This window comes from Rhincodon typus, chromosome 10 (genome assembly GCF_021869965.1).
Source record: "Rhincodon typus isolate 14 chromosome 10, sRhiTyp1.1, whole genome shotgun sequence".
Lineage (NCBI taxonomy): Eukaryota > Metazoa > Chordata > Chondrichthyes > Orectolobiformes > Rhincodontidae > Rhincodon > Rhincodon typus.
This window is the reverse complement of record NC_063341.1, coordinates 43,486,551-43,558,639: the sequence shown is the minus strand read 5'-3', so window position 1 is coordinate 43,558,639 and position 72,089 is coordinate 43,486,551. Positions and strand designations below refer to the sequence as shown.

At 41.3% G+C, this 72,089-nt stretch overlaps 1 protein-coding gene across 1 annotated transcript; it reads right to left on the bottom strand.

Annotated features, from left to right (window-relative positions):
* Positions 1-29,398: 29,398 nt before the first annotated feature.
* On the bottom strand, positions 29,399-70,765 carry LOC125484279. Its single transcript, XM_048602357.1, has 6 exons — positions 70,510-70,765; positions 53,125-53,302; positions 38,261-38,397; positions 30,089-30,226; positions 29,833-29,938; positions 29,399-29,739 (listed from the first exon to the last, which is right to left on the bottom strand). The coding sequence occupies exons 1-6, from the start codon at positions 70,610-70,612 to the stop codon at positions 29,586-29,588; spliced, it is 816 nt and encodes a 271-aa protein (XP_048458314.1). The 5' UTR covers positions 70,613-70,765; the 3' UTR covers positions 29,399-29,585.
* Between the last annotated feature and the right edge of the window lie 1,324 nt (positions 70,766-72,089).

The window sequence follows — 72,089 nt, the reverse complement described above, 5'->3', positions numbered from 1 at the left end:
GTTTCCTGTGATAACCTTTATTTTTACACTTTGGACACAGTCCTAGAACTTCAAGGCAAGCTGTCTACCCAACATTAGGCATTCATCTTTCGGTCTGCCCACCCTGACCTCCAATCCAGCTCCTGCACTGAAAAGGAAATGTCCAAGCAGTCATTTTTTCAAAGATTGGTCAACAGAGCTAGGAGTTCTACCTGTCTTTGCACACTCAACCAGCAATGAAAACTGGGGCCTGTGTCTTGGCTAGCTATCAGAAATAGATTACTATACTATAATAAATATTTTGCTGCAGCCACAATCTCTGTGATGGATTGCTGTACCACCTTCAAATTCATCTATGTTTTACAAATAAAACATAACATTCCAACTTAAGCATTTTTATTTTCATTTGTTACCAGTTATTAAGGTTGAAGACGTAAGGTTATGATTTTGCTTACTAAAAGGGTACTTTTCTAATGGCCCAATTCCTCTGCCAGATGGGTCTCTGCCATGTTGGGAATCCAGATTCTCAATGTCATATTGCATTGATTCAACTTGAAATCTAACATTTTTTTCTATTGTTTCCTTCTCAGCAGCAGTGTCTTTCTGATCATCCTGCCAAGAAAATTTGATAACTTAAAACATTTATAAGTGCTAACACATACATGATTACTTATCAACTGTAACTTTCATTCCAGAGAGGACTGTCTTCTCTGCTGCTCAGTTACATTTGATTCTTTAAGCTACCAGTGCATTGATTTTGAGAAATTCAATTATTTTCCAGCTAGCTAGAAAAATCAAGAACAATTTAGTGAATTGTGGTCCCACAAGAACAATTTAGTGAATCTTGTGAGATCAAAAGCCTGAACCTATTTTCCAAAATTTTCCATCACTTTATTCATGCTGAGCTCATTTGTAGATCCTCATTAGTATTGCTGAACCTTAGAGAACTTCTTGGAGAGCACAACTGTGTCAGAATGAACAAAGTGTAGAATTTGATTCCATCCTTCATGGCAAGAATGACGACAGGGTAGCATTTAATCAGACAGGAAGGTGGTGTGTGGAGACTCTATTGGAGGACAGATACATAATAGGATGTTCAATAGACGTTTTCTAAAATTATCAGGAACTTTGATAAATTGAATTGGGAAAAACAGTTTCCTTTGCTAGGGAATCAAGGGCTCAATTTTAATTCTGTGCAAATGGAAACGCTTTGAAGTGGTTAAAATTAAGCCCTTAGTTAAAAGACCTCAACAAGTAAGATCTATTCCGATAGATTTGATTTGATTGAATTTATTGTTACATGTACCTAGGTACAGTAAAAAATTTTGTTTTGTGTGATTTCAGGCAGACACCATACAAAGTGCATTAGGGTAATAGAATAATATAATGTTACGACTGCAGAGAAGGTGCACAAAGAGCGAGATCAACATTAAATTAAAACTTTTAGAGATCCCGTTAGAAGTCTAATAGCAGCAGGGAACAAGCTGTTCTTGAATCTGTTGGTATGTGCATTTACGGTTTTGTATCCTCTTCCCAACAGAAAAGGTTGGAAGAAAATGTAACTAGGCCAGGAGGGGTCTTTGATTATGTTTAAGAACAGAAGTTGCTGGAAAAGCTCAGCAAGTCTGGCAGCATCTGTATAGAGAAATCAGAGTTAATATTTTGGTTCCGGTCATGTTAACTCTGATTTCTATTCACGGATGCTGCTAGATCTGCTGAGCTTTCTCAGCAACTTCTGTTTTTCTTTCAGATTTACAGTTCTTTCCATTTTTCTTTGATTATGTTGGCTGCCTTCCTAAGGCAGCGAGAAGTAGGATGAAATCAATGGATGGAAGGTTGGCTTATGTGATGGACTGGGCTGTGTTCATGACTCTGTAGTTTCCTACAGTCCTGGGCAGAGTAACTGCCATACCAAGTCGTGATGCATCTGGATAGAATGCTTTCAATGCTGCATCTATAAAAATTGGTAAGAATCTTTATGGACATGCTGAATTTCCTGAACATTCTGAGGAAGAAGAGGTGTTGTTTTGTTTGCTCGACTGCTGCATCAACATGGGTGGACCAGGGCAGATTGTTTGTGATCATCACTCCGAGGAACTTGACCATCTCCACCTCAGCACCGTTGATGTAGATAGCGGCGTACCCTCCATCTTGTTCCCTGAAGTCAATGACCAGCTCTTTCAATTTGCTGATGTTGAGGGAGAGATTGTTATCTTTACACTGTGCCACCAAGCACAAAAATGCTTTCCTGTATTCTGTCTCCTCATTGTTTGAGATCTGGCCTATAACGGAGCAGCTATAGTTAGAAGAGGATGAAATTTGGTCACACTGTCACGGGTGTATAGGGAGTATAGAAAGGGGCTGAGCATGCAGAGAGAAATTAGGAACATTTTAGTTACTCAGAGCGTCGTTGAAGAATGACATGTCTTGCTGCAGTAAATGTTCATGGCAGACGTTATTGCTTATTACTGAATAAATATTTGCGGTGGCACTGAACTATAGGAGACACGGGCAGTGGGATTAGTTTGGATGGCTTCTATCTGTGTTATATAAAGAGTCCCAAATAGCCACTATGGGACTAGGATTTTAGGTGTATGAATGATGGTGGGGGCTACCATGGAGCTGGTGACTTACCCTGAAATCTGTAGCTCTAAAAGTAATTGATCTTCTTCTCACAGAACACCAATCAAAAGGATTTTCTCAGGATTAATTCCAGGGATTTTTTCCACCCCTACACCTACAGCACTTTTGGGTTTTCTCGAACATGCAGGTCACTGCATAGTAGAGAGGTGACAGCGAAGGAATTTCTAACGAGACAAATCATACTATCAAGGCAATCTTTTCTAAGATCTCTTGCTCATGTTTGTGTCCCATTACAAAATTAGATCCAGAATAGAGTCAATAAATTTGAGGTGATGCTCAATTTTTCTCCTGCAATGCCAATCTTGCCACTGGGAAATATGGGATTGGAACTATCACTTGATTCTAAAGTTTGGGTCCTGAAGTCGATGGTAAAATTTAACCTTTGATGTAAATAAACATATAGTAAAAGCCAAACTTGATTTCACATTCTGGGAGGAACACTGCTTTTTGGAAGTAAGAAATTATAATATTATGTCATAAACATCTATCTCACTCTACCCTTATAAATGGAGGTACACAAATGTTTCTAAAGTAGTTGGTAATAAGTCTTAGCTTCAAGTTAACAATGCAAATAGAAGAGAAAGCAGAATTTAAGAGTTGCAATAGCACTTGCAGTTATATTTAATTTCAGCTGTGGTTCACAAAAATTATGACAATTATTGTGCATAGCAAACATCAAGATAGTGATTGCTGTGTAATGTTGTGTATTTATGTCTTACTTCGCTTTGCTTGGAACTAAATCTGTTGCAATAAGTTAAAACCTGATTTTTTTGAAATGGTTAGATGTGCAGGCTCAAGTACACTGGAGTGGAAGTCCATGATGGAAGTACACAGGTCAGGGTTAGGCCACCTTATTTAAATTCCAAAAGCAGTCACAAATGTCACTTAGCGGGTGCCAGAGAAGGAGGGAAGCACATTGCTGACTAGCTGCTTCTTTAAATGGTACTTAATAGATGAAAACTTTGCTGCTACAAACATATTTGATGCAATCACAACCTATGCACACATCATTGAAGGTGGCAGGACATGTGGAGAGAGCTTAAAATAAGCATACTGGACACAGTATTAATAGGGACATAGGGTACAAGAGCAAGGAGGTAGACGTTGAACTTGTAAAAGACATTTGTTAGACCTCAGTTAGAGTATTGTGTGCAATTGTGGGTACATTATAGAAACGTAGAAGATAGGAAGATAGGAGCAGGAGGAGGCCATTCAGCCCTTCGAGCCTGCTCTGCCATTCATCATGATCGTGGCTGATCATCTAACTTAACAGCCTAATCCTGCTTTTTCCCCAAAATCTTTGATTCCATTTGCCCCAAGTGCTATATCTAGCCACCTCTTGAATACATTCAATGTTTTGGCAGATGTGAACACATTGGAGAGAGTACAGAAATGATCTACAAGAACTGGTTCCAGGAATGAGAAATTTCAAGTATGACTGTTCTCCTTTGAGTTAAATAAACAGATAACTGACAGAGGTTTCTAAAATCAAGACTGGGCCGGATGGAGTAGATAGGGAGAAGCTGTTATTGCTCATAAAAGGGACAAGAATGAGAAGCCATTGATTTAAAGTGATGTGCAAAAGAAGAAAGGATGATGGAGCATATTTTTTCACTCAGTGAATAGTTAGGGTATGGAATGCAGTGCCTAGGAATGTGGTGGAGGCTGGTTAAATTGAGGCAATTAAGAGGACCTTGGATGCTTATTTGGATAGAAAAATTGTGCATGGGTATGAGGCAAAAGCAGGAGATTACCACTAGGCAATAATACTTTTTCAAAGAGATAGTGCAGGCATGATGGTCCAAATGGCCTCCAACTGCACCTTAACAATTTTGTGGTTCTATGATAGTTCTGGTCTTTTAGATGGGCTCAACCTTCATTTCAGGTGTGAGTTCACCCCAATATCCAGATTGCATTGTGTTATCGAGGTCACAAGTTGGTTTTATCATTTCTGAAATGACAGGTCAAATTTAGGGTGGTTTCAAGCAAATATGGGGTTATTGACTGATATTGCACCACTGCAGCTGCACCTCTGGTTAAGTATTGCAATGAGTTGCTGCATCCATAGATGTTCAGGAGTATAATTATTTTGGAGCTACACAGTTTGAAAAGGATGAGCAGCAGAATCTTACAGGGGCTTGAATGATATGAGCAATAGTGAGATTTGTGGCAGAATTGTGCAAGAAATCCAGTGAGGCCTTTTTCTACTTTGGGAGCAACCCGTGGCATCTTACATGTATCTAATGGGTGGGGTGGTAAGTTTCTTGCTAAGCAGTGCCAATTAAGGGCATTATTACTTGTTAAACATCTTATTAATGGCACAACTCACCACATTAATATCCAGTGTCCTATCTTACCAAACAAAGTAGACATTGAGAATTCTTGACATGGAAGTCAGAATGGGTATCTGGCAACTCCAACTCACTTCTTACTCCAAAGGACATCTGGTTTAACACAGGGCACCAACATCTCAGCTAACACTCCATGACATGGCCAACCCACATCCATGTACATTGTGTGAGTGTTAGCCTCCAACAACACACATGGCACATAACCAATCCACTCATAGGATGCTTCTGCACTTCAATGCTGCACCGTGGGATGCACCAGCTGCCACAAGGCCTGTGCATGATCAGGGACATGCCTACAGCTCATGAACTGGCCCAGGCTGCATTTTTGGGCTGTTTGCTTGCTGTGATAGCACTCACTCACCCTGAGCTTACCTGGATGCTCACAACACCTCTGCCTTGTATTGGCATGTCTTTTTGTGCCAGAGATTCCAGGCTTGCCATACTACTGCTGCACAGACACAAAGCTAGGAATTTTGTCATGGTTGTCAGTACTCATCAGTCAAGTCAGGGGAGATAGCCTTTGCTCAAAGTGTCCAGGCTTTGTTCTTCAAGGGCAACTTCCAATACCAGCCCAGGGGCTTGGGGGTGGTCAGCCATTTGAGGCAGTGAGAGTCAGGATGCTTTCCATAAAATTTATGAGGAGCTGAAGGTTGAGCAGCCCACCACCTGCCTGGACTTTAGCTGCCCTAACGTGGGCTGTTTTTATCCTAGAATGAAAGGAAGAGGCGGGTACTAATATATGAGAGGTCCGTTCATAAGTTTGATAACAGCAGGGATGAAGCTGTTCTTGAATCTGTTGGTAATTGCTATTGCTTTCTTCAATCTGCTGGTCTTTGGGAAAGAGGAGGACCCACTTGTGCACCTTACTGTCCACGAGACCATCCAGGGTGCTAAATTTCCCTTGTCTGCCATGTGCTGGACAGGAACCTTGCAGGACCGCTTGGGATCCACAGTGCTTGTTTGGGTGCACAACAGCCTTTATAAAGGATGGCACCAGCAATGTCAGTCAATTCCGAGATATCCTGGCAATGGCATATTGTTCCCGGGACGGCATGTGGTAAGAGCAATGCAAGGGGATACTACTGGGTGGGGTAGGTGATTAATCAGGCAAGATTGATATGAAGCAGCAAGAAAATTAGCTAGGCCTCATGGTGAAAACCCCTTTAAAACTCTTAATGAAACAGACATTAGCCAAAAATCTATAATATTCAACCTGAGGTCTGAAACTGAGTAAAATGTAACAACACTTCCACAGAATGAAAAATATTTTGCTTTCACCAGAGTTAAGAGCCTTTAAATACTTGTCAAAATGAAACACACTAGTTTGAATTACAGAGACATTTCTTTCCCACTGATATTAGTCAGAGAGCACTTTGGGTCCAGTATCGTAACTCTCTTAGCTTTAACAGAGTTATGGATAAAGATAGGACAGGTCCACAGGTTAAGGTGCTGAACTGGAGCAGGGCCAATTTTGGGGCCATTTGGCAGGACTTAGCAGAGGTCAATTGGGTGAGTCTGTTTGAAGGAAAAGGAACGACTGGCAAATGAGAGGCTTTTAAAAGCGTGATATCAAGAGTCCAGGGACAGTATGTCCCTGTTAGGGTGAAACAAAAAGCTGGCAGGTTTAGGGATCCCTGGCTGACGAAGGATATTGAGGCTTTAGTCAGGAAAAAAAAGGCAGCGTACATTGAGTTTAAACCATCAGGCTCAAGTGAATCCCTCAATGACTATAAAAAATGTAGGAGCACACTTACGAAGGACATCAGAAGAACAAAAAAGTGAGAGATGGATCTGGCAGATAAAGTTAAAGATAATCCCAAGAGGTTTTACAGATATATTAAGAGTAAAAGGGTGGCTAGGGGGAGAACAGGTCCCCTTAAAGATCAACATGTGTGTGGAGCCACAGGAGATGGGGGAGATTTTTAATGAATATTTGTCCTGAGTGCTTACTGAGGAGAGAATCATGGATGCTAAGGAAATAAAGGAAACAGTTGGGGATGTTTTGGACTGTGTACATATTACCAGAGAGGACGTATTTGCAGCCTTAAAGTGCACCAAGGTGGATAAATCCTCTGGCCTGATCAAGTCCATCCTCAGATGTTTTGGGCGGCTATGAAAGTAATTGCAGATCCCTTGCAAAGATTTTTGCTTTATCTTTAGCCACTGGTGAAGTTCTGGAATATTGAAGGGTGGTTAATGTTGTTCCATTGTTTAAGAAAGGTAGCAAAGACAAGCCAGGGAACTACAGGCCAGTGAGCCTGACATCCGTGGTAGGTAAGTTATTGGAGAGGATACTGAGGCACAGGATCAACTAACATTTGGATAGTCAAGGACTGATTAGCGATAGTCAGTATGGATTTGTGCATGGGAAGTCACGTCTGACAAATCTTTAGAGTTTTTCAAAGAGGTAACCAAGAGGACAGATGAGGATAGGGCAGTGGATGTGTCTATATGGACTTTAGAAAGGCCTTTGGAAAGGTCCCACATGGCAGGCTAGTCATTAAGGTTACGTCATTTGGAATCCAGGGAGCGCTAGCTAATTGGATTCAAAATTGGCTCGATGGTAGGAAACAGAGGGTGATGGTTAAAGATTGTTTCTCAGACTGGAGGCCTGTGACTAATGGTGTGTGACAGGGGTCGGTACTGGGACCTCTGTCATTTGCTATTTACATAAATGATCTGGATGTCAATGTACAAGGCACGACTAGTAAATTTCTGGATGATACAAAATTAGGTGGTATCACTGAAAGTGAGGAAGATTATCAAAAATTAGAGGGATCTGGATCAGATAGGGAAGTAGGCTGAGGATTGGCAAATGCAATTCAATACAAATAAGTGTGAGGTGTTGCATTTTGGAAAGTCAAACCAAGGTAGGACCTTATACAGTAAATGATAAGGTCCTGATGAGTGCTGTGGAACAGTGGGACCTAGGAGTACAAGTACATAGTTCACTGAAAGCGGCATCACAGGTAGACAGGGTGGTGAAGAAGGCATTTAGCATGATGGCTTTCATCGATCAATGCATTGAGTACAGAAGTTGGGATCTTACGATACAGTTGTAGAAGTCATTGGTGAGGCCGCACTTGAAATAGTGTGTATAGTTTTGATCGCCCTGTTATAGGAAAGACATAGTTAAATTGAAAAGTGTGCAAAGAAGATTTATGAGGATGTTGCCAAGACTCGTAGGTCTGAGGTATAGGGGGAAGAGGCTGGACAGGATAGGACTTTATTCTTTGGAACGTAGGAGAATGAGAGGTGACCTTATTGAGGTGTATAAAATCATGAAGGGGCATAAACAGGATGAATGCGTATAGTCTTTTCCCCAGGGATGGGAATTGAAAACGAGAGGGCAGAGGTTTAAAGTGAGAGGGGAAAGATTTTAAGAAGGACCTGAGGGGCAACTTCTTCACACAGAAAATGGTGCGTATATGGAATGGGCTGTCAGAGAAGTGGTTGAGGCAGGTACAATAGCAACATTTAAAAAACATTTGGGATAGGTACACAGATGGGAAGGGTTTAGAGGGATATGGACCAAATGCAGGCAATTGGAACTAGCTGAGTGGGTACCATGGACCAAAGGGCCTGTTTCCATGTTGTATTATTCTATGACTCTATATTCAAAGGTTAGTGCTCTAAGTAGGATTTCAAGACTGTCTCGAATCATGAGGCTATTTAAATTCATAATAAATTGAGGTATAAATTAAAATATTGCTTAAACAAACTGTGTTCATACAGTATATTACCAGTAATATTTTGGAAAATATGGTTTCAGTGTTGGTACTCACTGTTAGTGCAGTTCACACACAAGCTAGGATTTTTCACAGGAGTTACACCAATGCTTCAGTGAAGTATGAGCAGTATGGACAAAAAATAGAATGTACAGTCTTATGCAGTTTTCAATTACTTCTGGAGTTTTCCATTGGAAAGAACAAAAGATCAAAATAATAAGAATAGGTAATACAAAGTTGTCCTGTTATTTGCATCAGAGTGCGCCAAGATTTTTGGTGTAAAAGTTGCTATTGGAAAAAACAGAGGTTTAAAATTTAAAGGTGCATATTATTTGGTGTAATCCCCTGTATGGTGACTGGTAGTTTGGGTCAAGGTGAAATATTTTAAAATTGTTTCTTGCCAGTCCCAACAAAAGCCACTGTCTAAACTATGCTTCAGTGAATTTCGAAGATATGAAAAACCTTCTCCTCAACTGGTCAGCTCTTTGATGGAGAAATTAATTTGGTTGCAATTTTGAAAGAAAATTTCAAATATATCTGGAATTGTTTGGGTGAGGATTGCAGAATTGGATAGATACAAAGCTCATCCCGTGAAGTTCATTCTGGGATCACTCAAGATCATAAAATCCTGACTGTGATATAACTTGGGAAGAGACTTCCTGACTTAGAATCTCAAATTTACGGCTACTCCTTCTACTTTGCTGCAGATTTCATTTAAGTCCTCAAAACAGATAAAGCACAAAAGAGAACAACCTTTTGGTAATGCACATGGTACTAATTTAAATCCAAGGTCAATTTCCTGACGGCATGGTCATGAAGCACCCATGGAACATTTAAGAATGGATTCCATCAAGTGGAACATGGAAATCAGGATCATTTTTGGATCCCAATCTCACTTCCATGGGACACAGAAATGGGAGGAGTTCAGCAAAGCAAGCAAAATGGACAGAAAGTTGAAGCAGATGCTGACTATTAAAATTATACTGTTATGTTGTGTGGAATAGACAGAATGGTACTTGTAACTAAAGTGAGTGGATAGGTGATAGTGCAGGGAATTCCAAGAAGCATGAAGAAACTATCAATGTAGGGAGGTGATGGCCTAGTAATATTATCACTATTATTCCAAAGACCAAGTAATGCTCTGGGTTCAAATCACATCATGGCAGCTGGTGGAATTTGAATTCAATAAAAAAAATCTGGAATCAAGATCCAATGATAGTCATGAAACCAATGCTGGGGAAAAACCATTTCGTTCACTAATGTACCTTCGGGAAGGAAACTGCTGTCCTTACCTGGTCTTGCTGACATGGGACACCAGACCCACAACAATGTGATTTTGGCCTGGCAAGCCACTCAGTTGCAATTAAGGGCAACTAGGGATGGGCAATAAATGCTGGCCCAGCCAACAATGACCACATCCCATGATTAAGAAAAAGTCCTGGACCAAATGAGGCTCAAGGATTCTTTATTGGACCGAGAGGTTGTCTTCTGCACCTTCTTGCCAATACGAAAATAAAGAAGCAAAATAAGTCATTTTTTCTGCCTCTAGTCTTTACTCTAATGTTTCTATTAGTTATAGATAAAGGTTAGTAAATAAATTAGCATGAGCAATGTGTCGAGACTGTGACATTTGGTGCTTTGCCAATAACATGACTGGACCAGATTAGTACATCTTCAGTGAACATTTTGAGACACTTTCAGAGTGTTCCATCGACTGGAATGCTGATTTTGAGCACTTTGACACACAAAAGAAATTAAACTTAGGTAGTTAGATTTCACTATAGTGCTGTCATACTTTGGAGGGAAGGTCAGGTGTAGGAACATGTGACTCGTAGCAAAGAAAGGTAAAGACAGGGGTGATATAGAAAAAGGTGCGACACATATTGGTCCTGTCAAACAGATACAGTCCACTTGCTGTCTGTGAGGATAAACATGCATGGTATGGGATAATTAGTTGCAATGCTAAGCATGGCAACGTAGACAAGAAAATGGGTAAGAGACTTGCGGGGGGGGCAGTGGTTGGGTGGCGCAACAGGAGCAAGATCAGAATAGAAAGGTTGTCAAAGAGGATTTGATAATTCGGGAAATCAACAGCATTATTTGCAGTTGTGGCTTACTGTTATCAGTATACTGGTATACTGAAGAGGAAGAGCAGGTACTTAGTATATAGGGAAGTTGTCTGGGAAGAGAGGTTGGCAGCCATCCAGAGAGATTTGGGAATGGCTGTTCACAAGAAGAACTGTCCTGGTAGCCTTAAGAAAAGTCATGCAGGATAGAGTGAGGAAACTGGATGATAGAAAACAGGTTAATCACTACCAAAGGCTCAAGCTGATAGAGCATATCAGAGGTGATTGTGCTCAAATCAATAGGAGGCTGGGTTAATCAAAAGTAACCAAGGATACAGCAAGAGGAAGAAAGGGAAGGCCGAGGATTACAGTTGGTGGATGGTGACAGAGCAAGGCGAAGGGAGTTGGCGGGGTGAGGCGGGGGGGTCTTGTGGATAGCATGCTGATCATGACAGGAGCTGCCCAGGACGACAGCCAGTGATCTAGGGTATTATCAAGGGTGATGCTGGGTCAGAGATTGGGTGGATCAAGGGTTACAGGTGGAATGCTAGAGTGAAGATCACAGGTGACTCACGTCAGAACAGGAGTGTCCGGGGACATAGCTGCAACAGATTGATGAGGCAGCTGGAGAGATAGGAACTGGGCAGGTGGAGGTGGGGTGGTAGTCAGGGTATAGTCAACACACAGCATTCAGCCACACTGATTCAGACAGTTCACCAATGCCATATTCAAAAGAGATGATTTACTAAAGCTGCTGGTTCTTCCCAGGACATTTTCATCCCATATGTAAGCAGTCAGTTGCCCTTGCACTTAGGAAAATCCAACTGTGGAGTGAACGCAACAGTTTGGGCTGCCTAGCTGTATGTGGTGGATCACTCAAAATCATCATCTCTTTTGAATATGGCATTGGTGAACTGTCTGAATCAGTATGGCTGAATGCTGTGTGTTGACTATACCCTGACTACCACCCCACCTCCACCTGCCCAGTTCCTATCTCTCCAGCTGCCTCATCAATCTGTTGCAGCTATGTCCCCGGACACTCCTGTTCTGACGTGAGTCACCTGTGATCTTCACTCTAGCATTCCACCTGTCACCCTCGATCCACCCAATATCTGACCCAGCATTAGTAAATTAAAACGGGTTTAATTCCAGTGATCTGCAGCTGTTTTTTTGAGCAGCAAAATGCAATCCAAAAAATGTGTGCGCGCTTCACAGGGAGCCCTTCAAAAGGCAGTACACCACCATCTTTTCAAAGGCAACTAACAATGGGCAATAAATGCCAGCCTAGCCAGCATTGCCTATGTCCCACGGGCAATTAAAACAAAAATCACTCGCGTGTGCCACAGCTGTTTACTCCTTTTGTACAACTCTGGAGTTGGCTCCTGGGTGACACATATATCCTCAGTTCACGATACCTGTGTGGAATCCACATCCTGTACAAGTGTTAGCAGGACAACAATACAACACATCACCAGACTGCTGAAGATGAGTTTCTGCTGCCTGGACCTCTCTAGCAGAATGCTGTATAATGAGAGTTTCTCAGATCATTGGGGTCTGCTGTGCCCTACATAGTTTACTACAGCAGAACGTTGAGGAGTTTCTTGTTGGGAAGACCATGAGGTGATGCCCGGTGCTGATACAGCTGAAGATGCCAGGGTGATGATGCGATTGACCAGACAGCCCTGCAAAAGTCTCATCACATCCTGATTTCAGCCTATGTGAGACCCCTGCATCACTTTAAGAAATGTCAATGTGGAAGTGCTACCACATCCAGCACATTCCTTCTACAGCAGAGGTCTCTAACCTATGGCTCATGGGCCACACACAGCCTACTAGAACATTTCATATGACCTGCCAAGTCAGGGATGGCTGAACTTGGAGTTCTGCCTCCTGAAGCAGCTCGGAGGCATAATTGGGCTGGAAATGGTATCATGCTGAGAGATGGAGCTGTGCCATCCCTGAACTGATGAAAGGCTCACCTCCAGTGCCAATGTGTTACCACAGAAAGTAATTGGAGGTCATTACAAATGTTGTAGCTGTTGGCTGAACTTTGACTTGACAGTGTCAGTGCTCACTGATATGATGCTTTCCTATGAATATTGTCCCAAATTGAAAAGACCCTCAATAAACACACTGCTTTAGATATTTTCCGAATCAACCTGTTTAGAGGTATTATTTCATCCCTCTGGAGCAGGTGGGACTTCAACCTTCTCCTGGCCCAGAGGCAGGGACACTACCACTGCACTACAGTGCTTTAAAAAGTGCTTTCAAATCAACCTGTTCAAACATATTATGACACATGTCCATGGCAGGTGAGACGTGAACCTGGACTGTGTGGCCCAGACACTGGGACACTACCATTACATTGTTTCATCCACTCCTCAGACAACATCAGGTGTTTCACTAACTCAGGAAGTGCAATACTATTAATCAGTGAGAACTTTTCTCCTGATGTAAAAATACATTGTGAGACACTATAAGCCCTGAAACAATCAAATTATTTTAAAGAGATGATCATGGTCATAGGGAAAATGGAAATTTAATAATACGTTAAACATAAACGAAACAGACTTCAAAACTGAATGACATTAAAAACTAATAAATATCTTCACATCTTTTACAACTATATGAAAATTTCCAAACGATCATTGTGACCCTTGTATGCATCTTGAATCAACCTGTTCAAATATGTCATTACACCACCAGGGTAAGAAGGACTTGAACCCAAAGGCCAAACACCACCACGGTGCCACAAAAGTCTTGTTGTGACCCTTAAAGTTTTGCTTTGGTTGATGTAGCCCATCAGTGGTCTCCAAATGAGCGCTACAACATATAGCCATTCTCTTCTCTTTTCTCTATAACTTTGTATGTTTTTTTACTATTCCAATAATAACCTAACATTCTCCTGAATGCTTCAAATGAACTTGCATCTACTACATTTCCAGGCAGTGCATTCCAGACTCCAGATAAAGTTTCTTCTCATGTTTAATTTGCTTCTTTTTCAAATGATTCTAAATCTATGCCTTCTCATTCTCAATGCTTTCATGATGGGGAAGAGTTTCTCCCTATCTGCCCTATTCAGAACCCTCATGGCCCTCTTCGCCTTCTCCACTCCAAGGAAAACAATCCCCACTTCACCAATTTATCTTCATAACTGAAGTTTCTCATCCCTAGAACCAATCTCATAAGTAGCTTCTGTACTCTTTCCAAAGAGTTCACATCTTCTTGAAGTGTGGCATAGAGAATTGCACTTCACACTCCAGCTGAGGTCCAACTGCAAGTTCAGCATAACTTCCTGTCTCTTTTATTCTCTGTCCCTATTAAGAAAGCTCAGGATACTGTATACTTTATTACTGTTCTCTCCATTTCTCCTGCCACATTTAGTGACTTATTAACAGATACATCTAGGTCTCTGTTCCTGAACACTCTTTAGAGTAATCTACTGTTTCTCCACGTTCATTCTTCCAAATGTAATACCTCACACTTCTCCACATTGAACTTCACCTGCCACCTATCTGCCCACTTCCATGAACCTGTCAATTTCCTTTGAAGTTCTACACTGTCCTCTGTAGAGTTTACAATGCTTCTAAGTTTTGCATTGTCTACAAACTTTGAAACTGTCCCCATACACCAAGATCGAGATCATTAATACATATCAGGAAAAGCAAGGGTCCCATACCAATTCCTGGATACAAACCTTCCTCAAGCCCAAAAAAAAATCCATTAACCATTACAGTCTGTGTTAACCCCTTAATAGTCTCCATCTTGCTTTAGAAGTCTCATCTACATAGCCATACAGCACACATGAATAAAGTGCTCATAACCATATATCTACATGTAAACTTACAATGTCATAGATTGTACACCTCTGCCGCATTTATGTCATTAAAAGGCTTTATGCATTTATCTTGGATGCTTAGGTGGAGGCTGCCTCTACACGTTCTGTCACATTGCCCGAGATGACCTTGGCAGATGCCCTCGGAGGCCTCAGACCATTAACATCTTTGATCTCTGAGAGCTTCTACACAGGGGCAGATGTATCCTTCCTGGCCTCACCTACTGGAGCCACTGGGGCCGGTGCAGTGAGAAGGGCCTTGGAGTTTCCAGAGATGACACCTTTGAGCCAGTTTGCTGACAGTTCCTCCCACCAATGGTCCCTAATTTCAGGAGGAGGAGAATCTGGAGTGAGGTTCAGGTGCCTTTTCCCCACCTCACCTGGCCAAATGCTAGAACAATAGAATGCAAATCTGAGTGCTTATTGGGCTGGCACAGTTGAGACATGTCACCCTATGGAAGTTGTCAACTTCTCCGTAGAACTGCACTCATATGCTGGAACTATGACAGAATACAAGACTTGATTGGGCTCAATCATAATTTACTAAAGGCTGTGCATAGCCCCAGTTGCTCCAGTAGGTGAGGCCAGGAAGGATACATCAGAGCGTGTAGAGGCAGCCTCCACCTCAGCACCCAAGACAAATGCATAAAGCCTTCTAATGACATAAATGAGCATCGCCTCTGACAGCCCCATCAGACTTTCTCCTGCCTGCATTTCTTGTCGCTATTCTGAGGCTTATCATCAGCATGAGGCTCGAAATGGGGCTGGTGTCCAGCAGTACTCCAATTGTCAGAGACCCCTGGCTGTATCATCCTTCAACAGTTCCATGAACATATTTGTAATCACCAAATTATGGTCCCGAGCTTAATCATGAATGCATGCCCATAAAGTCAGTTGTGCTGGTGAATGGTGCAGGGGAATGATGTAATGGTGCTTCCTCATTTGAAGCAGACTATAGAAGACATGTTTCCTGACTGCAAGGTCCTGGAACAGAGAACACAGGGAATTAGCTTGATGTAATGCAAAATCCCAAATCCTAATGCAGTTTTTAAGCTTTGTTCATATGATGCGGTTGTTGTCGCTGGCTTAGCCAACATTATTCTATCCTTATGTTCCATCTGGGTGCTGAGGCCCAGAATCTAAACTCCTGCCTGGCAGACCTCAGCACTCATACATTTATACTTTTTTATCCCACCATAAGTGCCACTTTGCTGTGAGTACATTGTGCCACTTATGTTCGTGGTGTGCAAGTGGTCATTGGCCCTTTTGAGCCATTAAACCTAATTTCACTGGACTGAACAACTGCTCACCTCTGCTTCAATCTAGGGAAAGTGAGACTGTCTTCTGCCACCATTGCTGGGAAACAGGGCATCCTTGATGGCCTGGAGGAGAATTTGCAGGGAGGTATCACTAAACTGTAGGATCATTTGTTCTATGTACTGAGATATTTCTCAAAGCCAAAAAACAGCAAATGGTTTCAGACCATCACAGGGGTCAGATCAACAGTTTGCAGCAACAGTTACATTTTCAAAATGTTCACTCATACAACTGGATTGAGGATGCAAGATTGTTGGGGCATAGTGTGATTGACCAGGCCCATGGACTTTGAATATACAATTGATGTGACCAGGCAGCCACCCGTGAATGGAAGTCCCACACACTGTCAAATCTGCCACTGGGAGCCTTAACACAGCTACAAGATTCTGTCCAATTATAGGCAAAACTGAAACAAAAAAGAGAAAAAAGGTACATTAGTTCGTAGGGAGAGGGTGACAAAAGATTTTGTTCTTTGCCCTAAGGTTGGTCTGACATACAGTATTATGACTTCAACCATGGGTGGGGCATGGAGGCAGGTCTTCAATCTACTCCAGCTGGATTGGGGATCAAACACTGTGCAATAATCTGATCCTCACTGGCTGTCCAGTCAACTGACACAACACAATGGATGTGATATGAAAAGAATAAATCAAGAAAAATGAAGAAATATACAAGACAGAAAAAAAAGAGAGATCATTACTACACTTATCAAATTTAAAATAAAATGCCTGGTCCAAAGAAATTTCAATTACATTATATAAAAGAAAGTGGAAGAGTAGGAGTACATTATATATTAAAAAAATTGAAAAAAGAATTAATGGCAGATGACTCGTGAACAATCTCAATAGCATTTGTAAAGAGATGTAGGAAATTATAGATCAATTAGCTTATTGTCAGTGGGACGAACAATAATGGAATTGCAAACAAACCCTGTTTATTTTTATTTTGGATATAGATCAAGAACCAAGAACTGTGCAAAGAGATGTTGCATTTTTAAAAATATTACTGAAACTCCTTGTGAGTTGTGTTTACACTATTGTTTTGTGCGGAAGATGTTTGAGACTCAGCAGCACTGTGGGCATGCATTCAGGGCAAGTTTTGCTGACAGACTGACTGTTGATTGGTCCTAACTAAAAAAAACAGTTGTGTGGGACTGAAGTCATCTGCATGACAACTGCTCTGATTGGGTCCTGGGTAGGTGGACAGCTTATGTACAAACAATAAAAGGGACAGACAGTCTTCACACTGCAGAAGAGACAGGATTTCTCTTTCTCTCTGCAGTGATGTAACCAAGAACTGAAAGATAGCTATGTATTCTCTCCTATCACTTGTTTTAAGCTGTTCTCTCGAATCATTGAATATTTAGTGTTCCAACTATCCTGTGTCTTTAGCAAAGAACTGAACTGACCTGGGAATACGAAGATCAGAGATCAGGAGGACATGGAAGAAGGAACAGGGATATCTCATTGAATCCAGTGGACTGCTGCTATTAACCTGTTTCCCTAATAATTGTTTTCTCCATCCATAAGATTCATGTTTGTTTGTTTGTTTTTTCTGAGCCCATGGTGTTAAGAAGGGGTTAGAGTTTCACTAAGTAGAATCATTTGTTGATACTGCATATTTTTACTTGCCTTTGATTAGAATGGATTTATTTGTAATGAAGAATAGAAGTTGTTTTTATGTACAGAAACCTGGCATATTTTCTGTTAAAATAAAAACGGAGAGAACTGCGGATGCTGTAAATCAGGAACAAAAACAAAGTTGCTGGAAAAGCACAGCAGGTCTGGCAGCATCTGTGAAGAAAAAAATCAGAGTTAATGTTTTGGGTCCAGTGACTCTGTTTTTGTTCCACGTCTTCTGCAAACCTGAGCTCTTCAGGCAGGAAAATTGGGTCTCTGAGCAACTTGATTAAATTTTTAACTTTTGTGATGAGCCCGGGATGGTAGTAGGCTCTAGTGTCAATGCACTTACAAAAGTGGATTTTGACAGAATTTTTACTCAAATAAAGGAATATAAAAATATCTAGAAGTTGAAAATTTAATAACAAAGTCAGCACGATATTCCAAAACGAAATTCATACTTGACCAAACTTATTGAATGCTTTGAAGAACATAAATTATAGATTGGGGTAATGTGGCGGACAGAATACATTTAGGTTTTTGAAAGACCTTCTATCAAGTACATAGAAGACTCACTACTCAGGTCAGAACTTGTGCAGTCAGGCAACAAGAATCTCAATTGCTTGCAAGCTGGCTACAAAACAACAAGTTGACAGGAGAGGTTAAATGTAATTGCTCAGGTCGGCAAAGGTGGGAAGTTTAAAGAGTGATTAGATACATTACTTGTTATCACAAAGAGTGGATGACACTAGTGCAGGTGCTTTTAAGCAAAAATAAATTGATGATGGGAAAAAAGATCAAAGGATATGCTGATTGGGTGAGATAAAGGATCAAAGGAGGCTTGGGTGAAGCAGAAATTGAATGTCTTGTTCCTCTGCTGTAAATACTATGTAACAATGTCTTCCGAGGTTAATTAGCAAATTCCAAGAGGCGCCCTTGCTTTATTTAATTTTTTTTTGTTTATGAGGATATTGCTGGCTGAGCCTACAAGTATTGTTCATGCCTAACCATGTGGTGAGTTGTTTTCTTTAACCAATGCTGTGCGTAGAAACATGACAGCACAGAAAGAGGCCATTCATACCATTATGTCTGTACCACCTGAATAAACTAACTATGCATTCTAATCCCACTTATCAGCATCTAGTCTCTTGTCTTGCAGGTTACAGCACTTTAGATACAGAACCAGATTCCTTTTAAATGAACTAAGGGGTTCCACCTCAACCATCAAACTGGGTCGTGGATTTCAGACATCCACCACCCTTTGGGTGAAAAAGGTTTTCCTCATTCCCCCTCTAATCCTTCTACCAATCACCCGAGATCTGTGTCCCTTGATAACTGACCTTTCTGTTTAGGGAAACAATCTTAGCTGGCAACTCGATTTAAACCCCTCATTATTATTTTGTATACCCAGATCAAGTCACCCCTCAGCCTCCTTTTTTCAAAGGAAAAGAATCCTGGCTTATCCAATATTTCCTCATATCTGTAATTTAAGGTCTGGCAACAATCTTGTGAATTCCTCTGCAGTCTCTCCAGAACAATTCCTACAAAATGCTGAACAGAACTGTACACAAAACTCCGGATGAGGTCTAACCAGCGTGTTATGCAGTTCCAGCATTATATCCCTGATCTTGTTTGCAACACCTCACCCAATGAAATAAAACATCCCATTTACTTCCTTTACCACCTAGACTATCTGTCCTGCCAACTTCAGGGAACTGTGAGCATGCATTCCAAAGTGTCTCTTATGTCCTATACCCCTCTCAATACCCTCCTGTTCATTATATCATTCCTTGCTTGGTTTGTCCTCCCAAATGCATAAATGTGCACTTCTCTGGCTCGAATTCCATTTGTTACTTTTCTGTCCACTCAATCAAAACCAACTGATATATTCTGGCAGCTGATTACCATCTTCTTCACAATCAACTACCCAGCCAATTTTAGTTGTCTGCACATTTTCCAATCTTGTATATCATGTTTGTCCAAATCATTAACATATACCATAAAGCAGAAGACCCAAAATAAATCCTGTGGAACACCACTGGCAAGTGCTTTCCATTCACAAAAACATCCATTGCCCAATTACCCTTTATTTCTTAACAGTGATCCAATTTTGAATCCAACTCAACACATTCCTCTCTATCCCACTGGTTTTAATTTTTCTTAACAGTTAGTCATGTGGGACCTGGTCAAATGTGTTACTAAAATTTACATTGATAACATCTGTGCTACCCATATCAATCCTCCTTGTTACTGCTACAAAAAAAATACATTATGTTAGCGAGAGAAGACCTTCCCTTCATAAAACCATGCTATCCTTGATTAATCTGTCTCTACAAGTAACAATGAAACCTTTCTCTCAATGTTTGAGATGGTCATAAGTTTTATTTTTCTGCTATATCTTACCCTGTATGCATTTGCAAAATCAGGGGACTCCACATCTGGCAGTACAATCCTTCATTGTAGGGACATGTCTATATCTTGCCTGTTGAATTGTGCTTTTGCATGCCTCCCATTGAGTTGCCACTGACTTTTGCTAACTAACTGTGTCCAGTCCACTTTTGCCAGATCAGCTGTGAAATGTTTGTCCTTCCCCACTCTAGAACTTTTACTCCTGTTCCTAAAACTATTATAATCACTATCTCCAAAATGGTCACTCCATGCTTCTTCATCCACCTGCCCTATTTCATTTCTTAAGCTTACATCTAGAACTGTGCTCTCTCTTGTTGGGCTGGTTGCATTCTGGCTAAAAATATTCTCTTGAAGGCAGTTAAGATTTTGTGTCCTCTGTGCCGTTCACACTATTTGTATCCAAGTTGATATTTGGGCAGCTGCAGTTTCCCAACTATTATTGCCGTATTGTTTTTGGCACTCAGAAATTTGTTGCATTTTGGTTCCTCTTACGCTCTCTCACTATTTCATACCCCGCCAGCACAGTAGGTGCCCCTTTTTTGTTTCTGAATTCAACAAATGGACCTCATTTGACACTTGATCAAGGATATCATCCCTGTGCACATCTGTGATTGATGTTTTAACCAATAATGCTCTAGCTCATCTTCTTTTCATCTCATTCTCTATCAGACCAAAGAACTTTCTATCTAGGGATAGTGAGCTGCCATCCTAGTCCTTCCTTAAGCCAAGTTTCTATTAAACCTATGATATTTTGCTGCCATGAGTCTATCTATAACCTCAACTCATCTTTATTCCTTGATCCATGGGGTATAGTTACATTCATATTGCTACAGAAGAAAGTTACATGATTTTGACCCAGCCAGAGTTAAGAATGGCAATGTAGTTCCAAGTCAGGATAGTATGTGGCTTGGAGGAGAACATGTATCCGGCAGATGATTAGACTCCCTGTTGTTGGAAGTAGTCATTGCCTGGCACTGGTGAGACACAAACATTCCTGGTTCGCAATAAACAACTGCACCTCCCAGTCGCAAAGAAAAAACCAAGCAGAAGCTTGGGGACCGCTTTGCAGAACACCTACGCTCGGTTCGCAATAAACAACTGCACCTCCCAGTCGCGAACCATTTCAACTCCCCCTCCCGTTCCACAGACGGCATGTCCATCCTGGGCCTCCTGCAGTGCCACAACGATGCCACCTGAAGGTCGCAGGAACAGCAACTCATATTCCGCTTGGGAACCCTGCAGCCCAATGGTATCAATATGGATTTCACAAGCTTCAAAATTTCCCCTTCCCCCACCGCATCCCAAAACCAGCCCAGCTCGTCCCCGCCTCCCTAACCTGTTCTTCCTCCCACCTATCCCCTCCTCCCACAAGCCGCACCCCCATTTCCTACTGACTAACCTCATCCCGCCCCCTTGACCTGTCCGTCCTCCCTGGACTGACCTATCTCCTCCCTACCTCCCCACCTACACTCACCTTTACTGGCTCCATCCCCACCTCTTTGACCCGTCTGTTTCCTCTCCACCTATCTTCTCCTCTATCCATCTTCTATCCGCCTCCCCCTCGCTCCCTATTTATTTCAGAACCCCCTTCCCCTCCCCCATTTCTGATGAAGGGTCTAGGCCCGAAACATCAGCTTTCTTGCTCCTATGATGCTGCTTGGCCTGCAGTGTTCATCCAGCTCTACACCTGGTTATCTCAGACACAAACATTGCTTGCCACTTGCTAGTCCAAGCCTGGATGTTGTCAGTTAGAGCTGCTCTTGCCTGAAGCAACATAAAATAGCTGAGGAAGAGTTTTAGCTGAAACAGCAGCTCCCATAGTCTGATGTTTGACATTAAACTATAAGCAAGAGTAAATGTAACGTTCATAAAAGGAGTACATCCAAGCAAACAAGATTAAAACAACACCCTAAGGGTCTTATGAAATACATACACAACAGCCCACTTGAATAAAGTGAAAAATGTAGCTGCTGCTTGTACATAGACAGTTTGATAAGGAACATTCTTGAGAAATGCTGATAGAAACCGCTGTACCAGGCTGGTCCAAAGTCTGGTATTGATCACGGGATAGAAGGGAAGGGTACACACACACACAGTGCTGTTATGGGAGGCGTACTGAATAACTGGCACAGGAGCTAAAGCCTGGAATTTGTATGAATAAGATTGATCATGAAACTGCAAGGTTAAGTCATAAGGAGGTCTGGTAACATCATGAGATCATGGATGACCTAAAGGCGTCATTGATTAATCACATTGTACTTAATTAACCTGAGTGGATGCATATGGAATCAACGAATAACACAATTGCTTTGTAACAGCCAAAGGCAAACTGAAAGCAAATGCATACAAAGTGTTTGTTTTCATTTGTTCAGTGGAGAAGTCCTTGGACTGCCCAGAAGCTTTCGCCCCACTGGTGTAAAACAAACTTTTTGCTGGAAGTGGACCTGAACGTTGTGACTGATTTAGTCATTCCGTCCCAACACTGTCCAAGTTTTGTTGCACATGAACAAACGTTTGCAAATGGTTCTGAATATTGCCCAACCATCATTGGATATCTGCACTTCTGATCTCATGATGAAAGGAAGGTCATTGTTGAAACAATTGATGACGGTTGGGCCTTGGACTAACCTGCAAAACTCCTCTAGTCATGTCCTAGGGCTGAGATGATTAGCTCCAAAAATAAATCACAATACTTTTTCTTTGTGACTTCAACGGAGCTCTTTTCCCCCATTCCCAATTACTGCAGTTTTACTTCACGTTGTCAATTGCTGTCTCAACATCAAAGTCAGCCAATCTCACTTCACGTCTGGAGTTCAGCTCTATTGTGTTGGGTCAGGTGTTCCTGTTGGCTGCAATTTTAAATTTTAATTTGCAGTCAGACTGAAGTTGAAAAGAAGTGGCATGTCTTCATCAAAAATGTAATTGCTCCTGTTATAGTAGATAGCACCACTTTTATTGTTGCTTCCCTTCTGAAGCAATTTTGTCAGGTATCTGCAGACAGGCTGATAACTCCAAACAACTGACAACAATTGAGTGCTGATAGTTACAAAAATCTTTTCCTTCCCAAAAAATACAACTGCAGTGCAACATCCATGCTTTGTTTTTCTTTATTGTATCATTGAAAAATCTTGCAAAAGTCTCAGAAGGGGAGTATCAACGCAAAACATTGGGAAATTTTCTGGGCCATTTTACCAAACTTTCATTAAAATTCAAGCAATATTTACTCCACAAACTCCGAATACTTCACCTAAGAGTTATGCCACATTATTTGAAACCTTATAGTAGTCACCGGGGAAAAGAAATGCTTGGTATGGGCATCTTGCTAGGGACCCCACTGGTTTTGTTGAGTAATAGTAGGTAAGAGGAAGACATGAGATTCGGCAGAACAGCATCAATTGATGCAGGAGAGGGGGCCAGGAGGGCAAGGTGGTGTCCATCACTATCCAACCATCCCTTTGACCTTTCCCTCACCATGTAGTGTAGTCCTTTACCTTTGAATTTCCTCCACCTGGCTCTGCAGTAACAGGCCCTAGAACCTGAGCCATCCTGTAACATGTGCTAGCCACAGTGGGTGGAGAGAACCAATACATTCCACACTCCAAAACAGCATCTAGTTAGTGCTCAACTATGTCTGGTTTAGCATCTCCAGGTAAATTGAAATGATGGTAATAAAGGAATTAGAATCAGAGTGTGTGACTAAACCCAGACTTTCAAAATAGGTGTTTCTTATTAGCACTGAACGCATTTAGCACCTAACATCATCCTTTGTTCAAAATAGCACCTTACAAATCTCACCTTGTTGCTGGTGAATGTCCTATTTAGTCTGTAAATTAAAGTTACTTGCATCCCAAATCCTATTAATAGGGCCATTCATGCCTTCACAGTAAGTAATATAGGGCCATCTTTATCTCAATAAAACCCTTTTGAAAACTAGCAGTCTATCACATGCTTGTTTCATCCATGGACAAGGTGATGTACTTGCAATAGAGTACAATTGTATAACAGATATAGACAATCCCAGTTACAGCGCCTAGTTTGTGTCTGCCCTCGGTTTTTCAGTTGTTAAGTGTAGGGCCACAGGTCACCTATGCTACTTCATGATACAAGCCACATTCCAACATATTTTTCAGGGTGTTTTAGGGATGTTCTAGGTATTCCAATAAGATATTGCTGTTAAAAGTTGGAATAAAGCAAGCTTCAGCAAGTTCACAGAGATACGTAGTAATTTTCAAAATCCTACTTACATTTTGACGAGATTCATTGTTATCTTTTTGCCAATGTAGGTTTCTAAGACATTAAACCATTGTTTCTTACTTTGGATTGGATACTTAGTTGTTCTGAGTAGTTTTAATTTTTCATTTACTGCCAGATACTTCTACTCGAAATATTTTTCCCTTTGGATGTGAGCTAATTTCTGCCTTAAATCAACAAAAAAGGAGATAAAAAGCCTATTTGCAAATATTATTGTCAACAGGAAGTACAGGTGTCAATTTAAGAAGTAGCACCAGCAAAAGTACACTCTTCTCCATGAATTCTAAGCTGTATGCTCCAAACGCATTATGTAAATCATGCTTGGAATATCAGGGCAGCATGGTGGCACAGTGGTTAGCACTGCTGCCTCACAGCACCAGGGACCTGGGTTCGATTCCAGCCTCGGGCGACTGTCTGTGAGGAGTTTGCACATTCTCCCCATGTCTGCGTGGGTTTCCTCCCACAGTCTAAAGATATGCAGGTTAGGTGGAGTGGCCATGCTAAATTGCCCATAGTGTTCAGGGAGGTGTAGATTAGGTGGTTTATAAGGGGATGGGTCTGGGCGGAATCCTCTGAGGTTCAGTGTGGACTTGTTGGGCTAAAGGGCCTGTTTCCACACTGTAGGGATTCTATGATAAATTGCATTTAAGTGAAAGGCGAGATGAAACCCAGTAAAATATCCCAAGGATCACCAGTGCAAAATGTGTCAGGCAAATTGAATTTGCATGGTCCATATGTACAAACTAAAATTACAACCGACTAAGACGTGTTTTGGTATCATCATGAGTGTCATATTAAGCAGATGAAGCAGCACTTCTGAATGTGGGCAAAGTAACTCTCTTAGATGGATACCCAGCTCTCAGCTATAGCTCTAAGCAGAGCTTTAGAAATAAGGAGCATTAGTAGGCCATTTGGCCCTCCAATTCTGCTCTGCCCTTCAACAAGCTGATCCTTTATCTCAATGCCATGTTCCCCCTTTCTCCTGATTCCATTGATGCTTTTAAAAAATAGAAATTTTCTACCTCTTTCTTGACTACAGATCAGTGGGTTGATCTCCACAGCCTTCTGTGGTAGTGTATTCCACAGGGTCACTACCCTCTGAGTGAAGTAAAATGTTTCCTCATCTTAGTTCTAAATAGTCTATTCTGTTTCTATGGACTGTATCCTGTGCTTCTAGACACTCCAAACAAGGAATATATCCTCCCTTCGTCTAGTCTGTCCAGCCTGGTAAAGTTTTATATGTTTCAATCAGATCCCCTTTGCATATTCTAATCTCTCGTAAATAAAGGCCTAGTCAAACAAATCTCTCCTCATCGCTCATCCTGCCATCCTGGTATCTGCTGAGTGAACCTCAGCTGCACTCCCTCTATGACAGGTAGGGAGCCAAAACTGAATGCAATACTCTGGGTGCGGTGTCACCAAGGCCCTGTACAACTGCAGCAAGATATCCCTATTTCTGAACTCAAATTCTCTTGCATTGAACGTCAATAAACCATTTGCCTTCCTAATTTCTTGCCAAATTTGCCTGTCTACTTTCATTGACTATAGTACAAAAGGCACCCAGATGCTTTTGTACATTCACACTTCCCAATATATTGCCATTTAAATAACACTTCCTTTCCATCTTCCACAACTAAGTGTATAACTTCACATTTAGCCATATTGGACTGCATGTACCATGTGTTTGCCCACTGATGCAAACTGTTTAAGTGACTTTGAAGGCTTTCTTGCCACCTCCTGAGCAAACCTGGTCACATTTGCATTGTGGTAGACACACTGAGAAGCAGCATTGGCTTGCAGGTTAAACAAGGTGAGGGTAACCTATGAATGTGAATGCAGTTGACAGAGATACTCATTTGATGGATACATCTCAACATTTGTGGTGCCTTTGGCAGATACGTTTTTATGGTTATGGAGAAATAAACACAAGACTTTTTTGATAAGGTCAAGTGTTTGGTGTGAATACATCAGAAATTTTAACTTCCCATCTCCAGATATCTCAAGTGACCTGACATCAGTCAGAGATATAAAATAGGAGCAGGAGAGGGCATTCAGTCCTTTGAGCTTGCTCCACTGTTCAATATGATCATGGCTGATCATCCAACTCAATCCTCTCCCCATAATCTTTGATCTTTTTAACCATAAGAGCTATAATTAACCCCTTCTTGAAAACATTCAATGTTTTGATCTCAAATATTTTCTGTGGCAGAGAATTCCACAGGCTCACCACTCTGGGTGGAGATTCTCTGCATCTCCTTTCAAAATGGCCTACCCCATACCCTTCAACTATAATCCCTAGTTTTGATCTCCCCAGTAAGTCATCAGGAATATGTTTCTCATGTTTACCCTGTTTAGTCCTGGTAGAATTTCAAATGTTTCTATGAGATTCCTCCCTCATTCTTCTAAACTCCAGTTAATATAATGCTGATCAATCCAGTCTCTCTTCGTAAGTCAGTCCTACCATCCCTGGAATTCGTCTGGTGAACTTTCTTTGCATTCTTTATACAGTCTTTATCCTTCCTCTGTTAAGGAAACCAACACTCCATTCAAATAATCTGCCTTCCTGATTTTTCTACCAAAGTCAAAAACCTCACATGAATCCACATTACACTTGATCTGCCATGCACTTGCCCACTCAGTCAACTTGTCCAAATCATGCTGAAGCATCTCTACATCCTGTTCAGTTCACCCGGTCACTCAGATTTCTGCTGTCTGCAAACCTGGAGATATTTCATTTACTTCTCTCATCTAAATCATTCATATATATTGTAAAATGCTGGGGTCCAAGCACTGATCCCTGCAGTACCCACTAGTCACTTGCTGCTACTCAGTAAATGACTTGCTCATTCTAGCTGTTTCTTGCTAACTACGTCACTATCCATGTCAAAGCACTATCCCTAACTCCATGTGCTTTAACTTCAAAAAGTAGAGTTTACAAGCTAGTATATTACAGGGTTTACACAAACCCTAATCCTACGCTCATCTATTTCTTCACTAGCTGTTCAACTACAGTAACCTTTCTAGAGATCAAAAACAGCAAAACTCACCTTGCAGAAGTTAGCCAACTAAGGAAACTAAAACTCACTTTGCCTTCTTCTGGAAAAGCCACTATTTGCCTGTTATCAAATTGTGTCAGGATTTATTTATCTGTAAAAATTAACAAGAAGTTTCCAAACTGCCAGCACTAGAACAAGTATTTGAACATAATTCTCCTATAATGTGCACCTGAGCACGATGTAGGACTTTTTTTGAAAGTTTTGTACAAAGGATTTTCTGAGGTTTTGCAGGTCATGAACCCTTTCACATGGTGACTTCATAATTAGATCCTCAGTTGTATATGTTCTCTTTACAAGTGACAAATTCTTGCAAAGAAAATGGCAACTCAACTGGTATTTGTAGACCTCATTTTTGTTGCATAATGATAAAAATTAGGTTCCTTATCCCAATTCTGAACGATAGGAAATGAGTCACCGAGGTAGTACTACTTGTCTGTTTTAAGAGAGGCTGACTTGGAACTAAGATGTCTGGCTTGTTCAGAGACATATTTTTGCCTGGAAATTTCTCCAGGCTTTTTTTTGGTGCATGTAATTGCATTATACAAAGTAATAAGAATAGGTATTCCTTGCCCATTTCCAAACCTTCTGAATACTTCAGATGAATGATTGATGATATACCACTAGATACAGGCACAAACTGAACTTTACAGTATAAGCCTATCCAAAATGTGCTTAAACATGGTATGGTACAGATCACATCTGTTCCAAGAGCTGTGCAGATCATATCTCGGATAGGGATGGCATTTCCTGCAGAAGTAAAGTGCACTGCAGCATGAAGCCTGTGAGTTATTAGTTCATTCTGAAACATCCCAGGGTACGTGCCATGACGCAGTATTTTCCACAATATATATTACATTAATTACTGTGCGATACTGGGGTTGCTTTCAGTCCATTGACTATTGGCTCTCCTAATAGTGTCCCCAATTATCTAGCATTCTAACTTTTGCTAATGATTTTGCTCACTAAATTTGATAAGTTATTTATAAATAGAATTGTCAGCATATGACTGATTTCCAAATGGAAACCTCAATGCATTGTCTAAATACAAGTCTTAAATTAATAAATAGCTAATTAGAGAATATAATCCTTAATTTTCTATGAAATAGGTCTTAGAAAATCACATTTTCTGTGCATTCCAATACTTCATAAAATACTGTTGTGAGTTTTTTTCAAATGTTGCCGAACATTATTGATTGAAATATAAAACATTCTTTTTGTTTCTTTCCTGCCAATATTCGTTTGAGAGAAAATATCTGCATGTGAATAGAGTAAGACTTTATCCGAAAGGAAGTAAATGTTCACTTATCTCCAAATCTAAGTGTGTCTAATTGCTTAACAATTAAAAATTAAATTATGTTGTGTCTATAGAATAGTAGCTAAGCTCAAGAATGTTTATTCAGAATGAGATGCATTTGACATTTATCGTAGCTACAATTCCTTAAATACTGGAATATTTTGCAGCTTTCATAGTGCATTACCTTTCTTGTTCCACGTGCAGAGCTGCTTCCTTCCTGGAAATATTTAAAAGTTATAGTTATTGCAGTATTCAGTAATTTGAGACCTAAAATCATGTTCTCAAATCCCAATACTTACTTAAAATGAATTCTCCAGGTTTCTCCTAATTGCTTGCTTGACCAATGATTTTACATTGTCCACCCTTGACACCTCTCTGCACCCTCTAAAGTTCACACTGTTGGCTCTCAGAGCAGTGCCTCATTTTCTTTATTTCTAAATTAGAATGTTTCCTGGTTCCATAAAAATGGAAAATTTCTGAGTGAAGGCATTTTACTCGTCCTTACAGCTAGAAGAAAACATTCATAGAATCCCTACAGTGTGGAAACAGGCCATTCAGCCCAACAAGTCCACACTAACTCTCTAAACATCCCACCCAGACTCACCCCTTACCCTAGCCCTGTAACCTTGCATTTCCCATGGTTAATCCACCTAACTTAAACATCCCTAATGCATATTAAAGCACTCTACCAGTATCGTACTTGTGGTACGTTAGTAAAATGAGAGTCTGACAGAAGGTGAATATTGAAAGAGTGATGTGAATAAAGTAGTACCGATAAATGTAGTCAGGTATTTTGTTAACATTGATGTTTACATTTATGGCTCATTGAATCGACCACTATGGCCAAATTTATTGATAAAGTTTGTGCTGAGCGCTTCGCTCTATTTTTCTTACTCACCAATACACTCAAATGAAACTTAATGCAAAGGGCTTGGCATTTCACATAATATTCAACTGAAGAAAGTTCTTGCAAGATTAAGGAAAAACACCAAGTGCCCTTAAATTTTGTTAATTTTACAAATATACTTAATAGATAGCTAATATAATTGTTTCTGTACATTTTCTGTAGGAAATTCAGTATCATCATAACTGGAATCTGAAGGCTGTGAAGATTTGGGCTTAGGACCTTTGGATGATGACTTTGAACGTGGCTTTCGATTTCTTGTTTGTTTTTCTGTGGCATTATGCTTCCTAAAATGAAGAAAAAGATATTTTCACAGTTCATGCTTCCTGAGATATGGTTTTAAAAGAATGAAGTTAAGTTGTAAAGAAACTTTTTTTTACCTTCCCCTGAAAAAATGCAAGTAGATAAGGAAAGCTATAACAATTAGGAGAAACAGTACTACAATGCATCCAGAAGTTAGAAATGAAGATGCAGGAGTATTTCTGTCTACAGAAAGAAACAAAAATGTTAATTTAGAAATGATTTTCCTTCACCAAAATGCAAAGAAGAATAAGTAATATCAAGAACTCAATAGGAACACAGTATTATTTGCATCTGAAAAGAAATTACATTGAAAACTTCTAATGAAATACTTACGAGTGGAATATTGACAGTTCTCTCCAGAATATCCTGACAAGCAAATGCATATGTATCCTCGTGTACCCTCCGGTTCTACAATACATTTTCCATTGTTCATGCATGGATGAGTATCACAGCCATTTTTCTCGTTGATAGCTGAAAAATAAAGTTCAAACAAGAATGGAATTCAATTTTACTACAGATTGATTTTAATTTTCTTCCTTGTTTACTATACACACAAAATAGGATGAGTACATGAAACTCGAAATTCCAGATTTTAAGTGGCAAATACAGTGCCATTTGAGCAAAGAACCAAAGATTATGAAAAGACTAATTTCATAATTTCATAAATCTAATTTCAATTAGATTTCTATCCCTTTCATGTCTCATTGAAAAAATTCAGATAAATGTACCCTTGATCCATTGTGACACTGGTTCAAGATATCAAGTCAAGAATTCCTGGAAAGCTTACATAACACAACCATACATCCTGTGCAATATATATGTACTAAAACAGAGAAAAACAGCAGTCTGTGTTGTGCATTCTTAATTGCCCTCATATATTCAAGAGAGGAGAGAGGGAAAATAAAAAGCTTAGCCTCTAGTTACTTCATCTTCTTTGAATCAAACTTTAAGTGATATGTGCTTAAAACCTGTTTGGTGGCATATCTGCAGTAATTCTAAACTCCAAATAGGACGTAAGAGTGATAGCCCTTGACATCAGGACTGCATTTGACCAAGTGTGGAATCAAGAAACCCTAGTAGGATAAGAGTCAATGGGAATCAGGGGTTGGAGTCATACCTAGCAAAAAAGGAAGCTTGTTCTGGCTGTTGAAGATCATTCATCTCCAGAACATCTCTGCAGTAGTTTCTCAGGGCAGTATCCTGGGTCCAACCATCATCAGCTGCCTAAATTACCTTTCCATCATCAAAAGGCCAGAAGTTTGGATGTTTGCTGATGACTGCACAATGTTCAGCACAATTCGCAACTCCTCAGGTACTGAAGCAATCCCTGTACAAATGCTAAAAGACCTAGATGACATCCAGGCTAGGGTTGACAAGTATGGGATGACGGTTACTTGCCACAAGTACCAAGCAATTACTATCTTCAACAAGAGGAAATTTAACCATTGTCCCTTGATATTCAATGGCATTACCATTACTGAATTGCCCACTATCAACATCCGAGGTGTTACCATTGACAAGAAACTCAAATGAACTAGCCATATAAATATTATGGCTACAAGATGCTGGGAATCCTGCAGCAGTAACTCTATAACCCTTGACTCCAAGGCCTGTCCACCACCTACAAGGCACAAGTCAGAAGTGTGTTGGAATATTCTCCACTTGCCTTAATACAACTCCAACAACAGCCAAAACCCATGACCATACAGAATGGCAACAGCAGCGCAGACATGTTATTAAAATCTTCTGCAAGTTCCCCTCCAAGTCACATACCATCTGTACTTGGAAAATATATCACTATTCCCTGACTGTCACTGGACTTCAGAAATTCAAGACGACAGCTCATCACCACCTTCTCAAGGGTGACTAAGGGAAGGCAACAGAAGTAGGACAAGCCAGCAGAGTCTACATCCCCTGAATTAAATAAAAATAAAACAAATCCCTGGTATCTGTGCTCAAAATGTGTTCTTACGTTGATGAAGGCCATTCTGAAATCTGGGTGCTATTCTCTTCCCATTAAAGAATGCATTAAAGAAAGGAAGATACCATCACTCCAACTTTTTCAACCTTTAATTTAAAATGGCCTCTATGACTGGTCAACTACAGTTGTGGGTGGGCAGAAAGGGTCCTGTTGTGATTAGAAGTAGGCGAATCTTATTGAGCATAAAATCCTTGATTGGGGTTATTAACAGCCCTGGCTGACACATATAAACAGGAGATTCTGAAGGACTTCTCAGGCTAGGGACTGGGGTTATTTCAGTGGCCATGAGAGTCTGAGAGACATTAGCTGATATGTGGGGAGTGCACACCCTTGAAAGACCATCATGTGGGAGTGAACAGTTAAGTTGCTTGGCAACATCCAAATCAGAATCAATAAAAATTAATGTCGAACTAAATGGTCACCTGGTTCTCATGGAGGTTGATACCAGTGTAGCTCCATCAGTGGTTGCTGAACCTGTCTTTAACAATAGTCACTTTGGATTCCAACCCTTAAATTTGCATAAGACCTTGGCCAAATTGGTAATATACACTCTTACAGATTAAGGGTATGACTTTGGTTTCAGTCTCCTATGAGAAGTGGTTGGTGCAGTTAAAACTGATTCTAGCAACAGGCTCAGGCCAAGCCTATTGGGGCAGAACATGTTGAGAAAGATTCACCTCGATTGGCTCAACATTTTGATTTAAAAAATGGTTGCTTGTGTAAAGTCCTAATTAAATCCTCAGGAGTTTTTCATGATTGGATGCTGACATTGAGCACTGCCCCACCAACAGTGTCAACAAGGACAGACTGCCATTGGCAGTGCCCCCACATTTGTGGGAATGGCTGGGTAAACACTGGACTCTGTTACATATAGACTATTGCCAGTCCCTTCATGGGTGTAATGTTCCTGGTCATTATGGATGCCCATTCAAAGTGGTTGGACATGCATAGAGTTCATTTGACAAACTCAGGGATGACAAAGGAGAAGCTGTGAGCATCACTTGTGATACCAGGGCTCCTGGAAGTATTAATCATGGGTTGTCACTTTCCAGCAGGAAACTAGAGTATTTCCAAACATCGACTGGCATTCAGCATGTTTCGATAGCTCCATACCATCCAAAGCTCTGATGGAAAGTGGCCCAAATGTTGGTGGTAGGCTTAAAGAAACAGTCTACAGCTTCACTTGATACCAAACTATCCTGGTTCCTGTTTGATTGTAGGACCACCCCTCTCCCACAGGGATAGCCCCAGCAGAGTTGCTGATGGGGGGAAAAGACACTGCAGTAGGATTCTTATTTGGCAGTGGTGATTTGCAAATTAACAGGGATTAATACTTGTTAAATACTTTCTCAACCATGCATCTCACCTTTATTAATATTCAGACTCCTATCTTACTGGACTCACCAATCAAGCTAGATTTGATTTATTATTGCTACAGTATCAAGATATTGAAAAATATGTTTTGCATGCTATCAAGACAAATCATACCTTAGTACATCACAGATGCTGGGAAAACTTGATGACAAAACCAAAACATCTATCTATTAGATTCTGCTCATCACTTGCTTTTCACAAACTTCATGTTTAAAACTGGGCACCAGCATCTCAGAGCATCTCTGGTGGCACTGGCTACGTGCACTTCAGGTCCACAGACTTTGGTATCCAACATGTGCCAACCTCTAAGAACTCTCATGGCACATCTCTGATCCTCTTAAGTAATGCTTCTGCACTTCAACGGTGCACCTCAGTCTGCACTGTCCTTGTTACACTACAGCAAGAACATTATACACAGGGAATTGCATCAGGCCATCCTCGGTCTCTGCTTGCTCTCATAGCGCTCACTCGTTTGAGCTACCTGAATGTTCAGAGCCTTGACTTTTTGCAATTTGGCCCCTCAGTCAGATACCAGGATCATATTACTGCTGTTCTGCAGTGTTGTTCAGCGCAGCCGCAAAGCTAAAAGCTTGTAATAGTTGTTGACAAGTCTTAGTCAAAGGGGATAACCTTTTGCGTAGGGATTCCCAGAATAGTAAGTCAACAGCAGCCTCTGATACCACTCCAGGTCCTGCTCCATGCAGAGTAACAATTCTTTAAGTATTTAGAACCCTTCGCTGGTAGAACTGAAGGAAATGAAACAGCATTGCAGAAAAACCTTTTTGTGTAGAATCTTTAAAGGGATCTGAGCAATGTGGGCTCTGGTCAGATGTCTTTCTGACCTATTGTGGGCTGTTTCCTCAGAGTGAGAAAGACAGACCCACTAGGGATGAAAGTGGATTGTACAGCTTTTACCGGTGGTATAGGTTGGGGGGTGTGAGAGCACAGGCACACAGGGTTAAGTATTGGAGGTTGGTGTTGGTGAGGCTCAATGGAGAACATGTTGCAGGTCATAGAGAGTGGTAGAACATGAGCCTTAGTGAGAAGTGGGTACAGTAACAAATAGTGAGTATGAGGTATTGGGGACATGGATTTTGGTACTTGTTGGAGTAGCAAAGGTCTTTGACCTTCTTCCTACCATGTTGGGTATTCCTCCAGATGGCTGAGACTGGAAGAAGACCTGCACAAAATGGTCTGAAAAGAACTCTTAAATCAAGAAATAAAGTCTAGGCCCAACTGACCAGCTACCAAATTGAGCATTGACAAGGTTGAAAACAATGCAATGTTTTTGCCAAAGTCTTAAAGTTCAGAGGGACTTTTTCATTCTACCTTTTGTAGTTTGTATTCTTGATCAACAGAAATTGTTCCTTTTACCTGCCTTTCCATCCATGATACTTCTGCAAAACTGTTTTATCTGTCTTCATACAAATGAAAGTGTGTTGGAATTTAAAGGGAGTATGGTTTACATTTGCATATTAATAATCTATTTTACTACTTGTTAGGGCTAAGCTGTTTATCATTTTTTTCATCTCGTCAATTGATGAAACCTGGTGAGTTTCTTTCATCTTAAATCTGCTTGACTAGCACCACATCCACTCCCTGCACCACTGTTCAATAGCAGCAGTGTATACAATCTACAAGACGCATTGCAGAAATTCACTAAGTCCTTGCAGCACCATCCAAACCAGCAACCACTTCCAGAAATGGAATTTGAGCAGATACATGGGAATATTACCATCTACAAGTTCTCCTCCAGCCACTCACCATCCTGACTTGGAAATGGTGATACTGAAGAAGGAGGAATGAGTCAAAATTCTGGAATTCCTTCCTGAATGGCATTGTAGGTATATCTATGGCAGGTGGACACCAGCTCACCACCACCTTTTCAAGGGCAACTAGAGATGGGCAATAAATGCTGAACCTGCACTGACTCACACGTCCTAAGAGTGACTTAAAGTGTGGCACCTCAGAGGCTAGGAATGGACTTTCCCCTGGAATGAATTACTCCCAGGTTGCACCTGCCAAGAGTTCGCAGCCTTTTCAGCTGCCCTGGAAGCTGCTGCTGGTACAATGCCCACTTGAAATCTCAGGTCAAGGAGGGACACAAGCACAGGTTTGTAATGGTAGGAAGGGTGCAGTAGGTTGTAGGAAGCTCAGGGAAAGGGGTAGTGGGTATCAGGAGCTAGGCATGGGGATGATTTTTCAGAACCCACCAATAAATACTCTGCCTTGAGTTCAGAGACCCTAAGTATTGCTCAATGACTGATTCAACCTGCAGCTAAAGGAGATATTAGGCAGGCTGGACAAAGAATAAGACACAGAACAGTGTCATCCCTGCCATCGACGGGAAGATGTCAGGAAGAATTTCATATTAATCAGTGGTGGGTGTTCAGAATGTGGGACTTCACTGAATTTGGAATTGAGAATTGGATGTGAACATTGCTCAGGTACCCACATCTTGCCTTACAGAAACATAGCCTTAAACATGAACTGTTTCTGTTTCGTTTCTTTCTTTGTATAAAGACTCACGGTGTAGATGGTTAGCTCACTTGTTAGTGAAAGGCAAGGAACAAGGGTTCAGGTCACAAGGTAAATATTTTCTCAAATTTTCAGATTGTTTGTTTGGTAAAATACTATTCAATTATTTTTCCAAAAGTAAATATTACAATCACTTCACGTGTCCATTGGATGTTGGGAATTTCACTTACTGAAAGTACTGATTTTTATGTACAATCATTTTAAGAATTTTCAGAAGCATGTTTTCCAGAAGGGGCAGTTGATAGATGATAGGTAGACTAGATACAAGAACTAGTATTTGACCTCAAAGGGTAAATAACTATGTTCTTAAAATTTGACCTGTGAAATTTCATCTCAATCAATATAAAGCAAGCGAAATATCCACTTTTTAAATGTTGCTTTGTAATCCTTGTATGACAACACTGACTCATGGGGATGAATTGTAATGAGTATGTGCGTACTGCTTTGAGGCTAAGTGGCTGGTTAAAACTAGCAGCACATCGGGAAACCAGCTCCACAATGCTGTTTTCCACATCTCACTGTCATGTGTGAGCAACCATTTAGAAAAGGTAGATTGAGGTATTGTGACATAATTAGCAATTAGAATGACAGATTTTCAATTTGAACTTCAGATCCATGGGTTTCTTGTGCTTCCTCCAAATTGCCAGGGAAACAAGGGGAGGATGCAGCAATTGAGGACACTGAAACCATAAGCAGAAAATAAAATCAAACATTCAACATGCTCAGCCCATTTCTTGTGGGTAAAGTGTGCAGAACTACTTGAATTAAGAAGCTAAATTTTATAGGTTCTTTGGCCATTTTGAAGATGTCATCTACACCTCAGTAGTTTGGAGGTCTGACTATCAGATTAGCATGTGTACTTATGAAATAATTTACGATAAGTGTCATTGGAAGGCCTCTAGTTGTTGCCCATCCCTAATCACTCTTTACAAGGTGGTGTTGCATAGACTTGACTATAAGATGAGAATCGGTGACTGCAAGCAGCATCAGCTATGATCACTAACAGCCTGTTATTCATAGACCTGTCTCCCCACGGAAAGGAGATCAGAAGAAAGATACAAGGCACAGACAGCCACCTGGCACACAATTTACACAGGCAGCAGATAAAGTTCCTCCTAAGTTGAAACATTAATTTCTTAGCAGGCTCAATGTTGTTTCAAGTGGTAGGATGCTTTTTGCAACCTGCTGAAACAAGTCCCACCGTCAGCTAGACCCAGGCAGCTACCATGATGCTTTCAATCTGCAGCAGCTTACCTTCTGAAACATGTTAATATCTGAAACCAGTTTTACTGACAAATCTTGGAGACCAGGGATAGTCGTTTAAAATGTGGTTGACGATATTACTCAAATCTAAGAGATGTAGCCAGGAGTGATAGGACATTCATTATATGACCAAAGATTTCTCAAACAGGTCATTGACATATCAGATGTGCTGGCAGGTGCCTGGACAGGTCTAGAGGTGCCCTTCAGAACGCACTAGAGTTTCCAGAAATGGTCATGGTGCTCTACATCTGTATAACACAGTAACAAGATCTGGAGACCTGCTGGAAAACCAAGCTGCAGAATGTAGAGCTTCAGGTGATTAAAGGAGGATGAGGTAGAAGATGACAAGGTGATGGTGGAAGAAAATGGGGAGGAAATCCAGGCAGTACCCCACCAACAATACACATGGCTTTCCAGGATGGCCAAACTATTGCAAAGTTCACTGCAGTTCCAATAATGCACCCACCTAAGAACCAAATACAAAAGCTATTTTACCTTCCAAACAACCTAGTATTCCTTTCATATGTTCCCATTTTCTCAATCAATTGATACCTCTTCATTCATCAACAATCAACCAAAACATATTTTTCCAACCAAAGTAAAATCCAGTTCTTTGGCAAAATGCAAGTCACATGTTGCAGTGATCCTCACGGTGAGGCCAAATGAGTTTTCTTGCAATGCCTTACCAAACTTGTCACGTTAACTAACATTCCTGCCACTGGCACCATATTTAAAAAGCCATCGTGCACGTGGACAAGCACTGTCAGTCTGGAGCTGCCCTGCATGTTTTGTGATATTTGCTTTGGATATGGCAGACAGGGGCAAATCGGCATCCTGCTTTGCAAGCATAGTGCAGGAATCTCTGCTAGATGGGCTGGTGCACATGGTAAAACTTCCTCTTCCCCAACGCAAGTGGTGGAGACCATGACACCAAACCTCGCCACTCGTACTGAAGCAATCTTTGCTGTCTGGAAGAGTGCCCAACTCTGCAGGAAGGTGGTCAGTGGCTTTTTCTACTTACGAGTGTAAATGCCAGCATTCCCCTCATCTATCCATCTCTCTGCTACCATACGCATTTCCCACCATAGCAGTTTTGGTCTAGTATGGCACAAAGTCTACTTCATGCCTCTAAAATGTAACATCACAATGGACGAGCGAAGGGGAAGAAACTCAGCAAAAAACGATTTGGACCAAAATATTTTCCCTTACCCAAATCAGACATTTTCTACAATAAAATTGGCATTGCAGTTGTAGATTCATGTGTTTATGACAGACATAAATGATGGTTTTGAAATAGTTGCTTGCACTTTTAGGTGTTATCATCACACCTTGCAAACTCTGTGTCCTACCTGCAGGATGAAATCCTCGATACTCAAGAGGTTCAATATTAACAGTCTTAATAAATTTTCTTTTGCCATCAAGGTTTTGTAGAATGACTTCAATATAATTATAAGGAGCTCCAGGCACATTGCACCATAGTTTATCCCTATGAATCAGGAAAAATAATGCTAATTATAGTTACATTCTTTCCTCCATGTTCCAACTTTGTTACACTCACCTTGAGTGCTTAACATCTACCCACTTTATCTCTAAGCAGTATAAAAGAAATTACAGCAGTAAAAACTAGTTAGTCCACAAAGTCCCATATCGCTATCAATTCTGTAAAACATCTACAATTTTTCAACAGATTTTCAAACATGAGGAAATTTGTTCCGTCTTGGTTACCAGATATGAAATCGAATAGAGCACAGATTGTTTACCCTACTGTGTGATATTTATATTTCATGAGTTTTCTTCTATTCCATCGACCTTACTTCAGCCTTGCAGCATCTCTTTTCTCTTGTGTACTCATCTAATTTCTTTCCTGAAAGCATTTAAATAACTTAGCTCAACAACTTCCGATGAGCAACCAGTTCTACATTCTAACTACACTCTCTAGTAAAGAAGTTTCTCCTTAATTTTGTACTAGGTTTATTTGTAACTTTAGATTACTTAACATCCTGCAATTTTGGTTTCACCCATAAGTGGAGGCATTTGCACATGTATTATGCCCAACACATTCAGAATAGTAAGGATCTCCAACAAACCTCCACTAATTCTCTTTTCTAACAGAATCAGTCCAAACTTGCTCAATTTTTCCCAATAGCTGTAATTTCTCAGTTTTTGTACCATTCTTGAAAATAGTTTTTGCACTTGATCCTGTGTTTTGATTATTATTTTAAAAGTATGAGACAGAACTGCATAAGGTACTCAAGTGCAACATGAATAGTGCTTTACATAAATCTAAACTTCACTAATTTTGAATAACCCTGATATTCTGTTAACATTATTGTTGCTTTCGAGGCCTATGATGCTGCTTTTAATGATCTGTATTCCCAGAAATAATCACCTATATTCGCAGAACCGTATGTCATTTAGTTTCCGAATTTCTGCAGTTTCCAGCCTTTCCTATGTAAGTACATCGCCTCACATTTATTGAGGTTAAAGTTAATTTTGCCACTTCATTGCTCTGGTCTCCAAGTTTTCTAATGTTTTTTTTGGGTGAATGTGGCATCCTCCCTTGGAATTAGCAATACCCTCAATATTCTTTGCCATTTTTGATATTTTAATCACTCATTCCACTGTCCAAATCATGTAATTTATATTACAAATAATAGTCATCCCAACACTGATCTGCTTGGAACATTGGATGAAAGTAGAAAGCAATCTACCCTTTGTCCCAGTCTCAACCTTCTTTAGGGGCTGCATTTGGCTTATACCCAAGAACATGCACATTAGCGGTGATATCTCTCAAATATAGCTTAACAGAGTGACAAATCCCAATGAATAAAATTTTAATGAAAAGAGTACATTGTTTAACACTTTATTTCTTAACCAAAGTAAAACTTCTCTTAATTTTTCAAACAATTGCTTAATATTGCTTGCATCAATAAATTGGTGTGAACATGCATAGTCACCAATCATCATCGGCGTTCTGGTGTCAGAAAATATATTCTTTATTTTTAAGCTACATGCTATCTATTCAGCTTTTTGTCCCAATTCCATTTGCCCTAACCATTGTCATAAGCTTACCATCTGGTATCTTTATAATGCCCTTTTCAAAAGCCAAGCACATGATGATATCTACTGCATAGGCCTTATCCATTTCTTCTGTTTCCTTTTCAAAGAGTCCTCTGTTTGGTAAGGCATGACTGAACCTTTTAACGTTTACGCCTTTTATTAAATTACATTTTCTATCTCAAGATACCTTTAACATTTCTTCTGGTACAGATTCCAGTACCTTTCCAATCAATAAAATTATACTTTTTGATCTACAGTTCCTCGGTTTTCTTCTCTTTTTGTATTTATGAACAACATTAGCTGCTTATCCCTCTTCTATACAACTTTTGCACATATAAACTAATACATTTGCAACTTCTGTAATATCCTTGAGCATGCATTCAGTTTCGGTTTTACTTGTTATTCAACACTTTTCTTCCATTATATCCTAATTCCAGAAATATAATTTCTAAAATTACCTCTTATAGGAGGGTCTAATTTGTTAGATTACTTAATAAAAGCTAAAGCAAAGCAGTTATTCAATACATACACCATTTCTCTGTCATTATCTGCAAGTTACTCTTTTTTGTGCTTTAGTGGCCACATACCAACTTTTAAAGTTTCCTTTTTAAAATTACATATTAATCTGAATTGCTGAACAAAACCACGATGTGACACAGCCTACATTCTGTCCGATTTATGTAAATGTTAGTTGATTAAATTTCTTGTATATTTTGGGCATCTAGTTATCATGCATGATGGAATGCATCATCTTTTGCAAGTTATACCATCTTGCAAGGAGCTTGCAAATCAGAATCATTGGCACCCAGTTTAATGGCTTTCAACATTACTTTGAAAAGTTTGAACACTACTTGAAGGAAAGCTGTTCATTAGTTGCACTAAGCCAACTTTTAATACAAAAGGATATAAGAAGAATCAATTAAATACTTTCTACAACGGTAAAATGTGATCCAGCAAGACCAGTCATAATGCCTCCAAAACAGAGAATTTTTCTGCTGGAATCTCTTTGGCTTGCTACACCTCCCCGTACCTGGTGTAGCCTTTTTACAACTATAGCAATGTAGCTGACTTAACTATTCCCTGAAATGGCCTGCAACCACTTGTTTGGATCAATTCGTGACAAAGTGGTAAAGGAATGAAACTGAGCAAACGATCTAGCATCAAATGCAAATCCTCCTTACTAACATCTGGGGACTTGTAACAAAATTGCAAGAGCTTTCCTACAAATTAGTCACCCAAAAGTCTGACATTGCCTGTATGGTATGATTGAGTGTATGACTTCATCCCAGGTATCACTATCATCATCTATGGGTATGTCTTGTCCCACCAGCAAGAAGTTGCAGCACAGTGTATTCAGTTGGGAAGGGGATGTGAACTTTGTACCCCAGGAAATATCATGCTATCAGGCCAATCATGGGCAAGGAAACACAAACTGGCTGAGTCCTGAAGGATGCAGCTGCCAGACTGGGTCTGCATCAGCTGCTGAGGGAACCAAGAACAGAAAACATATTTGACTATATCCTCGCCAATCTACACGCTATGGTTGCATTGTCCATAACAGATAGGTTGGAGTGAGCACCACATAGTCCTTGTGGAGACCAAGTCCTAACTTTATATTGAGGATACCCTCCATCATGTGATGCGGCAACAAACAATTCCAATTTCAACCAGATCTAGTGACTCAAACTGGCTACCAATGAGGTTCTGTGAGCCAACAGCAGCGGAACGGTACTTAATCATAATATATCATTTTCATCAAGTTAGGGGATCAACATTAGAACATAGAACAGTACAGCACAGTATAGGCTCTTCAGTCCACGATTTTGTACCGACCTATTATCCTACTCTAAGATCAAAACTAACCTGCATACCCTTCATTTTACTATCATCCATATGCCTATCCAAGAGTCGCTTAAATGTCCCTAATGTATCTGACTCTACTACCACTGCTGGCAGTGCATTCCACATGCCTACCACTTTCTGTGTAAAGAACCTACCTCTGATATCTCCTTTATACCTTCTTCCAATCACCTTAAAATTATGCCCCCTCATGATAGTCATTTCCACCCAGGGAAAAAGTCTCTGGCTATCCACTCTATCTATGCCTCTCATCATCTTGTACACCTCTACCAAGTCACCTCTCAACCTTCTTCACTCTAAATGAGAAAAGCCCTAGCTCCCTCAACATTTTCTTATAAGACCTGCCCTCCAGTTCAGGCAGTATCCTGGTAAATCTCCTCTGCATCCTCTGTAAAGCTTCCACATCCTTCCTATAATGAGGTGACCAGAACTGAACACAACATTCCAAGTGTGGTCTAACCAAGGTTTTATAGAGCTGCAACATAACCTCGCAGCTCTTAAACTCAATCCCCCTGCCAATGAAAGCCAACACACAACAGGCCTTCTTAACAACCCTATCAACTTGGGTGGCAACTTTGAGGGATCTATTATTTGAATAAAGTGTGCACAAGAGCAAGCCAGGAGCAGCACCGGGCATACTAACCTGGTGAAGTTACCACAAGACTATTTGCATGTCAAACACCAGGAAGAGCAGACAGAGCTAAGGCATTCTACAACCAGACAATCAGATCTCATCTCTGCAGTCAATAAATGTGGAGCTGGAAAAGCACAGCAGGTCAGATAGCATCCAAAGAGCAGAAAAGTCAATGTTTTTGGAGAAGTGATATTGGCTTTCGGCCCGAAACATTGACTTTCCTGCTCCTCAGATGCTGTCTGACCTGCTGTGCTTTTCCAGCTCCACATTTATTGACTCTAGCTTCCAGCATCTGCAGTCCTTTCTGTCTCCTAATCTCTGCAGTCCTGTGTTAACCAGTCATGGATTCTAGGAGACAATCAAGTGTTTTGAGTATATTCTTGATATATAGGAAGAGGCTGCACAAACATCGAGGGTGCTGGGAAGAGATGATTTGAGTGATTTCAAAATAACTAAATTTCTTTCTGTTTTCTGACTACTCTGTCAATTCACCTTACCTGAACGACAAGTGCTTTCAAGTCTTATTTCTATCTCACGACTCTTTTATTTCAGTTATTCAGAAAGTCAATCACGCACAGCCAGTGGGGACGAGACCACAGTATCGCAAACAACAAACTGTCTCCTCAACTGATATTCAAAAGACTTCAAAGACTGGGTTAGAAGAGGGGTTTGTAGGTGATGACTATTGAGCACAAATGCATAGAAACTAGGGCGGAAGAATAGGATGCTCACGCAGGTATAAGGATACATACTAGCTTTGTAGGAAAATTCATGAAGGTAATGTTTGATGCATGGGGCAGCTTGCCAGAGGTACTGTATAATGCTGCAAAACAAAACTATTGATCTTCATGCTTGGCGCAAACCCTTCAAACAGTCTGGGAAACATTGTCTTGTGGTTACCTCTGTAAGCACCTTGCTTTTAAAGAACTAAGAGACGAGATAGGAGTGATGGTATTATGATCAGCTAATAATTTTGTCCAACTACAGGACTGGCATCTACCCAATCTGAAAAATTGCTCAGGTATCTCCTGCATACAAATCTAAGTTGGGGAATTACTGCCCAGACTACTTTTGATCATCAGTAAAGTGAAAGAACGGTCATCGACAGTGCTATCATGTAACACTTGGTGAGTGAAAATCTGCTCAATGACATTCAAAGTCAATCAACTCCTGATCCACAGCCTTAACGCAAACACAGACAAAAGACATGAACTCCAGACATGAGGCAAAAGTGCTTGTTCTTGATAACAAGGCCGCATTTGACAAAGTGTGACATCAGGGAGCCTTAGAGTCTGTACTGTGTGGAAGCAGGCCATTTGGTTCATTGTGTCCCCACCGCCCCTCCGAAGAGCATCCCACCAGACCTACCTCCAGCCTATCTCTGTAATCCCATATTTCCCCATGGATAATCCACCTAATCTGCACATTTTTGGACTGTGGGAGGAAATCAGAGCACCCTGAGGAAACCCACGCAGACAGAGAGAATGTGCAAACTCCATGCAGACAGTTGCCCAAGGGTGCAATCAAATTGGCGTCTGCATCGCTGTGAGGCAACAGTGCTAACGACTGAGCCACCATGCTGCCCAACAAACCAAAAATAAATGGGAATTAGAGAAAGCTTCCCCACTGGTTAGACAGTCATACCCAGCACAAAGGAAGATGATTGTGGTTATTGGATCTTAGTCAGCTCAGCTCCACTACATCACAGAAGTTTTTCAGAGTAATGTCCTCAGGCCAAATGTCTTCAGCAGCTTCATCAGTAATGTTCCTTCCAAAATAAGATGAACTAACACTGTTTGCTGATCAATACATAATCTTCAGCACAATTTGTGATTCCTCAGATATGGAAGCAGTCTATGTCCAAATACAGCAAGATCTTGACAATACTCAGGCTTGCGCTGACAAATGCCAAGCAACATTCATGTCACACGAGTGCCAGCCAATGATCATTTCTAACAAGAGGTAATCTAACCATCTCCCCTTGTCAGTCAATGGTATTAACATCACCAAAACCCCCCGCAAGAATCAAAATCCCATGGGTGACCACTAACCAGAAACTAAACTGGTCAGAGGTGCGGAAACCTGCAAGGAGTAACTCACTTCCTGATTCCCCAAAGATTGTCCATCTATAAAGCACAAGCCAGGAGTGTGATGGAATATTCCCCATTTTCCTGGATGGCTGCAACTTTAACAACACAAAAGGAACTTCACGCCATCCACAACAAAGCAGCTCACTTGAATAGCATCACATCCGCAAACAATCTGCTGACAGACAGCGGAAGCAGTGCGTCCCATCCCCGGAATGCACTGCAGTAATTCACCAAGGCCCTTTAACAACACCTTACAAACTCACAATCATCACCATCCATAGACAAGGGCAGTAGTTACGTGGGAACACCGCCGTCTGCAAGTTCCCTTCCAAGCCACTCATCATCCTGACTTTGAAACATACTGTTGTTTCTTCACTGCTGGCATGTCAAATTTCGAGAACTTCCTTTGTCATAGCACTGTGGGTGCTCCTACACCACAGGACTGCACTGATTCAAGAAAGCAGTTCACCACCATCTCCTCAAGGGCAATAAGGGATGGGCAATGCGCGCATTTCCGGAGTGAAAAAAAAGGAATGCTGCTTCTTAAGTCTCCATTTCTGGAACATTAAAAACCTTCATTATGGAGGGTAAATCCATCCAGAGCGGCCTGCAGCTAAAACTAAAATCAGGTGGTTATATCAGTTGTTTCCCCAGTGGAGAGAACTTGGGGAGATAGGTAGCTGATGCATTTCCGATGCTCTGGATGAAATTTAAACTGCTACAAATGCCCTAGAGACAAAATTCCCCAAGGCTTTATTCATTGTGGCCTGCAACTTCAATCAGGCCAACCTCAAGAGGGTGCTACCAAAATACCACCAAAATGACTCCTGCCCTACCAGGGAACCGAACATCCTTGGCCATTGCTACACAACCATCAAAGATGCCTACCACTCCTTACCCTGTCTGCACTTTGGAACAGCACTGTGCTCCTCCTTCTAGCTTACAAGCAGAACTTGAAACAAAAGGACCCAGAACAGAAAGTAGTACAATGCTGATCTGAGGCAGCAGAAGAGCTTCTCTGGCACTGCTTGGAATCGGTTGACTGGAACATATTCAAGAATTCAGTGGACAATCTAGAGGAATATGCCACCTCAATCATGGGCTACATTAGCAACTGCGTAGAGGACTGCGTGACAAAGAAGTCATTCCGAATGTTCCCCAACCAGAAACTTAGATGAACCCGGAAATCCATTGCCTACTGAAGGCCAGGCGTGTGGCATTCAAGTCCAATGGCTCAGACCTTTGCAGGAAATCCAGATACAATCTTTGCCAGAAGACAGTACTGGACCAAGTTACAGGCCCAGAAGACAGTACTGGACCAAGTTACAGGCCCAAACTAACCACACAGACATCTGCCACCTGTGGCAAGGCCTACACATCATGACGGGATACAAACTGAAGGAGAACAAAATACAGACAAAGATACATCCCTCCCTGATGTGCTCAATGCTTTTCACACTTGGTTGAAGCAGAATGCTAGTGGAATGGTGTTACCTGCCCAACAGCGCCAGATGCACCTGTTCCCTCAGTCACCGCTGCAGATGTCAGATCGGCCTTCTTGAGAGTGAACCCGAGGAAAGTGACTGGTCCAGGTGGAGTCCCATGCTGTGCACTCAGATCCTGTGTAGACCAGCTAGTGGGAGTATTTGCTGACACCTTTAACCTCTTCTTGCTACAATCTGAAGTCCCCACCTGCTTCAAGAAGACCACCATCATCCCAATACTAAAAAGAAAACACATGCAATGTGCCTCAATGACTATTGTGCGGTGGCTCTGACCTCCACAATTATTAAGTGCTTTGAGAGATTAGTCATGGCTCACAGCAACTCGAGCCTCCCAGCCTGCCTCAATCCTTTGCAACATGCCTACCGATGCAACAGGTCCAAGCAGACACATTTCCCTAGCCCTACGCTCATCCCTGGAACATCTGAACAATAAAGATACCTATGTCAAGCTTCTTTCTTATTGAAAACAGCTCTCCCTTCAACACTATAATCCCGAAAAAATTAATCTCCAAACTCCAAGACGCAAGTCTTGGCTCCACTCTCTGCAACTGGATCCTCAGCTTCCTGACCAGTCCGCATTCAGTGAAGATAGACAACAGCACCTCCTCCACGATAATCCTCAACACTGGAGCCCTGCAAGGATGTGTACTCAGCTCCTTACTGTATTCCCTGTACACTCGTGACTGTGTGGCCAAATTTCATCTGAATGCCATCCACACTGATGACATCGCCGTTGTACGCTGCTTATCAAACAATGATGAGTCAGAATACAGGAAGGAGATAGATGCTTGATGTCATGCTGCAAAGATAACAATTTATTCATCAATGTCAGCAAAACTAAAGAACTGATCATTGATTTCAGGAAAAGAGGAGGACACGCCCCATCTACATCAATGAAGCTGTGGCAGAGAAGGTCAAAAGCATCAAGGTCCTAGCAATGATAATAACTGACAATGTGTCCTGGTCCTCCACGTAGATGTGACGGTCAAGAGGACACAACAATGCCTCTTCTTTCTCAGGAGGCCTCAGAAATTCACCATGTCCATAAGGACCCTACCAACTTGTACAGATGTACCATTGAAAGCATTCTATCTGGGTGCATAACTACTTGGTAGGCAACTGCTCTGTCCAGGATTGTAAGAAACCACAGAAAGTTGTAAACACTGCCCAGACCATCATGCAAGCCAACCTCCCATCCACAGACTCCATCTACTCTTCTTATTGCCGCAGAAATGCAGCCAGTATTAAAGACCCCTTGTAACCTGGTTATACTCTCTTCCGACCTCTTCCGTCCGGCAGAAGATAAAGAAGCTTAAACACATGCACCAACAGTTTCAAGAACAGCTTCTTCCCTGTTGTCATTAGACTGCTGAATAGATCTCTCTAATTTCAAGTTGAATATTGATCTTGCTTTTGTACATCTGTTGTGCAGCCGTAACTTGTATGCCTCACTCTGTCTAAATACCCTATGATCTGTATGTCCTTGTATGTTATGATCTGCCTGTACTGCAAGCAAAAACAAAACTTTTCACTGTGCTTAGGGTCATGGGACAATGAAGACATTTCAGATGACATTTAATTACAGGTACCTGCCTTTGTTCCATATTCCTCACTACTTTTGTTTCAAGCATCTATCAGTCTCAGATTTAAACATAAAAATTGACCCAGTAGCATAGCTTCTGTCATTCTATCTCAGTACAATTTTTTCCTCATTTCACTCTTGTTAGTTCTGGCTCTAGTTTTAGGCAATGTCTCCAGTTAGGCCTCCGCAAAAATGTCTCTATGCAGGCAAAGACACTTGCAGCACAGAAGACAACTTAGTCAATCATGCTTCTGTCAGGCATTTGTTACAGCAATTCAAAACTAATCACAAAGTTCTGCTTTCTTGCCATGGCACTGCACATAGCTCATACCTTAGGAAAATACATTGGTATCTTTAACTATGGCTGCAAATGGTGTCTGATTTGTCAGATGTCATGCATGGGTGGGTTTCTGTGGGCAAATTTATAGAATGCTTTAAGACAAATGATCGTGGCAATTTCAAAGACTCTAAACATTTATTTGAGAGACACAGTGGTGCTATTTGCGAAGTAGATGGTCCTTGAGAAAGTTAATTCCATTCATGTTGATATAGGTGATGGCATTGATGCAAAGCATATACGTCCATTTTGAAATCAACAAATCATTGTACTTTGATAATCTTGACATGCTGTAAAACTACAGTTCCCTGGCATATTACTGTTAGTTGCTCATGAGGATGTTGATTGCAAACTTGGCCTGGCAAACAATGCATCTGTTGCTTGTTTGCTCAGCAGGCTGGCAGTTCACTTCTGGGATCCTAAGATCATTTCTCCTCCATCATAAATGATAGATACAAGTTGGAAATATGCATTGCATTTAAATTGTTGGGGACTAGCCACAAAGTGAATCATACTATTTTTACATCAATGGATTAGACTAATGAGTAGTGCAAATGATACACAAAGTAATTTTAACTTCCATTCAACCCAACTTTAGCAGATTAGAAGTCAAATCTTGCTGAACACTGCAGCACTGGAGTGGGTCAAAAGTAGATTAAGGAACGGGTATTACTTGGCTTATTCTGTGGTTTCCAGGATAACTTTACTACGTGTGTTCATACCTTTTTTTTATTTTCGAGGACTACTACTAGAGGAGTAAATGGTACACAATCAAATAAGGTAGCTAGATATGGCACAAGTGCTATAAATTCACAGACTCCTGCCTCAAGTCTCCTTCAAGTGATATTAAGAGTTTCAGACAACATGATGTCTAAAGCACCAGGAGGGAGACAGCATTGGAACTGAATGTCAAACCTGTTACCCTCAGAGCTATAGATCAATGGCACAAGAATTTCAATGACCTCGCTAAGCAGACACTATTCCTTTGCCTCCTTGTCCAGTCTAAAGACCAACACACCCTTGTAACTTAACAAAGACGTTTTGGATAAAGTGAACAAAATGGACTTCAGACAGGCTGGCATGAGAAAAGACTGCAGTATTACCTCATTGATAATATTAAGAAACACTTATTACTAGAGGTTTGGCAGACAGGTAGAAGACAGAGTGGGTATAAAGGGGTTTTTCAGGATGGCAGCCAGTAACAAGTGAAGTTCCACGGGGGTCCGTGTTGGGACCACAACTGTTCATGTTATACATTAACAATCTGGGCAAAGGAACTGAGGGTATTGTTGCTAAGTTTGCAGATGACACGAAGATAGGTGGAGGGACAGGTAGTGTTCAGCAGGCAGGCTGCAGAAGGACAGGACAGGCTGGGCGAGTAAGCAAGGAATTGGGAGATGGGATACAATGTGGCAAAGTGAGAGGTTATGCACCTTGACAGGCATTGACTATTTTCCAAATGGGGAAAGGTTTTGGAAATCTAAAGCGCAAAGGCACTTGGGAGTGTTAGTTCAGGATTCTCTTAAGGATAACACGCAGGTTCAGCTGGCAGTTTGGAAGGTAAATGCAATGTCAGCATTCATTTCAAGACGGCTAGAACACAAGAGCAGAGATGTACTGATGAGACTGTCTCAGTATCTGGTCAGCCCGCATCTGGAATATTGTGAGCAGTTTTGGAAGGATGTGCTGGCACTGGATAGGGGTCGAGAGGAGGTTTAGAAGAATGAACCTGGGAATAAAGGGATTGTCACATGAACAGCAGTTGAGGACTCCGGGTTTGTACTCAAGAAAGTTTAGAAGCATGACGGGAATCTGATTGAAACTTATAGAATACTGAGGGGCCTGGATAGAGTGCACGTGGAGAAGACTTGTAAGAGAAACTAGGACCCAAAAGCACAAGCTTAAAGGATACGGACAATCCTTTAGAACTGAGACGGAGGAGGAATCTCTTCAGCCAGGGGGTGGTGAATCTGTGGAACTGCTTGCCGCAAAGGACCATGGAGGTCAAGTCATCGAATGTATTTAAGATAGACAGATTGTTTCTTATTGGTCAGGGGATCAAAGACGACAGTGAGAAGGCAGAAGAATGGGTTGAGGAACATATCAGCTCTGATTGAAAGGCGGAACAAACTCGATGGGCCAAATCGCCTAATTCTGCTTCTTTGTCTTATAGTCTTATCTGAATGCAAATAATTATAGTACTCTTCTCCATAAAGTATGGGCTCCAAAGGAATAAAGTCCTCCTTGGTAGCAATATACAAACTTCCTCACATGATTAAATTTCAAAAGGACGTGACAGACTATGACTATGTTCAAACTATGGTTTGAAATACAATTATGAGCTTTTCCTGATCTATCCAGACAGGGAATCAAACCTTTATTGATCCTAAAGGTCCTCTTGATCACCAATCTTATGATGACATGTATCTCATTGTAGTGTTCTTCAGCTGCAGTTGAAGGTCATTCTTAATGGAATAACCATGTATTGACACCGAGAAGCAATTAACTTATGATTTTTACTCCTGGAAGATCTGGAAGTGTTGTAAGATGAATGCATTGTGAAAGCTTTTAGCACAGTCATGCATCATTGAACTATCAGTTTTTCTGAAAGAGCTTTTCCAATTAGTTTCACTTGCTAACTCTTCTTCCATAACCCAGTAAATACTTCCCTTTGAAAAACTGATCCAATTTCTTTTTGAAGATTACAACTAAATATGCTTCCAGCTCCTTTCAAATAGTGAATGCCACAACAAAACAATTTTCTGTACACGGGGCTTCTTCTTATGCTCCTTCTGATTTTTTGACAATTAGCTGAATTCTGTGTTCTCAGGTTATTGACTCACCTACCAACAGAAACAACTTTCTTCTTGTTTACTCTATCAAAGCCCTTACACTTCAAGCAACTCAATTAAATCTTCCCTCAACTTCTTGAGAAGCTAGAGTCCATAATAAAAGATTAAATAGCAGAGCACTTGGAAATCCGTGTCAGAATTAGATGAACTCAGCATGGATTTTCAAAAGGTAAATCATGCTTGACAAATCCACTGGAATTTTTAAGAGGATGTAATGAGTAGAGTTGATGAAGGGGAGCCAGGTAATAATTGAGTAATGAGGTGGTTTACTTGGACTTTCAGAAGGTTTTCGATTAGGTCCCACATAAGAGATCATACTGGGGCAGTAATAAGTCCCACGACGGCACCACCCTGTCCAAGAGGATGACCAGCACCATTCCCATAAAGCAGGGTGCCGACATCCCTGTCTGCTATTTCCAGGCAAACCATCAGCAACTATGCAAGGCAAGTCTGCACTGACAGCGCTTGTCTAGGTACGTAATTGGCTTTTAAAGATAGTGCAGGCATAAGGGCTTCTGATGAATTCAGATGAATATCCGCTGAGTGGCGATTGGCAGAATGGCATATGTCAATTTGGGGTGGAGACCGGATGAGAGATACACCAAAGGGGCATGGTAGGTAATTAATGAAGCCAGTTTGGTAAGATATGCTGAGCCCTGTGTGGTTAACCCCTCCAAAATAAAACAACAACCTGGAATTAGCCAAAACATGGACAGCTTGAAGTTCCCATTAAACTTTGTCCTTTGAGAGATTAAAAAGAAACTCCTTCTCCATTACTGAATGCGAGTATTTGGTAATTCCAAAAGATCAAGAAAAACTTCATAAACTTCATGTATATCATGACAAATAATGTGAGAATGGACTATCAATATTAAACTTTCATCATTTGACTTCAATTCCTGAGACTTTCATCAGTTGTTAAAAGGATGTTATTGACCTAAAACGATCACCTAACAAGCCCAGGCAACCTATATGGAATATATGAAACTGATTTCCTGGGAATTATCATTTTAATCATGAGACACTGAAACTCAGTGAAGTGTCAAGAAATTTGCAGCGCACGCTTTACTCATACTTGCATGATAGTTGAACATATTGAGAGATGAAAGCTTGCCTACAAACCAAGCAGCTTGGAATGAAATGAGACAGATATCAGAATTTGAGAAGGTACCGTTATATATACAGCAGCCTTTGAACAAAACAGACAGAAGGAAGCAACACGACAGCAAGGATACTGAAACATCTGCATCATTCTCATTTGCACAAACCAGCATCACTAAAAAAATGAATAGGAAAGATTCCTGCACAGTGAGAATTCAAGAACTGCAAACTTTGAAACTCTAAAAAAAATGGATGAATAGCTAAGTATTCTTGCTTCCTAAAGGATTTTTAGATCTATGTTGCTTTTGTTTACTGTTCTAGACACCATTCCCCTACTTCTTTCTGAGCTTATTACCTATACAATTATATGCATCCGTTTGTTGAAGTGCCATTTTTTCGTGGGTAGGAAGTAATAAGACTTCTGTCTCTTTCGCTTAAGAAAACCTTGGAATTGGCTCATTCATTTTTGAGCAGGTTAATTAAGTTTAATTGAAGTGCACTGGCTATGTGCTAAAAGAGAACAAAAAGGGGGTTTAAAAAGCTGGAGATGTGATCCCTCCCTGCCTGGTTGTAACAGTACTTATATTTTGGGTTTGCAAGTAGAATGTTTCCAATCATCCTGACAGATGTCCGACAATTTATTGCAAATTAATAAACATGTCAGGCTTCTTTATTATTAAAAACATAAAAAAGTCAGAAAAACACAACAAGACAGGCAGCCTTTGTGGAGAGAAACAGTTTAACCTTTCAGGTCCATGACCTTTCACCAGAATTGAAGAGAATTTCGTATAGATTTTAAATGGAAGATTGGGATGAGGTAGTGGGGTCAAGGTCAGCTAGGAACAGCAAGGAAGACAGTTTGTGATAGGATGGGATGAACGCCACAGGAGATTAAAGAACAACTGATGATGCATCAGTCAAATAAAGGGGTAGTAGATATAGTGAAGAGATAGCGACCTGCTGAGTTCTTGTTCTTATTTCACATTTCTAGCATCTGCAGTACTCTGCTTTTGTTTCTTCAGTATCCGTTACATATTTACAAATTAGTTTTCTTTCTTAAAAGTTGACAGTTAAACATGATTTCCATTCTACAACATGAACTTTGGAGATGAAAATGCAGTGTTCTTACTCAATGTGGCATTCAGTATTGTTACATTATTTAAAATAAACTCTTCCCCTCCTGTGAACTTACTTGCATTGTTCAATATCTTCTACGTGCACCTTTTCCTTATTTTCATGCTGCACAGCCTTCCAGTCAATTTTGTAGTTACTCTTCACTTTGCTCGCAAACGTAACTGCAAGCACTACTCCAGATGGTGTGTCAAAAGACACGACTTTGAACATGGCTGCACCTCCATTTTCAAACAAATCTGGAAAACAACAGCACAATAAAATAAGAATGCATTTTACCATTTAAATAGTAAACATGTGCATTTTTATATTTAGTGTCTGTTGTAGACAGATTACAGATTTTAAACCAAATCTTTCTCTCTCTATTCTCACCAACTGAACAAAAGTAGATTTTGATTCAAGTTTTTCCCTTCTTTTCATAAAAAATTACTGGGGTATATCTCTGCGACTTCCTTAGTTTGTGGACTCTGACGTTATAAGGACAACAATAACACTATGTTCAAGTTAAATTAAGAATGGGGTTTATTTCACACATTATTAGATGCAGGGGGACTACTTTGCAACACAGGTTCACTCACACACATGGAAAGATCGAATTGAAAACGATAACAATTACTCAATTACAACTTACGTACATACCTATTTGTATCATGAATAGCAACAGGTGAAGTGCCAGAAAACTGGAGGTTGGCTCATGTGGTGCTACTATTAAGGAAAGTGGCAAGGAAAAGCCAGGGAATTACAGACCGGTGGGCCTGACATTGGTGGTGGGCAAGTTGTTGGAGGGAATCCTGAGGGACAGGATTTACATGTATTTGGAAAGGCAAGGACTAATTAGGGATGGTCAACACGGCTTTGTGCATGGGAAATTGTCTCACTAACTTGATTGAATTTTTTGAAGAAGTAATGAAGAGGATGATGAGGACAGAGCGGTGGATGTGATCTAGACAGACTTCAGTAAATACATTCAACAAGATTCTGCGTGATAGACCAGTTAGCAAGGTCCACATGGAATACAGGGAGAACGAGCCATTTGGATACAGAACTGGCTTGAAGGTAGAAGACAGACGTGATGGTAAAGTGTTGCTTTTCAGACTGGAGGCATGTGATCTGCAGAATGCCTCAAGGATCGGTGCTGGGTCCAATGCTTTTCATCATTTATATAAATGTTTTGGATGTGAACATACGAGGTATGGTTAGTAAGTCTGCAGATGACACCAAAATTGGTGGTGTAGTGGACAGTGAAGAAGATTACCTCAGGGTACAACGGGACCTTGATCAGACAGGCCAATGGGCCTAGGAGTGGCAGGTGGAATTTAATTTAGATAAGTGTGAGATGCTGCATTTTGGAAAGGCAAATCAGGGCAGGACTTATACACTTAATAGTAAGGTCTTGGGCAGTGTTTCTGAACAAAGAGACCTTTATTGGTCAGTGCATTGAGTATGGGATTTGGGAGGTCATGTTGCAGCTGTACAGGACATTGGTTAGACTGCTTTTGGAATATCTCATTCAATTCTGGTCTCTCTGCATTAAGAAGGATGTTGTTAAACTTGAAAGAGTTCAGAAAAGATTTATGAGGATGTTGCCAGGGTTGGAGGGTTTGAGCTATAAGAAAAGGCTGAGTAGGCTGGGGCTATTTTCCCTGGAGCATCAGAGGCTGAGGGGTGACCTTACAGAAGTTTGTAAAATCATGAGTGACATGCATAGGGTGAATAGCCCAGGTCTTTTCTCTGGGTGGCGGAGTCCAAAACTAGAGGGCATTGGCTTAAGGTGAGAGGGGAAAGATTTAAAAGGGACTTAAACGGCAACTTTTTCTCACAGAGGGTGATGTCTGGATAAAATGAGCTGCCAGAGGAATGGCTGGAGGCTGGTACAACTATAAAATTAAAACACATTTGGATGGGTATTTGAATAGGAAGAGTTTAGAGGGATATGTGCCAAATACTGGCAAAGAGGACTAAATTAATTTGGGATATCTGGTCGGCATGGACAAGTTGGACTGAAGGGTCTGTTTCCATGCTGTACAGCTATATGACTCTATAACTGAGGAATAAAAGGAAGGATATTGATAAACTGTTAAGATGGAGTCCTAAAGACCAAGACTCAAGTTAGCAGTCTGGAATTCTTTCTGTGGGGATGGTTGATAGACTAGCCCATGGTTGGACAAGTGTAGGCTGGTTCTTCTCTAAAAACAATTTTGAAAGTCTTCTGAGAAAGTTTTGCTGAAATACAACTTCTGCTTTGTTGAAAGAGTTTTACTTGGAGAGATCACAAATAAGTGAGTGGCTGCTTTTAACAAACCACAGGCTTTTTCCTTTGTAGCACAGAGCTGGGATATTAATACTGTTAGTAGATGTTGCATGGAACAGTGCTGAGCTCTTAACTGACTGTAATTTCAAAATGTAGTTAAAAAAGTAGTACTGTGGGAGTCAATTACTAAGTCATTAAGATAAAGGCTTGCATTGCTGATAGCCATTGCAGATGGTCTAGAGGTTACGTGGAAAGTCATTAATATATCAACATGTCAAATGCAATTCTATTGCATAGGGGTTTTACTTGGAGACAATCATCTGTGGCAGATTATAACACAATAATTAGCATCCCAGACCCATCAGAAGGTACATGGTGGTGATTGTCTGATATTGATTTAGGTGGTTTCTGGAAGGTTCTAGCTATGTTCTATGTGATAATCAGTCATCAACTAATAATCACTGGGAAATTTGGATTTTTGAAATAGTGGCACTAGGAATTTGGTTTCAGGTTTATAAAGAAAATATTTTCCTTATAAAACAAGGTCATAAAGTAATTTGTAACAGTGACCGAAATATACCTTTGGTGTTAACTGATGAAATGTTTACACTGTTGAATTTACAAGAAATAGAGAAAACAAACCAGAAGCCATTAATTAGTTTCACTTCAGTTCAGAAGAATCAGGACTTCACTTTAAGAGAACAGCCATTCTCTAGAAGGGTTTTAGTTTACAAAGTCACCAAGTTGCAAGATCTTATATACAGTTCTTACATTGTCAGAACTGATGAGAGTTTTGGGCCACTAGAAGTGAAAGGAAGTTACAAAACTCCCTCTCCACTTCAAGAAGAATAACTGGAAAGTGTCAGATAACAAATTAAAGATTTGAGATGCAACTGATGTTTCTCAGGGATTGAATACCTGCAATGGACATGGCTGGGAAACAGGTTAAAACTTTGTTTTCCTGATTATGTTAAGATCGCTCTAAACTATCATAGACATAGATGTTTTTGTCTTTTGTACAATAAACTGATCTTCTTGTGCCAAACAACCTTGACAGCCTCATGTGAATACGTTCATCATATGTATATATGTATCAGAACCATTGTGCCAAGGAATGGGTGATCTAAGCCTATGTATCCCAATTACCTCACTTCCATTCTGATTAAATTTGCTATTTAAATGTAAGTTGTTGTTGAATTCTGATTCCATCCAAATTCATAACTGCATGGTCTTCCCACGTGTCTTCTCTATTCAACCAATCTAATCTGGATCACTCATTGCATCTGTCTAAATAAGGTCAGTGCTACATGAGAAAGTGAAAGAATTCTGTTAGAAATAGGGTAGCAATAGTATCCAAAAAAATTTCTTGAAATCTGAAATTAAAGCAGGAAGAAAGTACTGGAGAAAGCAGCGGCCAATATTTGCAGACAGAGGCACCAGTTTAATAGGTAGAATTTAATGCTGACCCCTGAAGCAGGGCATTTAAATCAGGCTAGGGGTTGCAGGTTGGAGATCCTGAGGCCCCTCGAGCCTGCTCTGCCATTCGATAGGATCGTAGTTGATCTGACACTACTCATGTCTGCTTTCTTGCATTTTTCCTTTAACCCTTGATTCCCCTTCTGATCAAGAATCTATCTTAGTCTTAAATATACCCAAGGACTCTGTCCCCACAGCTCTCTGTGGCAATGCATTTTAAAAAAAAATCACAATCCTTAGAAGAAATTCCTCCTCATCTCAGTCTTAAATTGGTATTCCTTTATTCTGAAGTTCTGCTTTCTGCTCCTGGACTCTCCCATGAGAGGAAACATCCACTCAGCATTTACCCTCTCAAGCTCCTTAAGAATCCCATATGTTTCAATGAGATCACTTCTCATTCTACTAAACATCAGTGAGTAGAGTCCCAACCCATATAGCCTTTGCTGATAAAACAATCCCACCATATTGGAGATCATCCTAGTTCGTCTTCTTTGAACTACCTCCATTGAAATGATATCTTACCTTAAATAAGGGAACCAGAACTGCTCACAGTATTTCAGATGTGGTCTCACCAGAACATTGTACAGTTCGAGTAAGACTTCCCTACTCTTATACTCCAACCCTCTTGAAATAACGGCCAACATTCCATAAGCTTTCCTGATCACCTGCTGCTAGCTTTCTGTGTGTTGTATACAAGTACCTGAAATCCCTTCGTGATGCAGCTTTCTGCAGTTTTTCTCCAATTAAATAACCTTGTTCATTTTGGAAGGCAAAACAAAAGAACGACTTCATGTTTTCACACATAATACTCCATCTGCCACTTACTTAAACTATCAATATCTCTCTGTAAATTGTATCCTTCTCACAACCTGCTTTTTCCATCTATTTTTGTCATCTGCTAATTTGGCCACAGTACATTCACTTCCTTCCGTCAAATCAGTAATATATGTTGTAAACAGTTCTGTTATGGACCAGATCAAACCCTCTCAAAATATATCAAGGAGACAGTCTAGACCCTAACTTTTATCTTGTGTAAAGGCAAGTGTAAGGTGTGGCGTTCCAGATGTGATTCAATTGGTCTGCTACTAGGTTTTAAGCAAACACACACTTTATTCTTAAAACACAGTTAAAATACAAACAAAAGTGAAGAATTGAAAGAACTTGAATTCTATTGAAATTCTTAATAAAATAATAAATAATTTAATTACTCATCATCAACTGTTCCAATATGGCAGTATCCCATAAACACATCCTTGGCAAAGACAAATTCAGCAAAACACATTCTCCTCACATGCTACTTCCCTTCCAGTCCAGGAGAAAGGAACACATGAAGAATCAACTGAACAGCAGAGAGGGAACTCAAACTTTTTGGTGCAGTGGAGAGATAGCTGTGTCTATCATCTTCGACAGTCAGCTCCTGACACCAAATGAAAACAACTAAAATCCTGGGTCTGTGTTAGCCTGACCTCACCCACTCATTCCTCTTTAACCTAATTTAAAAGAAAACACTTAGGGAGCTCAAAGCTATTGGGAATGGGGACGGGGAAGATTACCAGATGAAATGAGAGGGTGGTGCTGTCGAAGTATGGCGTACTGGCCTCGACACTGAAGAAGCTGTGCGCCAGCTCTCTGATACCTCCTCCTATTTCCCCTGGACCATGACCCCACCATGGAGCATCAGACCATTGTGTTAACTAAGGTCACTGACCTCATTTCATTTGATGATCTCCCGGCATTCACTGCTCACAATGTGGTCTCCTCTATACTGGGGAATCAAAGCACAGACTGCATGACTGCTTTGCAGAATATCTATTTCTGCCTGCAAGCAAAGACCCTGAGCTTCCAGTTGCCTGCCACTTCAACATACCACCCTGTTCCCTAGCCAACATCTCTGTCTCAGGCTTGCTGTGGTGTTCCAGCAAAGCTCAGTGCAAGCTGGAAGAACAACACCTCATTTTCTGCTTGGGGACCCTGCAGCTGTCCAGACTCAACACCGAGTTCAATAATTTTAGGGCCTGAGCCCTCCCATGTCCTAACCCCCAACCCACACACCAGGCCTTGTTATCACATAGTCTGCCATTACACGCTAGCACTAACAATCTCCATTAATGGCTATTCACTCTCCCAAATGGATCGTTATCCACTCCGTCTGTCCAACTGTTCTTTCTGTTTGGGTTGTATCCCCACCCTATCTTCTGCATACAAACTGACATTTTCCTGGCTACCATCAGTTCTGCGGAAGGGTGACTGAACCCGAAACGTTAACACTGATTTCTCTTCACAGTTGGTGCCAGACCTGCTGAGCTTTTGCAGCAACTTCTGTTTTGTCCCTTATCCCCACTCACTGTTTTCTGCTCATGAGCCTATTCTTAATCCATGTCAATGTACTACCTGTAACATTGTGAATCCACAACCCACATTTGTGCAAAAACTACATCCGCAAATGACTTAGCTGCAGATCATAGTACAGAAGGTGGTCATCCTGGAAGAGCAGGCAGGAGAGCAGAGATTGGTTAATATTAAGATTGCAATTGTAGCTACCATGATAATGCAAACTTTGATCTTCGATCCATTCAGTCTGCCTTGACTGAATTCACTGTAATGGGAATTACTTTTCGACAAGGATCATGCAATGGAGAGGAGGACATACTAGCAGTACCAAGCATACTTAAAAATGAGGATCAACTTAGTGATGCCACAGGACTACTTGTATGCCGAACAATGGAAGCAGAACACAGACAGGGCTAAGCAATCCCTCAACCAATGGATCTGAACTAAGTTTTGTAGTCCTGCCATCCCTATCTAGCCATGAATGGTGGTGGACAATTAAAAAATTAGGAGGGGGCTGGAATCTCCCAAATATCCACATTCTCAGAGAGCAGGTAGCCTATCATATTGGTGCAAAAGATAAGCATGATGAACTTGCATCTATATACAGCTAGAAATGCCGAGCAGATGAGGCTTCCAGAATTATAAATACCAGCAAACAACCAATTTGATTCACTTGTTGTAATATTAAAGGGAAAGCTGAAGATGTTGGATACTGCATTGACTTGCCAACTTTTCTGCAACAGCACTTAAGACTTGTGCTCAAGAACTAGCCATGTCCCTAGCCAAGCTGTTCCATTGCACCTACAACATTGACATCTACCTGCGACAATGTGGAAAATTGCCCAGGTCTGTCCTGTGCTCAAAAAGCAGGACAAATCCAACCCAACTAATTATTGCCCTTTCAATCTAAGCTCGATTATCAATTAAAGGTGATGGGTGAGAACATTGGTAATGCCATCAAGCAACACTGGCAAAGAATAATTTGTTTATTGCTGCTCAATTTGGTTATGCCAAGGCAACTCAGCTCCTAACCACATTGTAACCTTGCCGCGAACAGAAAAGCTGGATCCCATGGGTGAGATGATAGCTACTGCCCTCGACATCAAGGCAGCATTTAAATGTGGCACCAATGATCCCAAGCAAAACTGGAGTCAATGGGAATCGGGGGTGGGGGGTGCTCTCTGCTGATTGGAGCTTAGACCAAGAGAAAATGGTTGTGGTCGTTGGAGCCCAATCACCCCAGCCCAAGGACATCACTACAGGAGTTCCTTCAGGGTAGTGTTGTAGCCCCAGCCATCCTCAGGTAATTCAATAACTTTCCCTCCACTATAAAGTCAGATGTATAAATATTCATTCATGATTGCAAAATATTCAGCAGCACACATGATTCCTCAGATACTGAAGTAGTCCATGTGCATATGCAGAAAAACCTGTACAATATTTTGGTTTGAGCTGACAAGTGATAACTAACATTTGTGTTTTACACGGTGCCAGGCAATAATCATCTTCAATGACAGAGAATCTAAACATCCCCTTCTGACATTCAATGACATTACCATCTAATCCTTCATTGTCTACATCCTAGGGATTACCATTGACTAGAAACAGAAATGAACCGTTATACAAATACAATGCCTACAATAGCAGGTCAGAGGCTCAGAATTTTGCAGCGAGCCACTCAACTTCTGTCTTGCCCAATGCCTGTCCAGCATTTACAAGGCTCAAGTCAGAAGGGTAATAAATGCTCACTTTCCTGAATAATTGCAGCTTCAACAACACAGGGTCCAGGAAAAAAAAACCGCCACTTGTCTGGTACCCCATCCACTACCTTCAACATTCATGCCCTTTGCCACTAATGCGCAGTGGCAGCAGCATACACCATCTATAAGATATGCTGACATAACTCTTCAAGGCTCCTTTTACCTTCCAAATCCATGATGTTTGCCACTTTGGAAGACAAAGGCAACATATGCATGCGAACATTACCACCTGCATGTTCCCTCTCAGCCAAACACCATCCTGATACGCAGCTATATCCCCAATCCTTCACTGTTACTAGGTCAAAATCCTTTCCTAACAGTACTGTGGGCATTCCTAAATCACAAAGACTGTGTTTCATGAAAGCAGCTCACCACCATGTTCTGCAGGGCAGTTAGGGATGGGTAATAACAGTTGCCCTAGCCAGCAATACCCACATTGGATGAACAAATTAAAAATATGGATTCTCCAACATTACAGCTGTAAAATGCCAAATTAAACATATGCACAGCATCACAGAATGGGAAGCTACAGCCTCATTATGGTAATATTTACTCCAGGTAATGCCAAACCCAAACTTCACTAACACATCTCTCAACTAACCACATAGGCATCCCCTGACATGACAGGTAAATAAACTTCATTACTCATCATGCAGTTGAAGGACCATTATTTGTCCCAGTGCAAAGAAGTACTGGGGCCAACAAAGTCCTGAAAGGAAAATAGCGACACCAAGCACTACAGAAGTCAAAAAGTGGGAATTGTTGTCAATGGCCTGTAATCCAGAGACTCAGGTAATGTCCTGGGGTCCAAAGTGGACATCCTGCCATTGCAGATGGTGGAATTTGAATCAAAAAAAAATCTGGAATTAAAAGTCTGGTGATGGCTATGAAACCACTGGCAATTGTTTTAAAACAAACTATCTAATTCATTAAAGTTCTTTAGGCCTTTAAGTGGTGCCAGACCCACAGAAGTGTGACTGATTCTTAATTGTCCTCTGAAATTGGATAGCAAGCCACTCAGTTGTATCAACTGTGACATCGTCCACAAAAAGATCAAACTGGACGGACCATCTGGTATCGACGAAGGCAGCAAAAACGACAACAGCAAACATAGACCTATCAACTCTGCAATGTCCTCCTTGTTAGCGTCTGGGGTCTCGTTCAAAAATTGGGAGAGCTGTCTCAAAGACTAATCAAGCAGCAGACTGACAGAGTCGTACTCATACTCATGGAATCACAGCATGCAGACAATGTTCTATCACCATCCCTGAATATACCTATCACACTGACAGTTCAGACCCAGAAAAGGTGGTGTCAGCACAATGATATATCACCACAAGGAGGTTACCCCGGGAGTCATCAGCATTGACTCTGGACCCTGTGGAAACTCACGGCACTAGGTCAAATATGGCAAGAAAACCCGCTGATTCTTACGTACCACGTCTATCTCCACTCCCTGCTTACAAATCAGTACTCCTCCATATCAAACACTACTTGTTGGGATCACTGAGGGTGACTAGAGCACAGAATGTATTCTGGGTGAATGACTTCAACATCCATTACCAACAGCGGCTCAGCAGCACTACTGATCAAACTGGTTGAGTCCTAAAGGACATGGCAGCTTGACTGATTCTGCAGCAGGTGGTGAGGGAACTACGAAGAGGGAGAAAGTCATACTTAACATTATCCTCACCAATTTGTCTGCTGCAGATGCATATATCTGTGACACTATCATGAAAGGTGGTTATTGCATGATGTTTGTGAAGATGAAGTCCCTTCTTCACATTGGCCTCTATAATGTCATGTGGCACATTCTCAATCACTGTGCTAAATGGGTTAGGCTTCGAACAAAGCTAGCAACTCAAGCCTGGGTATCCATGGACCATCTGTGGGCCATAGGCAACAATATAACTGTACTCTAATTCATTCTGTATTCTCATGGCACAGCCCCTACACTACCTTTTTACCACCAAGATGAGGTATCAACCTTCTCACTCAAAGAAGAGTGCTGGAAGGTACACCAGGAGCAGCACCAGGCATACTTAAAAATGAAGTGTCAATCTGTTGAAGCTACAAAACAAAATGATTGCATGCCAACAACATAAGAAGCAAGGGAGAGATAGAATTCAGTGATTCCACAATTAACACATCAGATTTAAACTCTGCAGTCTTGCCACATTCAGGTGTGACTGTTGGTGGACAATTCAACGACTCACTAGAGAAGGCGGCACCACAAATATCCCCATTCTCAATGATGGGATAGCCCAGCACATCAGTGTAAAATATAAGGTTGAAGCACTTGCGACAATCTTCAGCCAGAAGGGCTAAGTGGATGATCCACCTTAGCCTCTTTTGGAGATCCCCAGCATTACAAACATCAGTCTTCAGCCAATTCAACTCACTCCACATGATATCAATAAATGACTGAAAACATGGACTACTGCAAAGCTATTGCCCCAAAAGTATTATGGCAACAGTCCTGCAGATTTGCACGCTACAACTTGCTGCACACCTAGCTAAGCTGTTCCAGTACAGTTGCAACACTGGCATCTACTCAACAATGTGGGAAAGTGCCAGTTACGTCCTGTACAGAAAAAGGCGGTCAAATCTAGCCTGGCCAATAATTACCCCTTCAGTTACTCTTGATTATCTGTAAAATCATGGAAAGCATCATTAACAGTGCTTTCAAATTCGCACGTGCTGAGCAATAACATGCCACTTATACTCAGTTTGTCTTCCACCAGGGTCACTCAGTTCCTGACCTCATTACAGCCTTGGTACAAAGATGAACAAAACAGCTGAATTCCAGAGGTGAGGTGACAGAGACTGGTCATGACATCAAGACTGTATGTGACCAAGTGTGGCATTAAGAAGCGCTTGCAAAACTGGAATCAATGGGATTTGGGGGAAAATTCTCTGCAGGTTAAACTCCTCTCTGGCAAAAGGAAGAAATTTGTGGTTGTTGAAGGCCAAACATCTCAGCTGCATGGGGATCTCTGCAAAAGTTGCTCAGAGTAGTGTGCTAGGTCCAATTAATTCAATTATTTCATTCATGGCCTTTTTTCCATTGAAAGGTCAGAAGTGGAAACGTTCGCCGATGTTTGCACAATGTTCAGACCATTCATGAAGTGTCAGATACTGAAGCAGTCTATGATCAAATGTAGCAAGATCTGAACAATACCCAAATTTGCGCTGAAAAGCGTCAGTAACATGCATGTAACACAAGTACCAGGCAATGGCCTTCAACATTCAATGGGGTTACCATCATTGAATCTCCTACGATCAACTTCCTATGGGTTACCATTGTCCAGAAACAGTTCTGAGTGAGCCATACAAATACACTTGTGAAAAGAATATGTCAGAGGTTTGGAATCCTGCAGCAAATAACTCATCTCCTGACTCCACAAAGCCTGTCCATCATCTATACAGTAGAAGTCAGGAGTGTGACGGAACACACTCCACTTGCCTGGATGAATGCAGTCCCTAGAACACTGTAGTAGCTTGACAGGATCCAAGACAAAGGAGTCACCCTGTTTGGCACCTTATCTACAAACACTGATTTCTTCCAGTGCCAACATTTATTGGCTGCAATTAGACACGATGCACTGAAGAAATTCAATGATGCTCCTTAAGCAGTACTTTCTAAACCCACAACCACTGCCACTGTCACCGAGAAGGACAAGAGCAGCAAATACATGGGAACAGCAACCATCTACAAGTTTCCTCCAAGCCATTCAGCATCCTGACTTGGAAATATATTCCCGTTCCTTCACTGCAAACACATGGCATTGGATTAAGAAGACAGTTCACCACCATCTTCTCAAGTTCAACAAGGGATGGGTAATAAATGCTGGCACAGCAGGTACACCCACATCCCATGACTCAATTAAAAGAAATCCTCCCAATATAAATTCACTGAAGGATGCATCAGAACAAACAGGATATTCCACTTTTTCATTAAACACTGTAAAGGTTTATGAAAAATTGGCTTAGCAGGTCGTGGAAAGTAAGACAACTTTTTTTTTTGCTGGGATCCAGGTCCAGGTTACTGCAGAAAAATAACCTGTCCTTTATGGAGATAGTAGGAACTGCAGATGCTGGAGAATCTGAGATAACAAGTTGTAGAGCTGGATGAACACAGCAGGCCAAGCAGCATCAGAGAAGCAGGGAAGCTGATGCTTCGGGCCTAGCCCTTCTTCAGAAATGGGGGAGGGGAAGGGGGTTCTGAAATAAATAGGGAGAGGGGGAGGCGGATAGAAGATGGATAGAGGAGAAGATAGGTGGAGAGGAGACAGACAAGTCAAAGAGGCAGGGGTGGAGCCAGTAAAGCTGAGTGTAGGTGGGGAGTTAGGGAGGGGATAGGTCAGGCCAGGGAGGACGGACAGGTCAAGGAGGCGGGATGAGGTTAGTAGGTCGGAGATGGGGGTGGGGCTTGAGGTGGGAGGAGGGGACAGGCGGGAGGAAGGATAGGTTAAGGAGGCGGGGACGAGCTGGACTGGTTTTGGGATGCGGTAGGGGGAGGGGAGATTTTGAAGCTTGAGAAGTCCACATTGATACCATTGGGCTGCAGGGTTCCCAAGCGGAATATGAGTTGCTGTTCCTGCAACCTTCAGGTGGCATCGTTGTGGCACTGCAGGAGGTCCAGGATGGACATGTCATCTGAGGAATGGGGGGGGGCGGGGGGGGGGGGGGGGGGAGTTGAAATGGTTCGCGACTGCGAGGTGCAGTTGTTTAGTGCGAACCGAGTGTAGGTGCTCCACAAAGCGGTCCCCAAGCCTCTGTTTGGTTTCCCCGATGTAGAGGAGGCCACAACTGGAACAGCGGATACAGTATACCACATCAGCAGATGTGCAGGTGAACATCTGCTTGATGTGGAAAGTCTTCTTGGGGCCTGGGATGGGGTTGAGGGGGGAGGTGTAGGACTTCCTGCGGTTGCAGGGAAAAGTGCCAGGTGTGGTGGGGCTGGAGGGGAGTGTGGAGCGGACAAGGGAGTCCTGGAGAGAGTGGTCCCTCCGGAAAGCAGATAAGGTGGAGCGGGAAAAATGTCTTTGGTGGTGGGGTCGGATTGCAGATGGCGGAAGTGTCGGAGGATGATGCGTTGGATCCAGAGGTTGGTGGGGTGGTACGTGAGGACGAGGGGGATCCTGTTTTGGTTGTTATTGCGAGGAGGGGGTGTGAGGGATGAGTTGTGGGAAATGCGGGAGAGACGGTTGAGGGCATTCTCGACCACTGAGTGGGGGGGGATGTTGCAGTCCTTGAAAAACAAGGACAAGGATATCCGAGATGTTCGGGAGTGGAATGCCTCATCCTGGGAGCAGATGCGGCAGAGGCGAAGGAATTGGGAACAGGGGATGGCATTTTTGCAGGAAGGTGGGTGGGAGGAGGTGTATTCTAGGTAGCTGTGGGAGTCGGTGCGCTTGAAATGGATATTGGTTTCCAGGTGGTTGCCAGAGATGGAAACAGAGACATCGAGGAAGGAGAGAGAGGTATCAGAGATGGTCCAGGTGAACTTAAGGTTGGGGTCGAAGGTGTTGGTGAAGTGGATGAACTGATCCAGCTCCTCGTGGGAGCACGAGGCGGCGCCGATACAATCATCGATGTAACAGAGGAAGAGGTGGGGTTTAGGGCCAGTGTAGCTACGGAAGAGGGATTGTTCCACGTAACCTACAAAGAGGCAGGCATAGCTTGGGCCCATGTGGGTACCCATGGCCACCCCCTTCGTCTGTAGGAAGTGGGAGGAATTGAAAGAGAAGTTGTTGAGGGTGAGGACGAGTTCGGCTAAGCGGATGAGGGTGTCAGTGGAGGGGGACTGGTCAGGCCTCCTGGACAGGAAGAAGCAGAGGGCCTTTAGGCCATCTGCATGGGGAATGCAGGTGTATAAGGACTGGACATCCATGGTTGGGGACCAGGGAATTGGAAGTTTTGGAGGAGGTGGAGGGCGTGGGTGGTGTCACGGACGTAGGTAGGGAGTTCCTGGACCAAGGGGGAGAAAATGGAGTCTTACCCTCCCCCATTTCTGAAGAAGGGTCTTGGCCCGAAATGTCAGCTTTCCTGCTCCTCTGATGCTGCTTGGCCTGCTGTGTTCATCCAGCTCTACACCTTGTCCTTTATGGATCATCTTTTTTCAAAATTAATTCATAGGACTGGGTGTCGCTGACTAGGCTTGCATTTATTGCCTATCCCTAATTTCTCAGAGGGCAGTTAAGCGTCAACTACACCACAGTGGATCTGGAATGACATTTAGGCTCGACTAGCTAAGGCAGATTTCCCTCTCTGAACAACACAAGGTTTTAATGACACAGTCACCACAACCTGGCTCTCTCTTCCAGATTTTATTGAATTCAAATTTCACTGTTTGCTGTGATGGGATACAAACACCTGTCCACAGAACGCTAGTTTGGGGCTTACTGTATTGCTGGACCAGTGACATTACCACGACACCACTGCATCAGAGGCAAAGCTTTAGTTAGCGAGGATAATGCATACTGTCCCAAATGCCAAATCTTCCATTTGTCACATCATCAATGTGAACCTGAGATAGAGAAAGGTATGCAATTTAAAAAACTCAGCAAGAAAACCTTTAAACAGCCATTCTGAGAAACAGTAGCTAACCAGATGGACAGAATCAGGGGATGCATGGTTGTTGGACATAGATCATGCTGCAACCTGTTCCATATCTTGAAGTTGAGAATCCCCTTAAGTACAATTAGCCCAACTTGTTGCAATCTTTTTGTCCTCATGAGAAAATTAAAATGTACAGGAAATGACCAGCTAGTCCATGAAGCCTATTCCATAAAATGATACCTGTTAGAAAATTTGATTCACAAAACTCTCATACCATCAACTCTAAATGATGCAAAAAAAGAAGCTTTCAGGGAAAAAGTGTCCGTACAACTCTGTAAAACACCATTAGGTAAGCATATCTGATTCAGGAAATCACATTGACCACATTAACTGATATTGCAGCTAATTTTATATGCTATGATAGCTGCCTGAGCCAGGACTTGCCCCAAACTGTCTTTTAAAGGCATGCAGCCAATAAGCATTTTTCCAAATGTACCTTATTCTGTAGGCTCATTATCCTCTAGGAAAATAATCTTATGATTTATAGCCTAATTCCATTCTTTGGCAATTTAGAAGCATGACCTCTCATCTCTCCTATCTTTCCTCACTGAAATAGCATGGCAACGTTAAAAGCTTGTTTCCCTAATTATTTTAAATATCACTCCTTGAACGTCGACACGACTTTTTTTAAAAAATCCATCTAGGTAATTAAGATTTTTCAGATTGGTACAATTATCGTGTTTCTCCACTAAATCTTTCCCAATGCCTCTGAATCACTTAGTGCAGTGACCAAAAATGGGCTCAATTTTCTAAGCAAAGCCTAACCACAGTCAAGTTGTTTGGGTAAAATAGCATGTTTTAATAATACTAAATCATACTGCAAGTGAAATTCAATATCCTGTCTGCTACTGATAACTCCACACAGCACTGATTGTAAACCTTAAGAGAATTGTGCTATATAACATCAAGGGCTTCCATGTTTCAACAGATTTGAATTCCATACCTTCTAGGGTGGAAGTACAATTAATAGTGGTCCTCCCAAGTGCACAACTATCAGGTCCTCTGCAGGACACAGCAGACAATATTCGGAAACCTTGGAATGGATTATACTTGTAGTACTTCCCAATTCTCTAAGTAATGGAATTACTGAAACAAAGACAGAAATTGCTGGAGAAACTCAGCAAATCTAGCAGCATCTGTGAAGAGAAAGCAGAGTTGATGATTTGAGTTCAGTTTCTCTTCACGGAAAGCATTAACTTATATCTATTATCGCAGCCCACCTTCACATTTTGCCCATACGTTTCCTGCTTCATATATGACCACAAGGACAAACGACTTTTTCTTGAAATTGTGAGAAATATATCACATAATAGTTTAAGGCTTCTTATTGTTATTCGTCTACATATGTTTAAAATCACTGCTCTAGGAGTCTTGTGGCATTGTGATCTCTGGGTAAACATTCCAAATGTCCTGGAGACTGCATCATAGCACATCTGAACAGGCTGATCAAATATTGTTAAAAATCACAGTCCTTGAAATGGTATATTAATAAATTCTACCATCCTAGATCATGGCTAATCATCTAACTCAATGCCATTTTCATGGGATATCTCTATATCCCTTTTTAGCATTATTAATAATTATTAGTTCATAAATTTCTGTCTTGAACATACTCAATGACTAAGCTTCCACTGCTCTGGGATTGAGAATTCCAAAGATTCACTAGCCTTTTAGTTCTAAGAACTCAGTAGTTCAGTCCAAAACAGCTTGCCCATAATTCTGACATTGCATACCCTTGTTCTAGACATCCCAAGCCAGAGGAAACACAGTTTCTGCATTCACCCTTAAAGAATTACGTTTCAGAATTACAGAGAAAATGAGACACAAGAGACATGGAGGCATGGAGGCACAGTGGCTCAGTGGTGAGCACTGATGCCTCACAGCGCCAGGAACTCGGATTTGATTCCAACCTTGGGCGACTGTCTGTGTGGAATTTGCACATTTTCCCCGTGTCTGCGTGGGTTTCTGCTGGGTGCTCTGGTTTTCTCCCACAGTCCAAAGGTGTGCAGGCTGGGTGGATTAGCCATGCTAAATTCCTATAATGTTCAGGGATCTGTAGATTAGATGTGTTAGTCATGGGAAATGCAAGGTTACAGGGAAAGCGTAGGGGGATGGATGTGGGTGGGATGCTCTTCAGAGGGTCGGTGTGGACTTGTTGGGCCAAAGGGCTTATTTCCACACTGTAGGGATTCTATGATATGAGGAGGTCCTCTTTTCTAAGGAGGGTTTAGTGAATGAATAAGTCTTTTAAATGAGTCATTGCATGCAGTGAACTCCGACCTTCATGTCCAATATCAACCTGCATTTAAATAGTGTGTTTAATGTAGCAAATATGTGACAAAGTATTTCATGAAAGTGTAATCAAGCAAAAACTGATACCCAAAGAAGGAGACATTAGCAGAAGTGAACAAAAGCTTGCTTAACAAAAAAGTCTTGAAGAACATCTTGAAGCTAACTGAGGTATGGAGGTGGAGAGCATTAGTGAAGAAATTTCAGAAATTAAGGCCTAGAAGATGTATTTATAATGGCATTATTAACACCCTGCCCTCCCCCACACAAACAAAGAAAAATATCTGTCAAGCATATGCAATGTTAATTTATATTCCTGAGATAAAATATTCCATCTAGGAGGAAAACAACACAAGGTCATGCCTGCACTTTACCACAGGTGAAGAAAGATTAAGAAATGTCAATGAGTAAATCTGATGTGACGGCCGAAAGAATCAGAGTTGAAAAAAAAACGAGACCGAGTGAACCTAATTTGGTTATTGGGACGCCTAGCAAACAATACAAATACTGAATATTCATTTCACCACTTGCACCGAGGAAGCAAAAAAAAAGATGTAAACCAATTATTTTAATCATAAATTCCGACCTACATCCTACATTTCTGTTTTGAACAAGGTTTGATGCAAACGATACACTTACTTCTAACAAAAAGCCAAAAAGACAATTATTTTAATACGAAGTAAAATGCTAATAAATAAGACAATGAACATCTTACCTATGCTAGTGTCTGCATCAGGTTTCTTCATTAACGCCGGGTTCCGGATAGTCTCAAAAATAAAGATGTAAAGAAATAATTTTTTTTTGAAATTTGACAACATTTGTCCAAGAGGAACTGGAAAGGCGTTAAAATGTCATTTGGCGGAAGAAACAGCAGATATCCCTCAACCCCAGGAAAATGAGCCAAGCAAGTTGCGACCCATGGCACGTTCCCACGGCCCTGGAACCTAGACACAGTCAGCCCCGCGCCTTGGCGCACCTGCCCCTTTTGTGACATACAGACCAAAGTCTCGCGACGTTTTGCAGGTTGACACCTGGATGGCACGTGGCATCCAGGGTGTTACAGAAAGAACAAGAATCCAAGAGTGTTTGGAAACGTGGCATTTTCTGCAATGATGACTTTGGAAATGCAGGGCATTGTTCTGCATCTCCCATTAAAACAGTTGGGCACTTTTAAAATGATCTTAGACAGGGGTGTTAACTCTGGGTCAGCCATAAGTGTTTATTCGTTCTTAGGTGGGGTGGTCAATCTTACCCCAAATATATCATGAATGCTGCAAGCAGTGTACCTTAGCAAGCAGTGGGCTTTTCAGCTAAGATGGAGTCCTACTAATTCATCATTCTTTGCTCTTGTATGCAGTCTTTTGTGTATTGCCTTTTCTCATTCCCTGTTTCTCCATTTTTACATTCGCAAAATACCATAGTATTTTCAATTTGATTTCGGTCAGCTGGGTATCTAGTACAGGGAAAGTTATACTTAATCATATACAAAGCCACGTTTTGGGGGAATCCAAGTAGGTAGAGTTCCAGGTATCTACATTGGAATTACTACCCTAAAATCATAATGATATGATCTGTTTTCCTAAGTTGAGCAGCTAAATCTTAGGAGCCCCACATGCTTTGGATGGTTCTACTTTAATTTTACCAGCTAAAACAATGTGGTTTATCTTTAAAGAGCGTGTTCTTACTATCCTTGTCCACTCTACATGCCCATGGCATACAATGCTATGTAGAGCCATGTACAGTACTTGCATGGTTCCTTTGCACAGGTTTGATCCAGGAATAGGAATGACAAGTTTGTGAGTTGTATTGTCCTAACACCCTGAGTTTGAGGCTGACAAAGAATATCCGTGCATCAGTTTCCAGCACCAAGGTAGGTTTGTTCAAGGGCTTAGCCTGGTTGCACCGACAAATTATGCCAGCAGTGGCCAATTACAAGGATTGGATCTGCTCGAGCTGCCGAGCTAAAGGCACTGCCTAATACTGATTGTAAAAAATTCAGCCTCCAGTAATAATACCCTTGCAATATACTTACTTGCTGGTCCACTATCAGCTCTGCTCTAGAATCTCATGAATCTCAATGGCACATGTAACTAGTGCTAATATAAACAAATAACATGCTGCAAGTACTCAGCAGCTCAGGCAGTATCTGTGGAAAGAGAAAAATTAATGTTTTAGTTTGGCGACCTTCCATTAGGAATCATTTTTTGACCTTTTCCTCAATCATAAAGACAGAAGTAAGGATATTCACAGATGAATTCACAGTGCTCAAAACCATTCATAATTCCACTTATTAAT

Bases quoted from the DNA above. Each gene is read 5' to 3' on its own strand.
- LOC125484279 (XM_048602357.1), bottom strand. From the start codon at position 70,612: ATGTTGTCAAATTTCAAAAAAAAATTATTTCTTTACATCTTTATTTTT. The intron at 38,398-53,124 runs GTAAGTTCACAG...CCTGATTCATAG, and splicing joins GAAGATATTGAACAATGCAA to GGATAAACTATGGTGCAATG. The intron at 29,939-30,088 runs GTAAGTATTTCA...TTCTTTCTGTAG, and splicing joins GAACTGTCAATATTCCACTC to ACAGAAATACTCCTGCATCT.